General features: G+C 39.7%; 3 protein-coding genes across 3 annotated transcripts; 2 read left to right on the plus strand and 1 right to left on the minus strand.

Annotated features, from left to right (window-relative positions):
• Positions 1-303: 303 nt before the first annotated feature.
• Positions 304-17,561, plus strand: SYAP1 (synapse associated protein 1; the record flags this gene model as incomplete). Its single annotated transcript, XM_079546131.1, has 9 exons — positions 304-496; positions 4,074-4,192; positions 6,360-6,426; positions 8,100-8,173; positions 8,351-8,490; positions 9,880-10,025; positions 15,155-15,213; positions 15,874-16,021; positions 17,434-17,561. 9 exons carry the CDS (start codon positions 304-306, stop codon positions 17,559-17,561), a joined length of 1,074 nt encoding a protein of 357 aa, XP_079402257.1.
• Positions 17,562-23,635: 6,074 nt separating this feature from the next.
• On the plus strand, positions 23,636-43,220 carry TXLNG (taxilin gamma; the record flags this gene model as incomplete). Its single annotated transcript, XM_079540297.1, has 10 exons — positions 23,636-23,773; positions 30,637-30,949; positions 31,560-31,651; positions 34,807-34,977; positions 35,658-35,852; positions 37,134-37,253; positions 38,705-38,779; positions 40,966-41,058; positions 41,585-41,680; positions 42,900-43,220. The coding sequence occupies 10 exons, from the start codon at positions 23,636-23,638 to the stop codon at positions 43,218-43,220; spliced, it is 1,614 nt and encodes a 537-aa protein (XP_079396423.1).
• Positions 43,221-47,596: 4,376 nt separating this feature from the next.
• RBBP7 (RB binding protein 7, chromatin remodeling factor) lies at positions 47,597-55,313 on the minus strand (the record flags this gene model as incomplete). Its single annotated transcript, XM_079536718.1, has 12 exons — positions 47,597-47,665; positions 48,247-48,357; positions 49,161-49,218; positions 49,636-49,712; positions 50,245-50,322; positions 50,413-50,539; positions 50,965-51,125; positions 51,629-51,744; positions 52,038-52,211; positions 52,692-52,834; positions 55,034-55,178; positions 55,298-55,313. 12 exons carry the CDS (start codon positions 55,311-55,313, stop codon positions 47,597-47,599), a joined length of 1,275 nt encoding a protein of 424 aa, XP_079392844.1.
• Between the last annotated feature and the right edge of the window lie 16,776 nt (positions 55,314-72,089).

A 72,089-nucleotide genomic window follows, 5' to 3' on the forward strand; every position in this document is an offset into this window, starting at 1 on the left:
TCGCACAGCCCCAAGGGAAGAAACGGCCCCTCCTCCGGAGCCGAGGGACGCGGAGCGGGCGGCGGGGCGTCACCTTCCGCGCGGAATGGGGAACGGGCGGACGCGCAGGTATCCGCGCGCGCACTACACTCTTCCCACCTCGCGGCCCCGCCTGGCCACGCCCCCTTCTCAGACAGAGGCCCGCCCCCTGCGGCCGGAAGTGACGTATGCGGAAGGAGCGGGCCGTCCGGGAGTCCGTGTGGAGAGTCGGTTCTGTCCGCTGGAGCGGCTGTTAACAGCCGCCTGCGCGGCCGCCCCCGCGCCATGTTGCGCGGCTTAGGCAGCTGGCTGGGACTGGAGCGGGTAGGCGAGGAGAAATTGCTGGTGGCTGAGGAGGGGAGCAGCCCCGCGGAGGAGCCGGAGGAGCCGGGCGCGGAGCCGGCCACGCAGAGCCAAGAGCGGGCGGAGCCGCAGGAGGATACGGACGCGCTCCTTAGCCAGGCTAAGGGATTTGGCAGTGAGTGTCCTGGCCTGGTCTGGCCTGCCTGGGTCAGGCCTGGGGATGTCCCACGCATGGCGAGCTGCGGGGGGCTTCGTGCCAGGGAAAGGTTGAAGTGAAAGAACAGCTTTCTTTCTTGCCTGACGTACTGACGTGTTCCGGGAGGGCAGCGATGTGTCTGCTTAGAAATAGTAATAATGTAGCCTTAAAGCACTGAATCTCCCATGGTATAGTGAGAGTAAGGCAGACTGGCTATAGGAGTGAAGGCAGGTCAGTTCGGTGCAGTTAGATGTAAATCCCTTGGCGCTTCTCGTTGGCACTGAGCTTTACAATTGCATGTTTTAGCTTAAATGCTGTTCGCAGCTCTGCACACTTAAAGAGCTGTCTTCTTTGTAGATAGTTACACCCCCAGTGTAGCTTGCTTAGTGATGCAAAGTAAAAACAATGTGACCAGAATATTTGAAAAGTAAGCAAATAGCAAAACAAGCCCTGAAACATATCTTTCCAGATGTGAATGATAATTTGGGTCAGGTCAGTTAATGTAGGAAATTATCTCAGTTACTTTCACATATCTTTTTTATTTTGTGTTTTCTCATATCATTGTTTTGCATCTCTCACATTTGTTGATGGCTGTATATGTATGCATCACCTAGATGTATTTCCCAAGATCTGACAAGGTGGAATTTTCTATACATCTTGTCCAGTCTTTCATAGTTCTCAAACAGTCCTATGTAAACTGATAAAGCCGGAAGTTTGAAATTGAGCTACTCCTCCAACATTGTCTCCACTATTTGTTTGCTTGGTTTGTTTGTTTCTCACAGATTCTTTTTAATTAACAATTACTGGTAATGAGATAGAGTTTCTGTCTGTTCTGCGCCCTGTGAAATGATGTTTTCTCACTAAGTGTCAAAAGCCATTGTATAAAATGCATTGGATATTCAAAATATGAACCAAACAAATGGCTTCAGCTGTTCCTTTTGGTTATCTCTCACTAAATGAACAGCATTTCTTTACCTGTTCTATTGTCAGTATGACGGAAGCAATGCATACGTACGAATCACATGCTTTGTGAGGTAGTGTGGATGTTTCTTTGATAGTTTATAGGAATGCAGTGTCTGTTTGATTATTTTGTTACTCATCTGTAGAAGTAGGGCTGTAGTTGGCTGTATGTAGGAACTGTGCATTAGTAGTGTAGATTCTTAGGTAAAGTGCTAAGGTTCAGTACTGTACTGAAGGTGTTCCTTGAAATTCTGGCTCATTGTCTTCTGAGACATCAGTCTGAGGTGTTTCTGAAGTGTACGTATCTTGAGCTTTCTGAAATGCAGCAAATTGTGTGGATTGGTCAGGTGTCTGATTGCTCTTGTAAGCACGTCCTAATCTACTCCGATTGTCCAGGAGGATACTTTGAAGTTTCAGAAAAAAAATATAGGATGCTAGTGATAAAAATATTTATCCTGTAATTTGCTGTTGTAGTGAGAATTTGGTACAGTGATGTGTGGACTCATCGCCTGTGACATCAGAGGGTTGGGATGGGAAGGTTTTTTTTGCATGGATTTGGAGGCTGCTCTTGTAATAGACGACTCTAAAGGTCTGACAGCCAAAGTAGCTGTGAGTGAGACTTTCCTAGCATATTACAAATTCTGCTGGTAAAACTGAAGCCTTACGTGCATTCTTTTTGCTTGTTATTATATCATTACAAAGGCTTAGAAAACTTTGTCAATATGAATCAGTGATAGAAATATTGTTGGATAGATTTTCTTACATAGGCTTCTAAGATGAAGTGTTCTTGGTCAATTGGATGTGGAAGCTTTGTTTTTCCATTACTAATACTATTCTTGTGAGGCTAAGTTGCTCTTACTGAGGTTTGTTGAGTACCTTAGCATAAGAATGTTCAGTCCTTAATAGAAAAAGTGTTTTGCCCTTTAGGGCCTGCACTACTTTGCTCAGTGGTACCAAAGTATTGCTGGGCAGCAAATGCTTCAAACTTTTCCACCTAAAGCACTTAAATATTAGAATAATAGAATGGTTTGGGTTTGAACAGACCTTTAAGATCATGTAGTTCCAACCTCTGTTATAGGCAGGGACACCTCCCTCTAGACCAGGTTGCTCAAAGCCCCATCCAGCCTGGCCTTGAATAATTCCAGGGAAGGGGGATTAAAAACATTCCAGGGATACATAAAAGAACCAATGAAAGCTTGTGGGGAGGAAAGAGTCTAGTAGACTGTTATCTCTGTTATTCTAAAGGGTGATGCTATATTTCTCTGTGCAAGAGGTAGAGAATAGGCTTTTTTTTTTTTTTTTTAAATACAATAGAAAGCATGTGATGGGTGTAAAGCCTGATAAACAGATGAGAACGATGCTAGCAAGTGCTAGGAGGAAGTTTAGTTTTAGTTGCCACAAATCTGTGATAGAAATAAGTTACAAATTAAAAAAAAAAAAAACTGGGCTTGCTGAAGGACTTGGCTACACCTTTGCATTTGTCAGTGTTGATTTGGTGATAACATTAAGAATGAATACATGGTTCAAAGAACACGTCAGCTTTCCAGAAGGTGGTGTGAATGTTGCAAAGTACCTCATTCTACCACTGGTGAACAGCGATGTGTTAGAACAGTGCAACTACTTCTAACATCTTGAAGTTGTTGTTGTTGTTATAATTATTATTATTTACATTTCTAGCCTATAGGGAACTCAAATTTTTGTGCAGTTTAGATCTACCATTACTTCTTCACTTCTAACCCTAGAATTTTATTATTTACTCTGGCACTTATACTGTAACAGTGATATTACAGGAATAATACATCTGATTTAAGTGCTTCTGACATCATGTAGTGATCTGAGAAGTAAACAGTGTGAGTGGTGTTTTAAGGTCCTCTGTCATTAAAGTGGTATTTAATATTTCTAAAGGTTCCTGGCAGAGGTCTTGCTGCTTATCTTCTCACATTTTTCTAACTCCTTTAATTAAGAACTTTGCAGTACAGGTAATTGCCTTTGCTACTTAGCCCTGAACCTGTTCAGAGGAATAAACAGTGTCACGTTGTTTGTAATGGAGCTCTGAAGAGGACACTGAGTAGGGAAGAGCAAGCTTCTATCTTAAGAATTGTCAAGGAATCTGAAGTGTTCCTTTCCAGAACTTTCATGCATTTGTTGTCTCACTTCATGAGACAGTATTGTGCACATTGATTTTCTACAAAATAGAACTATTTTAATACTGTTGCTATAGTTACTTTATTACTTAAAGTCTCGGAAATAAGTGAAATTGTGAAAGATGCATTGTTCAGAAAATGTAAAGGAAAGCAGTGTATTGAGCTATTATGAATGTTTGATTTAGTAATCAATGTTCAAGTATAATGATCTGATGTACAGAAAACTTTGATCCAACTTGCAGCTTGATTATCACTAAAGAGTTTGTGAACAAGAAAAGGATAAATAGGATTTTAGCAGTTCTTTGTAGGTTGGAAGCTGGGTTAAATCATTCAGAAGGAAGACTTCAGTAGGTGTCAAGTAGGTAATGTTTCAAGAGAAAGGAAAATCTAGTACCAGTCTTGGATAAAGGGAGGTTTTTTTTCAGCTGTTTTTCTTTTTGCCTATATTGAAGGTTACCTCTTCAATTTCGCCACTGCTGCTACTAAAAAGATATCTGAATCTGTTGCCGAAACAGCACAGACCATTAAGAAGTCTGTAGAAGAAGGGAAAATCGACAGTATCATTGATAAGGTATTTTATTTCTCAATTCTTGATCTGAAATATTTGCTTGCTTACTGTTGTGCTGTATATCTGGCATGTAATAGAATTTCTTTAAGCTGGCTTTAGGAATTGTGTGTTTCAATAGCACATTTCTCCTGCCATGATAAATAACATGACCAAAATGTTCCTTGAGGGTAGAAGAGCAATGGTTAACTGTGCTTTGCTCAGTGCTCCACCAGTGCTCATTTCCTTCAGGATGTGGATGTACTGGAGAAAGACAATAAGAAATGGCATCTGGATGAGGTTTTACAATATGTGGTTTAGTAGCTTGCAGTAGTAATGCTGATAGGAGAACAGTTGGACTAGACGATCCTGTAGTCCTTTGCAACCTTGTGATTCTATGTGAAAACAATATATATATATACACATATATATATGCTGAAGTAGGATGAAAGGCTGAACAAGTTGGAGTTGGACAGTTGGAGATATCTGGGATGTAATTATTTTTCTTTTTCCAGTTAAGTGGGAAGAAATTATATAGCCTCTGTGTCTTAAATGCATCTCTGAAGCAAGATTCAGAATTAGGTCAGTTTTGTGGATATTGTAGAGCAAGGGCCTAGAGCTACACGTGTATGTTTTTGTAAGATCAGGGAGTAAATGAAAAAGCATACTATGATCCTGCTCTTCTCCCCTGCTCTGGCAATGATCTTTTGCTCTCACAGCTCTTCTCTGCTGGATCCAATTGTATAACTTGTGCACCAAGTGTTCTAACAGTGCTTCAGTTGTGAACTTGGCAGGGGAAGGTAGAACAATCAGAAGAACACCTTGTAGTATTCAGTTTGTGAGCAGAAGTAGCTCAGAAGGGGAAGGGAAGTGACCAAAAGCAACGCAGGTGTGGTGAGTCTGTGCATCCGCAAGTGTCAGAATGCAAGATGGAGCCTGCTCCCTCCTCCTGCAGCTTTGTTTCATACACCCTTTTTGGGTAACTAAAGCATTGCCTTATTTGTTGATTTAAAATACAGTGAGTATTAAGTTCAGTTTCTTGGTATAATCAGTGTTCATGTCATCTGCCAAATTAATAATTAAATGACACTTTTAAAATTCTGTTGTGATTGAATTTTATCTCCAAATTTCATTGACTTTTTAGGGACAACTGTATGTATGATAACAGACTTATGTTTCCTACAACAATATGTTAGAGTCTATCTAGCACAAATCCATACGCTGGAAAAAAAGAGGGAGAATAGGTAAGAAGGTTGCTTGATAATTTATTACAGGGGCTGTAATGTTTATAAAACATACTGTAGGTACTTAGTGCAGTTTCTCATGCCTAAACTTCAGGTTTTCTTCTTCTGGTAATGTGAATTCCCTGTTTTGACTAAAATGTGTGTGTATGGAGAAGTAGAGTTATAGCTCCTGTAGCATTCTAATGCTTTTCTCTTACACCAAATAACATTTTTATTCTGTAAATAGTAAAAATTCAATAACTTGGAACTGGTGGGAACCACAATGATGTATTGTTATCATAGGCACTACAGTAGCTCTCTCACAGATGCTAACCTAAAGCCAGAATGCTGGATCACTGAATGAAATGTTCTTACAGTATCTCAAAGTAGGTTTAAATATTCACTTCTAATTTCCAGTGTCATTCCTGTTTTTTTTTCCTTCCCGTGCTTTCAACTACAAAACAGTATTTGCATTGTTACCTGGATTATGGCATTCCTGCCTCAGAAATCCCTAAACATTTCACTGTGAAATGTACAGTGCTGTTTTACATCAAGCATATGACTTTTCTGTGACCATCTCCAATTTTTTCAATGCTGATTTCTGTATAGGATATTTCTGAACATAATCTCGTGCCGTACATTTTTCAGCACTCAGCTAAGCAAACATTCTGAAAGTCATACTTAGCAATTTGATAGGTCTGATTTATTGCGATGGGTGTATTTCATAGCCAAGTCTTCAATCTTACTACAAGGCCAAGGGTATCTTGAAGTGTTGGTGAAAGCAGATGGTAGTTTTTGTCTCTATTTCATACGTAGAATGTATGTAAATGTATGAACAGTATAAGTCTGTAAGCTGGGATTTGCCTTTGTGTTTTCATCTGCTGAACTTGATAAAACTATAAATGTTACTTTGAAAGAGTGTATGTGTCTATAATGTTTTACTTATTGAGGTTTCTTGATTTTTATTTTAGACAATTATTGGAGATTTTCAGAAGGAACAAAAGAAGTTTGTCCAAGAGCAGCAAACAAAAAAATCAGGTAATGTATGCTATCTTGAGCAACGCATGACGTGACAAACTAAAATCTTACAGGTAGCTGGATATTTGAGCTGGATCTAAGCACAATCCATTGGATTTCTGTGTAAGGAAACATTTGTATGGCCAAACTTAATATATCCTGTGGGATAGGAAGATGATTTTTTTAAGCAATGTCATCGTTACACTATCTAGTAAGATGATATTTGTTTTTTAACCAAACTCAGGTTTTTAAAATCAACTAAAACATCAGTGTGCTGGCAAAGCTGATCTCTTACACTTGTTTTGAATTTTAAGTCTGTATTTACTGAAAATTATCATGCTGATTAACTTTCCTGTAAGCTTTAGCAATCGTATGGTGCTTTCATAATGAAATAGAAAATGTGAGTTAGAAAGTGCATTATAGTGTCTGATGAGTTGCTGTAGGAATAGTGGTGCTGCTTGTACTGAAGGCATAATTGCTCTTCTGCTTTCCCATAAGTCATTTGCTTTATAATTATCTGTGATCTGTGTACTATTGAGATCTGTGAACCTATTTGAAACTTTAAAATAAGCACTTTTTTCTACATTTGGCTTTATCACTGCATTAATCCTTTTTGATGTGTAACTGAATACAATGATGTGTTACAGTTTGAATAATTATTGTTATTCTGGAAAATAGCTTTATTGTTAATCTAGAAAATAGACTGATTTTAAATGGATCATGGTGAATTTTTTCATATTGTCTGTAGGTTGTATGTGTGTCTTGGTTTTCTCTTGCAATGCCACTTATGTGATCATGCTGTCTGTATGTTGTATTTTCTGTATCTTATCAGTAAACCTTGACATCTTCTAAAACATTTCTACGAGTTTCATGAAAATAGCTAGCTTTATTGATAGTAAAGGGGAGACAGATGGTCTAATGGAAAGAAGCATTGGCATGGGAATCCATGTGGGTGGAAGAGCTTGCTTATGTCAGTTGTACAGGCAAAAAAGCATATTAAATTCACAATAATTATTTATTAACTGGTTTGGCTTAGCTATACTGTCTCTGCAGGCTAAATTTACATTGAAAATGAAGAGCTTTCTATACATGTAGAATAATTTTTGTATTTGTACAAAAAAGAAATATTGTGTAAGTATCTGTAAATGTACAAAGCAGGTCAACTGCAGTATGTTTATTCCATGTATAGTCCATTGCAATTTATAACAAATTTTTAAATTATTTTTCTTCTTCTCCTGTTTCTTTCTTCTAAAGAATTTGTGTCCTCTGAGTGCTGAAAAATTAATATACTAGTACAGTATTTTGAAAACTTAAATTAGGCGAAGTTTGCACATTTATAGTGACTAGGAATTTCTCTTGGCAGTCTGATTACCCAGTGACGCAGCTTTTACCGCAGTAACTAAACTAAGAGGCAGTTAAGTTCTGGCTGAACACATAGGGAACAAACCTCCATATTTTGTTTTATAATGTCATAAATCAGCAACTATTTAAAGTATTGTTTACCTCTGATAAATCAGGATCCGTGATAAGTCAGGATCAGCCTAGAGTGACCTTATGGAGATCTTATGGCTTGAGCTTACTTTAGGAAAAAGGAGCAATGAACTAACTTAGTGATGCAAGTCTGCTTATTTTTGTGACTTTTTATTTTCCTAAGTTGCACAGGCACAAATAATTTTTCCTCCTTTCCGTAACAGAAGCAGCAGTTCCTCCTTGGGTTGACAGCAATGAGGAAGAGACAATTCAACAACAAATACTGGCCTTATCAGCAGTAAGTATTCAGTTTACTGTAAGATCGACAATATGATTTTTCATTTTTATAGAAGGATTTACAGTTTTATGGTATGATAGAATTATGTGAGAAGTGGGATTGTTTTGCTGGTCTTGTTTGTGAAAAGTGATATCCTTTTTCTGGTATCAGTTAATGACTGTAATATCTTTTTCAAAGGATAAACGAAATTTTCTGCGGGATCCTCCAGCAGGTGTTCAGTTTAATTTTGACTTTGATCAAATGTACCCTGTTGCAATGGTGATGTTACAAGAAGATCAGCTTCTCAATAGGATGAGGTTTGATCTCGTTCCTAAACAGTAAGTAACTTTTTGATGGTTGTTATTGCATTTTCAGTGTGTCTGCAAATATGTGTATATTATTCATTTTTCCTACTTCCTTCAATTCTTTTGGTAACTACTTTCTCTGTATTTTATATCTACCCATTTCAAATACATCAAATACTGCACCACTTTGATACAAAAAAAAAAAAAAAAAAAAATCAAACCAACAAACCTGCTGCTGCATTTATCTTTGTTTTGGAAATAAATTTGCAATTTAGCACAGCAGATCTATTAAAAATTAAGACCTCTCCCATACTGAAATCAGGGTTCTTAGTAGTTCTGAATTCTGAAATTCTGAAAAACAATAAAAACAAAAAAACAAAACAAAAAAAAAAAAACAGTATTATTGTAAGCAAGAGGAACAATGAGAAATGTTCCTTGTTGTTACCACCTTGCAGCAGATCCCAACTAAAATATCCCTAAGTGTCCCAGAACTTAAAGTCTGTTGCAGTATGGCTTCTTGATCCCAGTTTTATTCCAGTTCTGTTCTCCTTTGTTGTCCAATTCAAGGTTCTCTCCCTAAGCTTGTTTCACAAGTCAGCATTCTTGTTATCTAAGAGTTCCCGATATTAGTCTCCATTTCTGAAGATGGAAACAGGAGAAAAAAATACTTTTTGTGAGCTTTTCTGTCTTTAGTCTCTTTTTATAAAGCTTCCCTTCTCCTCATTCTTTCTCCCCCTTCCCTGCTCTTCTGTTTCTCTTCTGTCAGCTCTCTGGCATGTTGTAGGTCTTTGTCAGATCTGTCTCTGATGCTCTTGTCTTCAACCTTTGGTCCTGCTGTCCTTGCCTGCACTGCCTCATTTCTGAATAGCTGGTTTTGATATTTTTCAGTTGTTTTGTTTGCCTGACTTTGGGTGGTTGTTTCCCAAATGGCACTTTCTAATTACGAAAAGTCCCACAGGCATGCTGAAAGATAATGGAATATTTCTACTGCAATCTTGGACTCGCTTCTACTTGTAAATCAAAGATTACAGTTGTTTCTGAGGTCTAAGGAACATATAGATAAAGACAGTTCAACAGTAAAAGAATATTGAGTTTTTAGAGAAAGGGATGAAAATGTTAACAAACTCAGATGAATATAACAGCATAATGTTTTACCACATTGTGTATTACTGCATGATGTTAGGTTTTTTTATTTGTTTTTAAGAAATAACACCTGATTGTATATTAAGCCCAATGTAACTGTTGTAGAAGAGATCAAGATTTGTATAATTGTAGATTTTTTTAAATTGATTAAATCACACATGTCAAAGTGACAGCTCTGCTTACTCCTTCCCTCTGTATGTTTCCTTTTAGTTCATTGCTAGATGGTAAGAGGAGCCATATTTCCATATGTAGTAATCAGTATCTGTTTGTTCTCTCCAGCGTAAAGGAGGAAGTGTTCTGGAGAAATTATTTCTACAGAGTATCCCTAATTAAACAGTCTGCGCAACTCACGGCACTTGCTGCTCAACAGCAAGCAGTAGGAAAAGAAGAGAACAAAGGCAGAGAAGAGGATAGTCAACTGACAGGTATGGAAAGGATTTCTATTGTCACAGCTCGTTAATTTGTTTACTGACTGCATGTATCAGGTGCCAGAATTTTTATCCTGGATTTTATGTGAAATCAAGACTTCTCTCCCCATGCTCAGCCTGTTTGTCCAGATGGGGAAGGGAGTTCTGAGTGCTTTTTAACCAGTTTTCCTATTTCAGCCAACTTTGCCATAACGGTGCAAGTCCCAAGAGATGAGATGCTGTACTTGATTTATTACAGGTTTCAGCCACTAGTGGTCTCTGGTGCACTATTTTGACCTGTCAGAAGCCAGGGGTAGCTTTGGTTCACCTGTAAGACATCAGGCACTAGCCAACCCAGCCAGCTGGCATGCACTCTCCTTTTTTTTTTTTTTTTTTTTTTTGCATAAGCCTCAGACCAGATGGAAATAAGTTATGATATGAAATAAGATATGATATGGGAGTATAATTACTGTGGTGGTGGAGGCAGATGTGTGTAGGACATGGAAAGGTATGCAATGTATTAAAGAATTGGAGTAAGATGGGTACATAGGCTACTTGAGATTCAGCCTTGAAATGAACAAGCTAACTTAACATAGGCTTTCTCAGTTATGCTGATCAATGTATATCAGTGTATCATTACTGATCCTCTTTTGAGTCACTGGGCATCTTTACTTGCACACGGACAAATTCTGAAAGCAGGAATAAAAGCTGCTTTAGGGAATAAAGCAGTGTCTGGCTAAGACACAAGTGATAGCTTATAAAATCATAGTCTAATGAGTGCACTCACTATCCCTGAGGAATCTGCAGGTTGGGTAGGCATTGGGCAGGAGGAGGAGGCCTTTGCTGTACCTTAAAACAGATTTATATATCCTCCCAGCATCAAAAAACAAGTTATCAGATCCACCAGTGCTGGTGTTCTAATTACAGCCAGCTTGACTGACAATCAACTGATCAATGTCAAGCTGACTTCCTTTTCCCTCTTTCAGATACTATATCTTTCCATATTTTTATTTTTCCTCTTGAGTCCTGCACTGCTATTGATTCCATCTTTGTAAGCCTCCTTCAGTCTGTAAATTCACCTTTCTTATCTTCATATGTACTTGTTCACAGCCCTTTTGCACAATTTTGCTAATTTTCTGTGCTCTTTGAGCCAAGTTTTCTCAGCTGGGCCTTGGTTCCTTGGATACAGGCAGATGAACCTTGGGATAAAGGGAGATTTATCAGGGGGTAACAGAGCTAGGGTGGCATGTTGCATAGAATATACTTGTGTCAAAGAAGAATTGTAGTTTCCTCAAGCTTTTTTCTTTTTTTTTAACGATTGCCTATGTTGTCATTTTATCTCATTCTGTTTCTTTTGAGTTCTGTCATAGTTCATGCGTGTTAGCACAGGCAAGGTCCCCATTTAGAATGAACAAAACAGAATGGAGGCAATGGAGTCTTCGTTGTATAGTTGTATTCTCACTGATATTTTGACACTGTTAAAGGTGCTGCCTTTGTTTCCACTTTCTCTGCCTTTGTGGCAGCTGTTTCAGCAGATACTCTCTGCCCCATTTACGTTACGCTGTTTGATTTTGTGTATTGGTTGAATCCTTTTGTCTTATTCCACTCTTATTCTTTTTCTTTTAATTCCCACCTGTTTAAGTAATGTCCAAGTTGAACTTCTTTTCATTAGTGATGTTAGTAAAATCTACCCCTCTGATTTTCATGTATCGTGTAGCTCTTCGTTGTCCTGTAAATTTAGCATCTTGTCTTAGGTATCTTATCAAGTTACATTTTGCTTGGCCAAAACCATAATCATAGTTTTCCTTTTTTTTGTTTTTCTTTTGACCATACTTAATTACATTATTTGGAAATCAAACACCAACAATATTACTATACATCTTAACTGATATTTAGTATTTCTGATATTTTTGTCATAACATTTTTCACGTATTCATTCAGGTCTAACTCTTTTGCTTTTGAAATGTGGACCAGGAAGCCATGAAGGGGTCAACAATTATAAAGGATAGGTTAAGAAAGGTGAATAATTCAAGAAATCGATCTTGAAGACGCTAATTCTTTACAAATTTCATATAATTTGATGTTTGAGTACAGGAGGAAAAAAAATGGTTGAAATGAAAGGAAGATGTCAACATCCAATCACTTCTTAGCAGGTGTAACTAGGAATAATCTTGCAGGGCTCAAGTTTTATGGAGGCTGCAGCTTGAAATTCTTTCCTCATGTAAAAGAACTAATCTTTAATGCCCTGCACTAACTTTTTATCAAAGCAGGCATTTTCTGTCTTTACCTTTTGGTGCAGGCTGTAATTAGATTTGTTTCCTAATTGTTCATGTCATAGTACTTTCACAATCTCACCATATTCATCTCCCATTTTTGTCACTTTCTGAGCCACTTTTGTTCACTGTTGCTCTGTACAGGAGCCATCCAACTCAGGAAATGACTGGGATTCTCACTAACTGCACCTGTCAGGCATCTAAGTATGTTTATATCACTTTGTTTCTTTTTTGATTTTCCTTGTTCTGATAAGAGGTTGGGGTGATGGTTTTGGCTTGTTTCTATTTATTTATTTTTAATTTTGTTTCTTTTGGATATTTCATTACTCCAACTGACCGGACTGTATTGTAGAGTGGTGACTGTCATCTCTGTTTTTTGTAGTCCCTTACAGTAGATCTTTATGGATTGGATCTTTTCGCTTACTGCTGTCTTTATCTTTATATAGTGGAAAAGATTGCATTTGGAAAGATCAGAAAACATGAAGTCTCACAAAAGAGATTTTATTCACTATTATTTGTAAGCATGTTGCTTGAGAAGTCTGGTTGATGTTAGTATGTTTCTCCTTACCACTGATATCTTTATTTGATTTCTGTTTCTGCATGTCATTGCTTCAGTAGACCAATTTTAGAGATGAGAAAGCCACTACTCTTGTGGCTGACGGTCTAGTCACATAGACAGAAGGGTTTTTGTCATTAACTACACTGCAGAAGGTTTCCCTTACGCAAGTTAAATATGTGCTTAAATTGACAGTCTTGAACTATGAGTTCCTAGAGCTTTGCTTTTTAAACAGTACAGTACTCAAATTTGCCAAGCCATAGCTGTTTTAATGGAAGTGTCTCGACTCTACAGGAGAGACGGAGCACCTGAACTTATTGAGCAACAGAACTGTTACCTCTGAGTCATCCAAACACTTGGGAATTTCCAGTCAAAGTTGCTGGGTTATACCCAAAGAGCTCTTCTAGTAGAACTTACCATTATGACTGAAAATGAAACATTTTCATTCAGGGGAAAAAAATGCATCACCTTTTGACCTGTAAAGCATCTCATGTGATACAGAACACCAGTATAAAATATGCAAATAGATTTACTGCCCCAGTAACTATATTTTATCTAATGGCAAATATATATTTACCAGTCTTTAGTAAATAGGTTTTTTTTATTTCAACACTGTATAGGTTTGAAGAGCTTTGAATTGTTATATGTTATACAACCTTTTTGAAGGTTGAATTCACTAATTGGAGGCTAAAAGTAGAAGTAATTGCCTGTTGGTAACTTCTCATAATGTTCAGTGTCTTCCCAAAGCTGACTCATGTCTATGAAATAGAATTAATTGCCTTCCATTTAATCTTATCTGTCTCCTCCTTGCATGCTGTTTTCAAAGATTTTCAGGTCAGTCATGATAGTTAAGTGTGAATAAAAGGAAAGCATTCCATATTCTGACCTAGAAGCCACATGTATGTATGCTCTGCAAAAAAAGAAAAAAAGAAAAAAAAAAAAAGCTAAATTCTGCTTCTTCTTTTGGTAGAACTATTTACTGTTGGGAATGAAGTTATCTTAGCAGCAGTGGAACAGATGATGCCAAGCTAGAAGATCCAGAGCAGTGCTAATGGTCTGTTATTGACGTTGGACTGGTGCTTGGCTCAGCACAGAACTGCTGTGCTGCGTCTGCATGAGAGAAGGCATTGAGCCTGAGGCTCCTCTCTTTCCCAGTGCTGTGGGACTCTGTTGAAGAGCAATGTTTTGTGCCATGTTCTACAGCCTGCCTGAGTCAGGAGTAGTGGAGCCCTTTTGGATGCAGTATTGGGTACAATAACAGATCCTATGAAGATTAGGGAGGGAAAGGAGGAAAGAGGGTATGACAGAGCAGTGGCCATTGAGTAGATGAGCTTTACAAGCAGCGACAGCTACCAATTAGAGAATTATTATAATTAGAGCTGATCTTGGAAATTAAACCTGAAAAAAGTCCCTCTTCAAAAATCACTGCGTAAGCAGAAAAGATCCACCTGCAGTAAACACAGCTGCAAGTTCACAACTGCTTTGCATGTTTAAACAAAGTGCTAAGCAAGCACTTCATCACTACTGCAACTTGCCCTGTACATTAATTGTTCTTCAAGCCACTTGGCTCATTAATGTGACTCTTCTACCTCACTAGCCATGTGGGAGAAAAGCTAGAGTGTTCTTTTCCTGAGAAAAAGATCTTTCCTTCTTTGTAGGCAGCCACTGTCTCCTTTATACCATGCTACTAAATTAAGAACATACAATGAGTTTTATCAGAAAATTTGGAATAGCTTCTAGGGTTTGTTTTTCAGTGACTTCTGCCTGTGTGAAATAAGGTAAGGCTTTGGAGCGCTCTTCTTGCCTGGTTCACAGTGTGCACACAGATGCAGCCTGCTGTACCTAAGAGCTGTCTAATACTTGTGTCAGTAAAAGCACACAGGCAAGGGAGCTTTAAGTTTTACGGTAGGTGGTAACTGGATTTCTTGAGGAATTCTACACCTTTGTAACTTCAAAGGTCTTGCAGCATTTAATGCTATTGTGAGCATTTTATAGAAGGCATTCTTCCCCATTTCCAGCTATTCCTATTTATGTGGTTCTTTGGATTGTTTAGTGGGGCAGGAGGGTTCCTGGAATTTGACTTTGGATTCATAATAAGAAAATAATTTGCTGAATTTGCTTTACTTAATTAAAGACAGAAATTTGTGTCGCTGTTTTTGCTTTTGTTGCAAATGCTTCACCTATAACTGAATTCAGCCTTTGACCACCAGATTTCCTTTAAATTTAAAGTAAAATGTTTCCTTCTATACTTAATAGCTATTTAGAATAAATGAGATCTTTAATATTAAAATGTAATTACCTTTTTTCCTTCTTGCTAGAAACAATACGGCCAAAAACACCACCTGTAACAATAAAACCTCAGATAAAATCTCAAGAGGTAAAAACGCTTATATTTTATTTGCTATTTGTTATGTGAAACTGTCATTCAGTAGGATGGATAATTACTTAAATAAGTTGTGATATGAAACTATAACAGTATCTAACAGTCTGATGTTAACATACTGCTGTTCTGTTGCGATACTCATTTTCAGTAGTAGAAACAGCAATGTATCTGAAGTATGCTTTCATTAATATCTTGCATGTTATAATAATAAAGATATTTTGATTTTTTCATCTGAAGAAACATTTCCAAAATGTTGAGAGTAGAAGGTTTCTATTACATTTAATCACAATGGATGCCTTCATAAAAATATGTGCTTATACTATGTTTTGTCCAGTGTAACGTACAGGAAAACTAAATCATACATTGCCATAGCAATACTACCTTCTTGCAACTGCAGGAGTAGCTTTGATAGTACAAAACCTTTAACTTAGACACCTTATGACCCTTGTTCATTTCTGGGTCATAAAATCAGTGCCAGAGAACACTGTTGGCAAAAGCAGAGCTGTGTAATATATTTGGTTTTATTTTGTTGGGTTTTTTTTTTTTTTTTGGTCTATAACTAAAAGGCAGTCAGCTGCATGAGTAAAAGTTTATATTGGGGCCATTCTGTGTCTGACTTTAAGGATAAGCTTATATAAAACTGTCTTATTACAGGATGAGGAAGAGATTTCCACAAGTCCAGGTGTATCAGAATTCGTGAGCGATGCTTTTGATGCCTGTAATTTGAATCAGGAGGACCTAAGAAAAGAAATGGAGCAATTGGTGCTAGAAAAAAAGAGAGAAAAGACTTCAGTAGTAGAAGGTAAAACTGCTAGTACTTTCTGTCTTAAATACAATAATTCTAAAATAGGTTGACTTAAATCTATATATGTACCATAATTACATTTAGGAAAGTAGGTTTGTGACCCTTCTTCAAAAATGAATGAAATTAGTGATAATTCTTTCCACAATCAGTGTCTTGTGCAGAACGTTATTTGTGACAGGTTCCAGTCCAAATAACAGTTTGTAGATGGCTCTTTCATAAAAGTGTCTACCTTCCTCCTCCTTTTCCTCTTTCCTAGATTCTTATCTGCATGTAATTTTTCTTTAATTGTGAGTAAAATACATTATTTGGAAATCAGGCTTTTGTTAAACCAAGTATTTGCACCAGTTGTGAGTTTGCCCAGTGCCTTTGTTGTAAAAGACTTACATGCATGCATTTGCAATGGTTAAAAATTAACAAATAGCTTTGAGTAAGATGAGGGGGGAAAATGGGGCTTATTCTAAACAGTGATCCAGAAGAATTAACGTTGGTGTCAAATGGACGAGAACAGTCTATAATGATGTGACTTTGGCCATACACATTGAACTATTTGTAATGAAGACACTTCTATCAGTAGATAATTATATTTTTCAAACTTGCTTTCCAGTGTGTTTTGGACATTGCAAAATCTTTGTTTTCTGAAATTGTTGATTTTTTTCTTTTTTCAGTAAATAGCCACGCTTGAGGAAATTGGTTTCTCGCATCTAGGTTTTTAGATGGAAGTGTTTCAATAAGAGTAATTTGTTCAGATAAATCTCAGCTGGCCTTACTGACTTGGACTGTGGAATTACCCACCTTCGTATCTAGGCTTAAGTTCTAACCAACATGTAACACATCAAAAACCCACCTCCTCCCCCATGATCTTTCATATCACAGGCAAAGTTAATTAAACAGATTAACAACACAGGGAGTGCCTTCTGACTCATTTTCTTTTTGCCCTGAGGTATGAAATATGGTTACCTTTAACCTGGATTAAATGAGTTTGCCTAGCTACAAATGTCAGTGAGGAGAATACCAGCTATATTTAAAACTATCCACAGTATTTGATCCTGATTTTCTTCTTAACAGTATATTCAACAAACTTACGTTCATTTTTTTTCCAAGTAGCACGGCTTCTTCCCACACCAAGATTTAAAGGCACAAAGTGAGATTGAGTTGATATTAAATTGCAATTCTGTAGGAAATCAGTTAGCAAAGGGACACATGATAAAACTGTTTTTCTCTTATCTGTGGTCAGTCAGAAGATGAAGATGGAATTTCCCATCTTGAAGTTTCTTTAGCTTTGAAGAATTATTCATAAAGTTCAAGAGCGAAAAGACAGACTCAGTGCAAATTAATCAAGTTTCTAGTTTTATATAAATAATGTGTGACAATCAATTTTGACAGTATAAGATGTTGCTTATCTCTTGCAGAAGAGACTGCTGATTGGGAAAAGGAATTACAACAAGAGCTTCAAGAGTATGAAGTGGTGACAGAATCAGAAAAACGCGATGAAAACTGGGATAAAGAAATAGAAGAAATGCTGCAAGAAGAAAATTAAGCATTTTCACAAAATCACTGTAACTCCAAACTTTTCCTGAAAACGGATATGGATTTCCTCTTTCCTATTTTGTTTCCTAAAGACCTTCGAAAGACAAGAAAATATACAATTGCATAATTCCATATTGGGATACAACCAGTATTTCTGTTCTTTATACGAGCAATATCTGAACTTCTTTATTCTTTTAAATGAAAGAAAGGAGACAGACACTGCAGGCTATATCTAACAAGTAAAAATGATAACATGAAGCAACAGTTTAGTTTGAGGTATTAGGTGATCAAGAAGCTCTGCAAGAGTTACAAGTCTAAGAATCTCAAGTTAAGTTTGTCTACAACCTGTTTGGGATGTAGAAATGGATGTTGTACATAACTTTGTCCCTGAAAATAACTTTCTTTCTTTTAAACTCTGATTCCTGTATAATCTGTAAATGTGTACTATTTTCAGTTTCTTGTAGCTAGTAGCTTTCATGTGTATTTAACTTCTCCTTAACATATGTAGCCAAAGAACGTATAGAAGAATCCAAAAATAATTTCTGATTTAAAAAAAAAAAAAAAAAAAATTCAGACTTGAAAAGAATTGCTCATTTATTATTGATCAGATATGATTAGTAGGCAAACATTCAAGCATTTAAATAAGAACCAAGTTCCTACCTGCTTGAAAAACCTGATGTTTTTATTAAATTGTCATATTGCCTTTCCCCACAGAGAGAATTGGCTTTAATGTTTCCTTTGTTCAATGACTGTTTTGTTTCCACTTAATTTTGCTGAGGAAGAGCAAACTGAATGTTTCTCTTTACTTTAAGTGGTGAAACAATTATGTAGAACTTTGGCTGGTTTGGACATCTTTATTAAATATTGTAGATATGTATAAAATCGGCTCATTTATTTGGAAGGAGGGCATATTGAGGGGAAGACATTTCAGACTTATGCAGATCTCAAAAGTATCCTTTCACACAGTGTGTAAGACATGGAATTTAAATAAAAATAGTTTTCTTTAAGGGCTTTTTCAATTTGTGTTAGACATGGATATTTCCTGTAGTTTTATCATTGTGTCAATTTCTTTAGATGCATTTTCTTTAAATGAAAAATTTATCGTTCTATTTGCCATCTATATCATAAGCTGCGATGAAGGAAAACGGGTAAAATGCAGTAGGATCCATTAACCACAATTGAATTATAGGCATGTTACTTACAGAAAGTTGTCCTAATGACATAATTCTGCACAGCTTTTTTGTGAAGAGATTGAGAAAGTTTATAGCTGTAATTATTCAGACCGTGTACATCCTGAAAGGAGCCAAGTAGTTTGAACTGCTGTTTCACTAAGAAAGTACTAGTCAAAATTGTCTCAATTACCAACTTGGACAGAAAGCCCTCCTATAATTTCCATCATGGAGACTTTTTCAAACATGCAAATGTTTGGTTTCTCAAATTGTTTTCATTAGTTCTATACATTTTCCCAACTATAAATCATCTTAAGCAAAGTTTTTTACAGTGTTCTTCACTTCTAAGGTCTGCTTTCCCTTCTAATTCTTAGATATGAAGTAAGTCATGTGGTATTGTGGTAATAAAGAGGTGGTGTAGGATGTCATATCAGGAATTAAAGAACCACAGATGCTGTGACTCTGTTATGCTCACTAATATTTAGACTATTCAATGTTTAATGCTTACTCTTAAATTTTGGCAAATGCTTACAGGCTTAAGCTGGAGGCATTAGGATATCTGCTTCACCTTAGGTTGGATATTAGGAAACACTTCTTTACAGAATGGGTTGTGAAGCAGTGGAATAGGCTCCCCAGGGAGGTGGTTGAGTCACCATCCCTGGATGTGTTCAAAAACCATTTGGATGTGGTGCTCAGGGACATGATTTAGCAGAGGGTTGTTAGTTAGGGTAGGATGGTTAGGGTGTGGTTGGACTTGATGATCTTTAAGGTCTTTTCCAACCTGAGCAATTCTATGATTCTATGATTTGACACAACTCCTACCACAACTTACAAAACCCTGCTATTTTTGTTCTTTCAGTGGCAGATTTTCAATGGATGATTGAGAGCTCAGTATCACTGCTCTAACTTTGTGATTTCTTGAAAACCACTCTGATTGTTCCTGATGTTTTCAAATGAATCACCTTTTTATTTGCACAGGGTTCGTACATATGTATTATCTCCCTTTTCATGTAAGCATAGCCTATATAATGGTTATAGATGTAAAACACAATCTTTCAGAAAAGATCATTCCTACATACAAGTGCAATGAAAAGCCAGTAGCTAAGTAGCTCTGTGTTTGAGAAGGCAATCATGTAGCAGGGCTTGATCTGATTGAGCTCTGCCACAAAAAGTCTTATCAAAAAGCAACTTAATAACCTCAAATCTGTATATCTGATTTTAACCTGGGAAGCTGTAATAATTTTTTGTAGTCCTGCATAGTTTTCAAGACTGTTTTAGCTTTACAAATGTCTAGCAGCTTTAATTGCACTTTACCAGAAAGTGTCTGTTCTACTTCTGTAGTAACAAGGTGAACGTAAGTTGATCTGGACTGGAGTCGTGTGGATGGCAAAATACAGCAAAAGAACAGCAGTGTGAAACCAAAGGGAGGTGGGTGGTTGTGGAGCTAAATAACAGAATATTAAACTGAAGAGATGATGTAACAAAAAAAAAATTAGTCATTTAAAACATTGAGGAAAAGCAAGCAAACTTTTTAAATCGTTTTCTTCAGAAGAAATTAAGCTGGAAGATTTTGGAATTAACTTTTGTGAAACAAAGAGAAGATTGCTTGGGAGCGATTCAGGTTAGTATGAAATAAAAGGCATAGCTTTCTTAAGCCATTTGTAGTCATTCTCTTTAAAAAAAAACAACAAAAACCTTTTCGATTTCCAGAGTTAAGTAAAAATTTTTTCTTACTTTATCTGTTCATTTGGATCATGAAAGTATTTTTCTCTGCTGTTTGACCATCTTCCCATTAAGTTGATGGGGTTGTGCGTGTAGTACAGCACAGTATGCCCATTTTTACCTCATGTATTTACTAAAATAACCCTATGTGCATGAGTGTATCACCTGACTGTGAGATGCATCCTTGAACTGCTGGACTCTCCAATACTATTGACTCTTTGACTTTGCAACAGCTGTTACTTAAAGGAAGATGAAGTGCATCTGGTTAGTTACCAATGCCCTGAGAAGCAATAGCAGCCACGCTGTAGAACATGCAAATACAAATGTAGGTATTACTGTACCTAAACATATTCAGGGACTCATAAGGTACTTTGAAGCTGTTGCTTTTAACTAAACAGCGCTGCAAGAGGAGGAGCAACCCAAATAATTATCATTAGTTTGTCACTGTCATTTTTAACAAGACAGTGCTCTGCAGAACTTCACTTGAAGAATGAATCACGCTTCATTTTGTAAAAGCGTGCTTTTCATTATGGCACAGACTGTGAATAGTTTTCCTTTGCCAACTCAGGGATTCATGAGGCTCTGACAAACCTTTCCAGATGTTCTTAAGACATGTGCTTTATCCAAAACCACACGGGTAGAAAAATTACTTTTTCTCAATGTTTGTGATCCTGTCAAAGCAGGGAAAGCCAGAAGAGAAATGCAATTAGTTAAGGGGCATATATAAAATTGGGTAAAGATTTCATACCTGTTTTGATACGTGATGCTATAAATAAGACAAAGATAATTCAAAGAGTGTGCACTCTTTGAATTGTAAGCATGCGCCAAACCTTAATGCTGCAATTGCTTTTCTTTATTTATTCTCTGAAGTGCTGGTTTCCATACTCTAACGTGGATGCTCAGAGCTAGATAAAGTTACTGTTTCTCTATGTTTTCTGTCCCATTGAGGAGAAATGACCCAATTTAACAGCTAAATAATGACTAGTGAATACATCAATTACATCTAGCTGCTTCTCCTGCTGATTTCAGAAATGTTAGTGCTGGCTGTGCACTCTTTTGTAATGTCGATGCCTGCAATTTAAACATCAAAGTTTTGCTTTTGCTGTATCATCACCAACTTGCATCTTGTATCACGTATAACAGGACTTTCAAGCCCATCATGTGTTGGGTGGATGAAAAATGCTACTCTGAGAGCATTACTCGGGCAGAGAGAAGCCCTGGCATACATTTAGTGTGGATATGGAAACAGTGAACTGTCTTGGTGGGAAGCAGCCTCAAGTAGTGGGAATGTGAATGAAAGACCTGGAACCATTCCCTAAGCAGGCAAAAATACTGGAGCATAGGATCAGTAAGGTGAAGGAACTGGCAGAGCAAGCACGCTGTGTCTGTGTCAGCTGAGCGGTGACTGAGCTCCTGCTGGCCCTAAATGCCTGCAGGGAGAACTCATGAAGATGCCTGCCCTGAGACAACTAGCCATTTTTGCGTTGGTTCCTGGCCACTGAGTTATTACCAGTGGAGGTGGCTGAGCTGCCCATCTTTGGAGACTGAAAAGCTAGGGTGTGATGGGGAATCTGCCTTGGCTATGTGAACTTCAGTGCTGGCAGGTGTGAAAAACAACATGAGGGTCAGGCAGAGCAGGGTTAACTGGATTCCCAGACCGATCATCCACTCAGGCATGACTGAAGACTTGCCTTTGGGTGCCCATGAACGACATCTGTATTCTCCTTCAGAAAACATTTGCAATAGCCTGTAACTGGCAATAATTCTTACCAGTACAAATATCCAGCTCTTTTTTCCAGCTCTTGTCCCTGAGCTTTGGAGCCCTCACTCAGGAATGGAGGTGTGACATCAGCAAGGAGCACGCAGGAGAACACACCACTCAGATGACACATGCAGCTTCTATTTTTCTGTTCTACTCCTCATCCCATTCTTTATGCATCCTGGCATCTTGCTTGTTTTTTTAATTACAGCTGAGCATTAAGCCAGTAGATGTTTACAGGACTGTTTAGGTAAGGCCCTAGGATAATTTCTCTGTCATCATTTAATTTTAGGACCTTGTGAAGTAAAGGAGTGGTGACTTGTTTGGTTGCTTTTTTTCCTTCCGTCTCCCTCCTCCATGTTCTTTTTTGATTATTCATTTTGTGAAAAGTAACAGCGCAAGAAGTTCAGTTTCTATTTGGAACCAGGAAGAAAGTATTCCAAAGAAGAGTCTGGTTAGTCTAAAGCTTCTTGAAGAGGTCAGTGGAAGCTGAAAAGGACAGAATCAAATTTACTTCTGCATTTCAACAGTTTCCTCCCAGCCTTAAACGTAGTAAGAACGCTGTAAGAAAAGAATTAATGCCTTTATGTCACAGTTTTACCATCGTTATCAGTAAGTTTTTAAAACGTTTTGTTTTAGTTATGATCAAGGTGTTGTCACTGATGAGTTCAAACAACTTTTGGGTGGTGCTGTGCAGAGCCAGGGGTTGGACTCCGTGATCCTTTGCGGGTCCCTTCCAACTCGGGATATTCCATGAAAGAAACACTCGAAAGGAGTCGAACGGATTGTTTACGTGTGCCCAGTTCGGAAAGCAGTATTATTCTAAAATGTGCTAACAACCACGTAGGTTGGCTGCAGTTACAGGCTGTGCTCGCAGCGCCGGTGCCGGCTGCCCGCCTTGCGCAACGCGGCACCTGACAGACAACCGGGTCAGCCCGCGGCGCCGCTCGGCCGTCCCTTCAAAGCGGTGACGAAGGCGCCTCAGAGCGTTAATCGGCACCGGGAGGCGGAGCAGAGCCGGGAGCAGGGAGGGAGCTGCTCTCCCGTCGCCACCAGCCCGCGATAAAGCTCTTCGCCCCACAACAGCGCTGCGAGCCTCAGCGGCCTCCCGCTGTCCCGCGAGGGGCTTCGGTGCACCGCTCAGACTGCGTCTCCCAGAGTTCCCCACGGCGGACCCGACGGCCGCTCCAGGTATGCCGTGCTCGGCCCCGGGCGAGGAGCACGCCGGGAAGCGCAGTCCGCTCGCCTCGGGGAGCCCCATCGCTGCCGGGGGAGAGAGCCGCGCTCGGGCCGGGGGGAGCAGGGAGGGCGCGAACCTCCCACGTGAGGCGGAGAGCGGCGCGGCGATTGGCTGCCGGCGGAAAAGGGGCGGGCGTCCGGGAGAGCTTCCGGTGCGCTCGGCTGGGCAGCTTGTTTGGATGCTGCCGTCACATCATGGCGACGCGCGGAGCGGAGGCAGCGCGGGGAGGAGGCAGCAGCGGCGGCGGCGGCGGCGCGGCGGGACGGAACCGGCGCCACAGTCAGGGTCGGGGAGGCGAGGAGGCGGTGGTGGGCGCCAGCGGCAGCCCAGAGGTGAGAGCGGCGCGGCGGGGAGCGCTCCGTTCTGCCCCCGCCGGCTCGCGGCGCCTCGCTCTCCGGCCCCACGCGGCCTCCGCGCTCCGCGGCGCTCTGGCTGTGGGGGCGGTGCCGCTCTCAGGAGGCCGCGCTTCCCCGGGGGGCGCCGCGCCGGGCTCGCGGGGCGGGGTTTCTCGGCGCCCCCCCGGCGGTTCCGCGGACGGAGGCGGGGCGCCGCCTACCCGCGCGCGGGGGCCGCTGGCAGCACGTGGTGGAGCCGGTACCGGTCGGAGGCTGTGCCCCCCGCCCCTTCCCCAGAGATCTTTGCTCTGAAGGGATGCGCGGCTTTGGTCCGCGAGGAGGCAGGTGGCGTGTTTAGCCCTGCCCTCGTTATCGGAAATCGCAGCATCGCTTAATTCGCACGGCGGTACGGAGTAGAACTCAACCCCCTTGAAACATAGCAGGGAGTATTGGATAATTTTTACTTCGAGTAGCTTTCAAGAACTAAAAGTCGTCTGACAGTCTCTTTCAGGTGTATTCCCCCTGTTGGAGTGTCTTTCTTTGTAGGTTCCTTGTGCAGTGCTTTCTTGAGACTTAAGAACTTGTCCACCAGCTTTCTGCAGAAGTGCAGATGACAGAAAAACAATTTAGAGTAAGAAGGAAGTGAAGCATCTCTGTGGGAAGTGATTCACGCTGTATTTATTAAATATTTTTTAAATTAACACCTGTCTTAGGTGCTTGCATTAAAAAGCACTGGTGACATGTGCAGCAGCATGCTCTGTACGGTTTCCATATAGGCCTTGGGTTCCAGCAGTGAGAATTTTGCTAGAGCTACAGGAAGTGTTTTCTCATGTCGGTTTTTGTTGTTGTTGCTTGGTTTTTTTTAACCAAAATAGTGCAAAATAGTTTCTTCTCAGAAAGAGTGGAGAAGCACAGGCTGCCCAGGGTGGTGGTGGAGTCAGCGTCCCTGGAGGTGCTCAGGAAATGTGTAGATGTGACACTGAGGGACATGGTCAGTGGGCATGGTGTGATGGTTTGATTGTTGAACTAGGTGACCTTAGACATCTTTTTCCAACCTTAGTGATTCTATGAAATAAAAAAGCTATTTTTGAAAGCAGGAGTTCTGTGTGTCAAGGCCACTGAGAGAGAATGCAGGAAAAATGGAAAGGGCACCAAAACAAGGACCTTGAGCAGAGGTATGAGAAAATCTAAGTGCCTGAGCCAATATTAAAGGCTTAAATGCAAGGCCAACAGCTCTAGTAACATACTACTTCTAATATTTATGAAGAGAAATAACACAGTACTTCTAATATTTATGAAGAGAAAATATTGTCGTTCAAGAATTTGTTTCTTAACGTTCCTCCTGCTGTGCTGGGACACCTCACCTTGCAGTGATGATGAGTAACACTGAGGTGGAGTCCAATGTTCTGAAGGCAGATAAAGGAGTGCTGAGAGCATCACTCTCAGTGTAATGACAGGGCAGGGTGAAGTACTTGTTGGAAATGACTTTATGACCTCACAGCTGAGATCCCTGTTCAGAGGGGAAGCCGCCTCAGAGGCCGTCATTTTTCTCAGAAAGTTGTAATTAAACTGCGTGGCTATTTAGGTTAGTGAACATAGCATACAGAAGTATGACGTGGAGAAGCAAACTTAATAAACTAGTCTTGTGGTCACAAGAGCACTTGGATGCTAGACCAGTGGATGCTGGAAGGTGCACCTGCTGTAAAATTCAAGCTACAATTTTGTGGCATACCAAAAAGCTATTTTTTCTGGGAGGGGAAAAAAAAAAAAAAAAAAAAACATGGGGGGGGGGGGTGGGGGAGAAAAAAAAATTACCACCAAAAGTGACTTTAAACTGATTTTTAGCACAGTACAGTTATGTTAAGTGAAGTTGTCTTGAGTATCTATGGTGAGCAGAAATCTATTATATGTGTTTTCAGATCGAGTTTTGGTGTGTTAGCAAGTAAAAGTGAAATTCTGGGATGGTAAAAGCTTGTTCTGCTCTGTAAACCCTTAGGATAAAGTTCTATACTTCTTGGCACAAGATTTTAGTGTAATTGGTTGGTTATGTGCATATGTTCTTCTTGAAGCTTCTGGGATGTTTTTGAAAAGCATTAACAGCTCTGAAGGCAGAGGTTGTAAAGGCCTTCTTACAGTATGGACCATCCATTGCTATGGGGAGTGTAGGAAATGCTTTGGTTGTTTATTTTTTTTCAGGTGCTTTGCTAACGTTTAGGAGAAACAGGAAGTTATGACAGCTGCTAATTAGGATCTGTTATTAAGAGATACAGAGATGCAAAGTATTGGTAGGTTAGTACCCAACAATATGCACAGAGTGTTTTTAGATAGAACAACATGGTACTTCATAGGTACTGGAACAGAAAAGGATCTGCCCACACTATGTTTGCCCATGGTAGGATAGGCTCAGTATAGGCCTTCTCATGTAGGGAATGTGACTGCAGTGGCAACATAGAATTTGACATAGAATAACACTGGCTTAATGCCTTGTGATCATAAGTGATCATAAGATAAGGCAGTTTCATAAGTAGGGTGCCTGTCTTTGTGCTCTCACCTTCTAGGTGCGAAGCAAGGTAGAGTCTTTCTGATACGCACCTGCTTGATCAAGGCATGAGTTGAGAGAACATAGCAGGCTGCTGACCTGAAACTCTGGGGTTTTTCAAGAGGAGTGCTGTTATGAATATTATTCCTGCAGGCATCCTCAAGCTGCCTAGCCCTGTCTTAAATGGCTTAAAGATGGTTGTGCTTATTCTGAAATATCAGTGTCCTGTAATAGCTGGATTCACAGCTACGTATGTAGCAGGTATTTTACTTGTAATGGAGGAGTTTTTAATTTTGCTAAATACTTTTGAAATATTACAGTATAAAGTGCTTCATCTGTTGTGCAGGATGTTCTTTTCTTACTGAAAGTCTTTAGGTATGTTACAATCTTACTCAGGTCTTTCAAATTATAATCCGTGTGTCATTAAATCTGCTTGGAAGCGGCTGTAACCTGAATGACCGTGGTAGCAGCTAAAACCATAGTAGTAATTTCAGTAGCTGGGTTTTGGTGGGGTGGCTTTGTTTTGTTTTTATGCAGTCAGTACTGAATCAGCACTATTATACAATGCACTGTTGGAAGTGCTCTGTTCTGGCTGGAATGTTAAACTGAGAAGTTCACTCGTCTGATTAGCATGAATTTTGGAGGGAAAAAGGTAATGGTTTGGGTTGTTCTGTCCATTCCTTCAGTAAGAAGGACAATTTTAGCAATACTTATACAGTGTAGACCATAACATTCTCAACGTGGCAGTTGTTACTTATATACTTCAACCAAATCTGAAATTATTTGTACTTTGTGTCTGAAGAGCAAAGTGTAAAAAGGCTGCTGCAGATCTAAAGCATGCATGTCCAACCCCCAAGTCTTATGCTTTCATTGTTGTTGTTTTAATTTAAAACTATTAGAAGTTTTTTTAACTTATATGCATGGACTATGTATTGTATTTAATATGTGGCCCAATACGATTCCTCTTCTCTCAGTGTGGCTCAGGAAAGCCAAGATGTTGGCTATCTACTCTCTGAAGTGACAGCTTGCAACACTGAAGTGAAAATGTTGTTAATCATTATCAGGAGGTCATCTAGCTGTTAGCATTCGTGGCACCTGTCAGGCAGTAATAGACTCCTCGGTGCTTAAAATGAAAAATAAACACTTTCTAATTTAGGTTAAATGCATTAGAGTTTGTCTATGTTGCCCCATTGCTGTCAGTCCTAGTAGGATTTATGAATGACAATTTGATGGGATTTGAACTTGTTTTTTACTTAGTCTTGTATGTAATCAATCAAGTTGTTGGTATTGCTGCCTTTCTGTAACCCTTTCTCTAACCTATTCTAGCCCATCATCACCAGTTCCTAATTATATTTAAGCCAAGAAAATTGAATATTAATACCAAAATGGTCTCCTGCCATGCTGTGCTTCAGCTTTGGATGACGCAGGCTTGCTTGTCAGTAAGATTCAATTTGTTCCACGTTCATTGGAAAACGAAGAAAAGCTTGAAAAGCTCAATAGATGCTTTCTTTCGTTATTGGAAATGTCATGCTATTATTTTGAAGTCTATTTGAAATATACAGGGCACATGCACACCAATCTTGATCCTCAGTTTTCTGGTGGGTGACTGCTACCTTCTGTGCTAGACTTGGGAGAATGAATCTGATGGCCTCATGGCTTTTTTTTTTTTTTCTTTGTCCAAGAATAGAGAAGCTCCTGGAATTGAAGGATTATTATTGTCAGTAAAGAATTGGACTGACACCTAATTTGACTTCTAGAAAAAGCTCTGCTGAATTAATGAGGTGATGGTGTTCACTCAGCAAAGCTGCCAGGTGCTTTGGAACATGCGTATAAACGCCAGCTCAGAAATGAGGGATATGTAAGGTACTGAGGCAGTGTGCTAGCGGAGTGGGTGTTTTTCAGTCCCTGGCCACATATGTGCCCCTGCCAGTAGTTTTTCACTTTTCCTCAGTAGAAGAAGGAGTTTTCATGGATGAAAATAGCTTCTTGTGGACGCCTTCTTGCTGACGGTGCTCTAGAACTGCAGGAGTCCATGCTACCTGCGCTTCTGTGGTTAGGATGAGGTATTTTTGGCTCAGTTCCTCACGCGCCGGCTGTGATCAGGCCGACCTTTTTTTAGCGTCTCTCACGTCTTGGCTGATTTCCAGCCATCGCGAGCTCTTCTGTGCGGTTGGCAGAATGGCCTATTGCTGTGCAGTGAACTGGGCCGAGGGACTGATCTGGCTATAAGCTTTGTTAGAACAAGTTGCACAAATGCTGCTCTCAGCACAACAGGGAGGTGGTCTGAAAGAGGGGAATGAGGAGTGATTACAAGAGCGCTGCCTGGGCGCTGCTGCTGCTCGCTGTGTGCCAGCCAGGCCTACCTGCTGCCTGTTGGAGCGCGGGGTGCTTCTGTGCTCCACTTTCTAAAAGAAATTCCTGAGTCTCTTCATGAATTTCAGAAAGCCTGAAAATGCTGCCTCTGCCCAGAAACTCTTGAGGTTGGGGCAGGCTTCTCCTACTGCTTGCCAGGCTTCTGAGGGTCAGGAATCTGAGCTAGAAGCTGACGTCACACATAATGGGGAAAAACAGCACATTTCAGCTGTTGTTGGTACTGCAGTTCTGCCTCAGTTTCATGCTCTGAACTTTCCTGCTTTGCCAGTGTAATGTGAGCCCTGTAGTACTCTGTATTCGGCTTCTGGACAAATTGTGTTTCTTAAAGAAGCCCCGTGCTCTGTTTTTAACCGTTTGTACAAAATTCATTTCACAAAGTTTGAATGAGCTGTACGTGTTTCATATCTCATAATGTTTTTAGGAAGAAGCTCTCGTTTGCTGAACTTGGGAGTAGTGAGCCTTTCCCATGCAAAGGATGTCTCATGGCTTAAGACAATCTGAGGAAAGAGCATGTTTTAGAGCTCTAAGAAAAACCTTGGGATTGATCATTGATTACATCAATTCTGTCCATGTGTTTATTACCTTTGGAAGCTTTCATCAAGCACATTGTCTGGCATGACTGGAAGAAGATAAAGCTACAATGTGTTTGTCCATAGTGCTTTCTACACTTCTAGAGAGCAGTGCAAAGTGAAAATCTTTGATAAGTCAGAAGTTGCTGCTTAATGTCTGTACAGATTATTTACATTTGCAAAACTTATTGTCCTTCCTGAAATGTACTGCTTTAATTCCATCTTCACAAGAATGAATTTACCTTGAGATAAGGTCTAATGTAGGGGACTTGCTTTGGTTGTAGCGAACAACTAAGCTGTCATGCATGTGTTTTTTTACAATATGTAAAATATATATACATACAATATATATGCATGTTAGTTTAATGATTTCAAATTACTTGAAGCCTGCTAAAGAAAATGGGATTTGGACTGTATCTTGAAGTATATTATTAGTGTTGGCTGTGTTCCTTTGATGTTGGCTACTTGCTTTTGAACGGGAAGATGGTCCATCCACGCAGAATGTACAACCCAGTGCCAATTCCTGGTGTTAGACATTAACATTATTTTTAACAGTAAAACATAATCTGAAATTCATTTGTGCTTAAACAACATCGCTCTGCACATAAACAAGACCTGGTTCTGTAACTACTTTGCTGTAACTTTTAAAGCTTTTGGGGATGATTCAATGGGGGTGAATTTCAATATTTTGAAAATGAATGTGCTCCTAGACCTGTTTATCGTTCTTGTTAGACGGGTTGTCTCCAATCATAAGTTGTCCGTCACGTCTGATTGAAGTAGGTTAAGCTCTTATCCTTGAAGAAATGTGTTTCTATGAATTTCTTGACCTTTCTTTTGGTACAGCTCTTGAATGACTTTAAAACTGCTATCTTTCAGTTCTCTGAGCCTAGTATGTAATAGTATGTAATAAAGCAGTACTTAATCATGATACATTCTTATTTCAATTTCCCGATCCTATTTTTCTACGTACGTAATATTTCCTACATTTATTGTTGATTTTTGAGATACACTTTTAAGAAGTGTAATGGAGAAATGTTTTCAGTTAACTTTGAGTGATTTAATAACTCAGATGATGTCACATTTGTTTTGGAACTTCACAAGCATATCTCCATGTAAATGTTTTTGTGGTGACGATGTACTGAAATTGCTAATAGTAGGAAAAGTAGTATTTTGGACTGTTGTGCTGTTTTCTTCATTGTTCCTTAGCCTTATTCTGTTTACGTTTATTTATATATGGCAGTAAGTATCACCTTGATCAACATGAATGACAATGGACTTTTACTCTTTTTTTTTTTGCCCATGCCACGTAGAAGTGGAAGTTTCCATTTTAAATACACTGCTTGATTGTTGATCTCTGCTTTTTCCTTTCATTTCTGAAGTTGGTTGTTGGTGCAATGGAAGAAGCTGGATCCCAGGAGATGGGAATGAATAACCAGGATCAGCTGATGAACAGCAGGTGCAATGAATTGTCTAACACAGTGTTACAGCATACGCAGCCCAACTGTGACGGCCTGGAAAACACGGACACATTGGAAGGAACTGAGTATATCACAAAGAACAGAAAGCTCCCAGGTTCCACGTGCTGCTCTCAGGAGTCTCGTGAGGAGACTCCTGGAAGAGAGGAAACCCGTACTGATCCACCTGATGGCCAACAAGATCCAGAGAGCGAAAAGCACAAAGAGAAAACTTTAGGTGTGTTCTGTCTCATCTTTATTTTGTAACCAGAACCACTTAGAATACTTTGTTAAGGATGATAGAATGTATACTTAGGAAAAAACAGTTCTCAATGCGTATGTAAGAGTCCCTCTGCTGATATTGCTGTTTTTACAGCATGATTTTTTGTTTGTTGTTTTTTTTTTTTTTTTTCTGTCATTACTAATTAGCTTTTTAACTTCCTGGTTGTTGGATTAATTTTTAAATTTGTGATTGCAGTCTTTAGTGCTCTCACTGCTGGTGTTTGAATTCCAAAGGCATATTAAAAGCACTTTTATGAATATCTTTTAGTAGCTAAACTTCAACCTTTTAAATTAATTCAACTTTTTCTTTCCTGTTGTAAGGCAAACAAAAATATTTTTGTGGTTTTAATATTGAAGTAACTTTTGCTATCCAAGTTGTGTAATGGCATACAGTCAAGTAAAATGATTCGTACTGTGATGACTTCGCATTATGCAGCTATCAAACCAGAAAACAGCTTAAGTCACACTAGTTTCTCGCACTTCTGCATTTTACTTTTAAAGACAAGCTGCTGTTCTGGTAAGTTTTTTTTTCTCCTCAATAAGGTCATATTTCCTTCTTTTAATAGGAAAAGAAGTACTATTATTAATGCAAGCTTTGAACACGCTTTCTACCCCAGAGGAAAAGTTGGCGGCTTTGTGCAAAAAGTATGCTGATCTGGTAAGTAATTTGTAAAGATAGCAAGAGTTATTCATGTGTTAACGGTGGAATGCAAGAACTTCTAATACAGGATGGTTAATGATTTTGAAAGTTTCACAGTGTTGGCAGGCAGAAATGAACACACAGGCTTCTCGTGAATATTGTTCCAGCAGAGCTTGTGTTTAGTCTTTTCCTTTCTGCAAGACTGTCTAAAACTAAAGGTAAACTAGATTATAACTTTTTGACAACCTTGTACTGAATCATAACACTAGGATTAACAGAATGATTTTTCTTTTGGAAGACAGTATTTTCCTAGGTTACACCTGCATTTTAGCATAAAGAGAAAAAACATACTTTGCCAAGGACTTGAAATAAATTAGTTCTGCTTAACTTCTTAGGGATTGAAGGTAGAATCAGAAGGTGCAATTTTGCTCTGTGATCATACACACAGATTTCTTCAGTAACAGATCAAAAAGGCAGAACATGTGTCATGGTTTCATGAGAGCACATTCAGTTACTGATCATAGAGTGCATTCCTACTCTAAATGACACAGAACAACTTAATCTCTAAAGTAATTGATGACAAAATTGGGTGGATTATTGGGTCATAAGTTGTCTTTCTGAAATGTGTCTGGAGATGAAAATTGCTGCACTTGTTCATCTTGAGATATGGGGACAGCCAAGAATGGAAATAACACCTGCATGTTTTTTTCCACCATATTTGTAGCTGCAAAATGAAAGTAAAAGCAAACGGCTGAGTAGCTTAAAAAACACAAAGCTTGCTTTCTCTTGTTGTCAGGTGTAGTATGTGTGGAAACATTTCTGAAAATGGCTGCACAATAAACATAATGGCTGCACAACATGACAGAACTTCTGAAATAAACTGCATTTCTTTTGAGAATATCGATGTCTGCAGAGCTTTGCTAATGAGCTAGTACAAAAACTTTCTAGTCACAGAAGCAATAACTATTTAAGAATACATGTTGTTAGCTCTTTTTTTTTTTTTCCCCAAATCCAGAGTCCTCCTTGGAGGTCTGATATGTTTTTGCTTAGTTTTTTCTTGGTCTCACGTGTGTGTTCTTTGTTCACGTGAGTGAATTTCCTTCAAAACTAACAACTTCTCTAAGAAATCACTTTCCTCTAAATGAGAAACAATAACCATTCTGTAGTACAACTCGAGGATATTGAGAGAAAATACAATAAACGTGTTGGATTTTATAAACAATTGTTTGTGCATGTGGTGCCCTTCCTATTTGAGCAGACGGCTCTCATGTCAAGTCAGAGATGATGGCCTGCATGAGGATCTAGGTTAGGATGAATTCCATAATTCTTCTGAGAGAAAACAGTCTGCACCATTTTTATTTTTTGAGTTTTCTTGTTGAAGGAAAGATGTTTAAGTAATTGAGGAACTGCTAGATTAAATGATAATCAGTTCCTTCCTGTAGCTTGGCAATCAAGACAGACCTGTTCACGTTGTGATTTTTTTTTTTTTGCTTCTTATGGGAGAAGGTCTGCAGTCTGTTGTTAGAATCCCCAACCTAGGGAACCAGTTGCTCTCTCTAGCAGTTCTCAGCATCGTGGGAAGTCGGGTGGGAGCTCATGCAGGTGTAACAGTAGTTTAGTGTTAGTATTTAGTGGTGCCCTGTTTACCTTAGGTTCATTTTGATTTGGTTGTGCTCCTTTTAAGATGCATTCTTTCCTTCATGATCATGGTGGTGAACCACTGGCATAGGTGTCAGATTTAATGCCAGCAGAGGTTTGAACTGACAGTTTATGACAGTGCACCTACAATGCTTGTTTTCTTTTTTTAAAGATTCATCATCTTTAAAGCTCACTGTCAGGTTTTTCAGTGGTGTCTCATGAAAAGGACTGTACAATAAAGGTAGGAATGCCACTCTCCTGGCAAAAGATCTTCCACAATTTTTTTTCCTATTTTGGAATCTATCAGAAGATCAGTTTGTGACGCAGGAAGGTTTGCATCCTTGGTGATATGTCTCACTGGTGTACTTTTACAGGCCTGAAGTTTGATAGGCATGCAGACAGTAGAGCCACTTAAAGTGTTTTTTTTCTGTCCAACCAAGAAAAGGGCTTCTTATATTTGTGTATCAAAATATTTCCTTAAGGTTACTTTGCTCCAAACTAGGTGAAATACAGATTTTATTTGCTGCTTTGTGGTGATCCTTAACTTTATTCTTTCTTCTGCGCTTTAGCATTATTTTGAGCTCTTTCAGAAAACCGTTGTTGTATTCCATCATGGTGATATTCCTGAATGCCAGCCTTCTCTTCCTGTGGTGTCCTGAGGCTGAGGCACTGATAAGGAGCAGTATTCCACTTAATGTTGTTAATACCTTTACAGTAGATCAAACCCTAAATAATATGGTTTCTTGGGGAGCCCAAAAATCAAATGCAATGGAACTTGCTCTCAACTAGGTGTTGTTGCAAGAAACTCTTCAATTTGCTGGATGTTCATAGAGTAGATTTTGAAGTAGATCTGCCCTGATGCAAAGTTTAGCAATGTCATCCAAATAGTATAAAGAAAACGATTTCAAAAGTTTTTTTTTCACGTGGTTGAGGCTACATATCTTCTAAGTCAACAAAGCCTGGGCTATGCAGCTTTAGTAATTTGACTTGATTTGTGTCAAGGCTGCTGGTTGTGTCTGTTCCTTTCTCTGAAGTAACTTAGCATTTTACAAAATGTTATCAACTGCTTCTTGCTTCAGTAGGAACACCTGCTGACAAGAATGCAGTTTCATGGTTTTCTTCTTTTTGATGTTAAAAACAAGGCATGCTTGATAAACAGTTGTGTGTAATTTACAGATAAGAGCGGAAAGAACTATGGCTTGCTGAAATGCCAGTCTCAGCTTTTAATTGTATCTGCTGCATCCTCCTTTTTCAGGGCTAGTCCTGCCCCTGTAGTTGAACACAGGCTGATAGCTCACGGTCAATAGGTCTGTGGTCCATGCTCTTTGTCAAGTTGGAATGTGTGTATTTTCCTCTTCTGTCCTTACATATTTAGGATGCTGGGTGTTTCTCTAAGATCAGTGGTAGAGGTTCAAATGATGAAATTATTTGATTTCTTTGCTTTCATCTGAAATGTTTACATGTTCAGTCTGCTTTCGTAGATGCATAGAGATAATCCTGGCTATATTTATTTCACACATGCACTCTAATGTTAGTTGGAAGAGAGCCGGAATGTTCAAAAGCAGATGAAGATACTGCAGAAAAAGCAAGCACAAGTTGTGAAGGAGAAAGTCCACTTGCAGAGCGAGCATAGCAAGGCCATTTTGGCACGCAGCAAACTGGAATCTCTCTGTCGGGAGCTTCAGCGTCACAACAAGACTTTAAAGGTAAGTCTGTTGGCATAAATTATGATGCGTGGTGGTGAAGATCCTTCTTATTGATCATTGCTTAAAATTAAACCTGCTGTTTTTCGCTTACTGCTTTATCCCGTGTACCTGATTTTTAAGGTAAAGAACATGAGGGTAGTTCAGCTGGCTTTGAACTATTCTCTAAACTGGTTGATAGGTCATATTACTTGTACTCTGTGGTCTTGTCATGTTTATTTCTGGGAGCAGTAGTGATGACTGCTGAAAAAAATAGCACAACTGAAATAACAGCGGCATGAAATGTCAATGTATCAGGAAAGAAAAGAGGCTTAATTATGTCAGAATACAGTTTCTAGGAGTAAAATGGAAGAGCCATGAGATTCTTATCTGTAGTCAGCGTAGGAAATTGCATTACAGTGTCAGTTCTGTTTTTAACATTTAGGTAATTCTTATTCTTGCAAAGGTATGTATGCAGTATCTTGAAATGCCAATAAGAATAAGAACAAGGTTCTCTAAAGGCATTGGAACTTCCAGATACTTCATGTGGATAGATCAGTATAATATAACAATTGTGGTATTAACAATTTAGAACTTGAAACTGTACAGAAGTGAATTACTGCCATCATTTCTGACTAAAATGTATGGAAAAGGCACGTGGTCTGGCTTGAGCATCATTACTTTCTAATAATTTCTCATAAAAGGAAGAAAACATCCAGCAAGCACGTGAAGAGGAGGAAAGGCGAAAAGAAGCAACTGCACATTTCCAGATTACTCTGAATGAAATTCAGGCTCAACTGGAACAGCATGATATACATAACGCCAAGCTCCGTCAGGAAAATATTGAGCTGGGGGAAAAACTGAAGAAGCTCATTGAGCAATATGCCTTGCGAGAAGAGGTACTTACATTGTGCTCCTGGTGGGATTCTGTTAGTTCTTTACAAGGATTCAGTAATTGTTCCAAGGGGCCAAAACCCTACCACTTGACACCCACCATATATATGACTTAAGAATATTCTTTTTACTTCACTGCCTTGAAAAGTGACGTGGTTGTTTGGCTCACTGTCTGCCATTCCTGTGGTTTTGCATCTCTGTGTTCAAAGTGCGTTGTAAACAGTGTTTCACTGTCAAGGTCCCCAAACAGAAATAAGTTGTTTGGAGATCTGGAGACTTTCTTTGTCGTTGAAGGTATTCAGAACAACCTGATCACTTTGAAGTTGTCTCTAGTTTTGGTGGGCATTTGGACTAAACAACTTAGGAAAGTTATTTTCAACATGAGTACACATTAATATTAAATTCCTTGAAAGTGCAATTTCACATTATATTGTGAGAGGAAACAGTAGTCATTATCTTGTATCTGTTACTTCATTAAGATTCTTTTTTACAAGCTACGTTGTAGTTCTTGTTGTTGGTGTTGAATCATCCTAAGCTATATTGCCTTAAGAATATATTTGGACTGGAGTTATGGAAATGACTGTATGTTAGCACTGAGCTAGCCTTAATTGCAATCAACACATAAACTAACCAGACTAAACACTGTTAGTTCTTAGTTGGCATAGGAGAGCTGGAATATGGCTTTTTTTTTTCTTATCTGGATCAGTGAGAAAATTCACTGTAGATCCAGTTCCTGATCTTTTAAGATCATGGAATATTTATATAAATACATATATAAAATGAGATAATTTGGGGAAGACAAAAGGTAGCAAGTTATTTTGTGCAACTGTATGCTCGGAATTAAGGCTGTATAATTGTTCATTGTTTTGTGGAGTTTCATCAGCCTAGTCTGTTTGCAAACCTTTCTTGTTTCGAGTTTTTTTTAATTTCTTGGAACTAGAGCTTGTAGAAGAAATGTTCAAAGTAATATAAAAGCTTTATAAGAAAGAGCAGGTTGCTGTAGCATATCTAAAAATGTGCTAAGTGATGAAGTTATTCTAATGATTAATAAGTGTACTTCTAACTTAGGCTTCTATAAAAGACAAAAAAAAAAGTGTATTTATAGGGGACAGAGGGGAAAAAAGGCATTTTGAAACCATCGTTTGCTGCTCTTCACGTAAAACTTCTCAAGAATGTTTCTCCCCCATACATGTACATCCATGTACCTTTGACCTGTGTACAGTTTATCTTTGACTAAAGGTTGTTTTTTTGGTTGTTTTTTGTTTTGTTTTGTTTTTTTTTTTTAGCATATTGATAAAGTGTTCAAGCATAAAGAACTGCAGCAGCAACTTGTGGATGCCAAGCTCCAGCAAACTACCCAACTTATTAAAGAAGCAGAGGAGAAACATCAGCGGGAAAGAGAGTTTGTAAGTAAATTCTGTGTATGTTAAAAAGGAGATGTCAGCACATCAAAACAGACTTATGATTTAAAGCGAAGGCAGCAAACACTGAACTACTGGGAATGTATTTTGAAAGTTAGAATAGCTTTTCAGTGTCAGGACTGAGGTGTAAGTTGTCTGTGTATGATGTGTACAATATTAATGTCCACGTACACAGGCAAGTAGTGCTACTGTTTGCATTTACTTAGTAAATGGCTCGATGTCACTTCAATTTGTCCTGGATTCAATAATGTTTTGTTCTGAAACATCGCAGGTACTTCCTTGCTATCGTGTGGTTATAAGTTCAGTTTTTATGCTATAGGGTGTAACAAAAGCAGAATGAAATGTACGCTTGCCAGAGCATCTGTCCCCAAAAATATGCCTGATATTTCATTTCTATATTGGTAGTTAGGAGTTATAGAATCACAAGGTTGGAAGGACCTACAGGATCATTTAATCCAACTGTCCTCCCATTACCACTGCTACCACAAGCACTAACCCGTATCTCGTAGCTCCTCATCCAGATGGATCTTGAACACTGCCAGGGATGGCGACTCCACCACCTCCCTGGGCAGCCATTCAGTGCCTGACCACTCTGAGAGAAAAAGTTTTTTCTTATGTCTAACCTAAGCCTCCTCTGGTACAGCTTGTGGCCACTTCCTCAGGTCCTGTTTGTTGCCTGGGAGAAGAGGCCAAACCCCTCCTCATCACCACCTCCCTTTAGGAAGTTGTAGAGTGCAATAAGGTCTCCTCTGAGCTTCCTCTTCTCCAGACTCCAGTTTTCTTGCAGTCTCTCAATAAGTTAGCTTTCAATTAAAAACAAGTCTTACAAGTTTGTTGCTGTCTTTTAACGGAGTTTTCAGAAGAAGCAAGGCTTTTGCCTAGACTATCTTAAAATGATCATCCACTGTTAGACTGTATACACTGTTAAAAAATAACTTTGGAATCTGAAGCTGATGAAAATCAAAGATAAATGTACAAAATGCTCTCAAATTGACACAATTGTTTTGAACTGATCTGTAAAGGTACTATTAATGCCTGGAGAAGTGAAGGTGGAAAATAAATTACAGAAGTTTAGAAAGAGGTATAAGTTACATATAGATCATTGATGAAGTACTTGTATAATTTTAGTAGATCGATTTTGCTACCAAACTAGAAACATAAATTCTATCATGCTGTTATCTAAAAAAAAGTCTCAGCGGAATAGTTTCTGTATGCCAACACATGCTTTTAAGTTATATCTATTGAGGTATGGTTATAATTAAAGAACCGAAAAAAAACCCACAAAATGACAATAAGAAAGTGTACATGTGAGGAAATGTCATTGAATGTCCTTTAGATTATATTAATCTTTGTTCATTTTCATCACAGATGAAGTTCTTTGAGCTATTCTTAGGCATATTTTCCTTACATGCTTTTTTTCTCTTGCTTTTTTTTAGCTGCTAAAAGAAGCTACTGAGTCCAGACACAAATGTGAACAGATGAAGCAACAGGAAGCACAGCTGAAGCAGCAGGTATTTTTAAAAATGGAATACTCTTTGATAACAGGTTTTCCAAAATAAAAATATTGAGAGTTTTCTGACTGTAGTGAAATGTAACAAACTCGTGGAAAAAAAAAATACATCTTATCATTCAGCAGCTACAATGTTGGATTTTTTTTTTTATTTTTATTTTTTTTTGAAAAATCCTTGGTGTTTTAATTAAATCTTAAACTGTATTTTCGTCAGATAACTTCTCAGTAGTGTATTACATAGCATAAGCTGCAGAGATTAGACATTCATTAGTTGCTGCTGAATTCCTTTGGAGAGTACTAGATGCTAAACAATAAAACGCTGGAGTTGGTGTTCTTTTAAATTAACAGCAGTATAATACAGTGCATTCTTTGTGGTTATTTACTGTTCTTTGCCCATTTTGAAACTTCTCTCTTCGAAGGGTATTTTATCATTTTTGTAGCTTTTCTGGTCCAGAGAGACCCTTGTGACTCTTCATGTAGAGTGGATTGTAGAGTGCCTGTGGATTTTTAGCCATGTGGGCTTTAAGACTTATTCTTTACTGTTTGCATTCCATGCTGCTGTGGGGCAATGGAAGCAAGAATTGTTTTGTTTATCCTTGTAGTTTTTAAAAGTTTTTAACCTAAAGCTGAGCCTGCACAGAAAACACTATCTTTAGTTGTTTACTTGCTGAACGTGGAGAGATGGGCCACAGTTTTTGTACTACTGTTCTGGATCACTTGCAGTCACTGGCTACATTTGAGCTCAGCCCACAAGTCAAGGGAAAGTGGTAGGTTCAGCTAAAATTGCAGCATCTGAGAAGCAGCGGATAGGGCTTTCACTGTAGGCTTCTTATTGCTTCAATTTCCAGTTCTCTGTTAAGTCTCCTGGCAAGCTGTTTCATGACCATTTTTTTCCCCTGTATTCTACCTATTTCTTTTTCCAAGCAGTTAGATTTGAATTGTATGTATGTGTATGGTTAAAATATATGTGCATCCCTTCACTGGCATTGACCTTGCCTGGAGGAATCTGGACATCAGTGTTTGTTTTGTTGTTGTTTTTTTTGCTGTTTGTCCCAAATAGTTTTCTTTAAATGTAGTATTTTGTTTTATCTGCAAATAAGTTACCTTCTATTTAAAATCCCACTGCCTTTTTTTCTTTTCTTTTTTTTTTTTTTTTTTTTGCTTTTTATAGTAACAGTGGGTGTACTCATGGCTTTCTGTGGTCAGCAAATGTTGTTGTAGAATTAGATGAGCCAGGAAGTTCAGTTGCATTAAAGGAATAGAGTCATAATCCACCGGTCAAAAGTGAGGCATTTCTTTTATGAATTTTTCTCTTATTTTTTTGAGGAAAATGCAGTATGTGTGTCCTGAATGTTATGGTCATACAACCACTGATGCAACCAGTTATCTCAGTTCTTACACTTGAGATAAAAAGCTACTACTAAATGGTCTTGGCATTTGGAACTTCTGTATTCTCCAAACATCAAATTGCATTCTCATAGCAGTGCATTTTTTGCTTTATGCTTCATGTTAGAACCTTTGGGAAAAACTATGCTCGTTAACATATTTTGCTGGTCCTTATGACTGACCTTGTGGTTCAGGGCAAGAAGTTTTTCTATAACTGAATATTAATGCTCTTCAGTTATTAAACTAGGGCTTTTCATGATTGAATGAATGCCTTGTCAATATTCACTTCCCATAATTTTTGCTCACTGGCCTGATGTTGTAGGTTATGAATATATATCTTGAATTCTGGACTCAGCCATGTTTATTTTGTCCCAGCCTTGGTTGTTAGCTTTGGCTGGTTAAAGTGGAACGGTACGTCTTGTCTGAGCTTAATTTTGCTTACCATGTGCTGAATTTCCTCTATACTGAAGTCCACAGGTTGGGTTTTTGGGATTTTTTTTTCTCAGTGGGGAAGCAAATTTTTTGGCAATGACTAAATACAGTGAAACATTTGAAACATTTAATTAAAAATGATATCCCTTTCTTTATCCCGTTAGAATATTACTCTTGTGTATAATTTGAATGGCATGTTTTTAGAAAGTCTCTGCATATTCCTCAGAAGAAAATTGCAGGATAGCGTGAGAGAGAGTTTTCAAATAAATAAACAACAAAATCATCTGTGTTCATCTTCCCTTGTACCTTAACGAATATTTCTGTATTTGCATGCAGCTGTTATTAATGTTCCTGCCCCTTTACCAACAGCTTTCTCTCTACATGGATAAATTTGAGGAATTCCAGACTACCATGGCAAAAAGTAATGAACTGTTTACAACCTTCAGGCAAGAAATGGAGAAGGTATTTATAGGATTACTTAGAGTATCAGAAAGAATAATATAAAAAAGCATGCTGTTAGTCCTATGCATTGTAGATCTCAAAATAGTGTTCAGTTTCTGAAAATGTGTGTTATTTTGAGACTTTAACATGGTAGGGGGTAAGGATTCGTCATATTGTGAAAGAGAAACGAATAATGTTCTGTGGTGGAGTTGTTTTTAATGTGGCTGAGTCCCAGTGTCAGTTTTATGAAAGACGTGCTGTGGAGGTTTGGTCTGCTGTGCTTATGATTTTAACTTCTTTATTGAGAATTTCATTAGCTGTTCTCAGTGGTTACTAACCTGTTTCCTTCTAGGGAATCAGGCTTGTTTCCTGTGAAAGCAGGCTCCGTATCTGTAGGGTTACTTTTGCACAGAAATACTTTTCTAGAACATAATTTGTTCAAACCAGACTTTGAAAGTAACATTATGAAGAGTCAAATTATTTGTGTCTACCTACTTACCTGTGTTGCAAAACAAGCTACCGAAGCAAGTCCTGTATTCTTTTGTAGATGACCAAAAAGATCAAGAAACTGGAAAAAGAAACTATAGTGTGGCGTACAAAATGGGAGAACAACAACAAGGCTCTTTTGCAAATGGCTGAAGAGGTAATTATTTGCATCTTTTAAGCAGCAATATTTCTGCACTGCAGTCTGTGTTCTGTAGAGCTTAATATGTTTCAGTAATAGAAGAAAGTATAGACTCCCCTTGGACTCTCCCCAGTTTCCTGGTGTGTAATGGTACACTCTTATTCTCCACAAATGGTGGAAAATAAGTTTGGATTTAGATGACAACTTTTCATCGCGCGCACAAAAAAAAGCCAACGAAGCATCATTTTTTCCTTGCTCAGTTTTGCCCACCTTGCCCACAATTGGTTGGGTACTGTGTATGATGAAACCATGCATGTTGTGTGGATTGACAGTATTTTAATATGCTAAACAAAGTTCAGTCAGTGCTGCAGTGGAGATTCGTTCTAAATATGTAAGATGCACCTGAAAGAAATAATCTCTAAGTAAGGAATTACTTATTTTCTTCCACTGCTGCTGTTTTTGCTGTCACGAGGTGCCATTACTTAATTGCATTCTAGCAGGAGAGGAGCTGTTCACACAGATGTAAGAGTACTGTTCTTAGTTTTTCTTGTTTACTTCTGAATTCCATCTTAAATGTGTTACATATGATCTTACTGAACTGTTGGATATCCCTAACTGCTGTATAGGTTCTGCTATAAGACTTTATCTTTCTCCCTTCTTTTAAGGAGGTGATTAGAGAGCTATGAATATGATACTTTCTGACCTGGGTTCTGCTGCTGAATCATAGACTTAATCATAGAATTGCTCAGGTTGGAAAAGACCTAAAGATCATCAAGTCCAACCACAGCCTAACCATAATACCCTAACTCTAACAACCCTCCCCGAAATCATGTCCTTGAGCACCACATCCAAACAAACCAAAATGATTTTTAAACACATCCAGGGATGCTGACTCAACCACCTCCCTGACTTCTCACTTACATTCCCATATTTCCCCATTGTTATCAGTATTTGGGTTGATTGATAGCCCTGTGAGACTTCATCTTAGCTGATAACTCAGCCCTTAGTTAGCATTGTGTAGTTAGATTGCTTTTGTGAAGTCTCGAGAGTTATCTGTTGTCACTCTCAGAAAAACCACCTCTAGTGGAGTGTCAGGTATTCTCATGTAGGATTTGACCTATCGGATGAAGTAACATTTTCAGGATTAAATAATGGTGATTCTTTCCATTAATTAAAAAATAAAAAAATAAATAAATAACAGTTGTATCATGAAACTTGTTTGTTTTCTGTTCCTCAGAAAACAGTAAGAGATAAAGAATACAAGGGCTTTCAGATTAAACTGGAGCGTTTGGAGAAGCTATGCAGGGCTCTTCAGACAGAAAGGAACGAGCTGAATGAGAAGGTGGAAGTCCTTAAGGAGCAAGTTTCTCTCAGAGAAGCAGATGTGGATCTAGCTGTGCAGGTGTTGCAGTCCTGTACACTCAATTCCCACGAGGAGCTGGAAAGTCCCACTGACACAGAAGCAGGAATCCAGCCCAATGTTGAATCACACGCAGCAAATCGTTCCGAAAAGACTGTCTTGACAAGTCCTGTTCCTGGCACTGAATCTGTAGACTAAAATGAAGTGTAAACACTGTATTGAGAGATATATTTTGTGTATAACTTTCTCTGTTGGTGGTAACTATTGGTTTTGTGGTGAAAATTTTCTTACTTTTTCTACCATATCTGTATTTTCTTAGAACTACTGGACTTATGTGGTACAGGAGGCTGCATAGCAGCTTTAAATAGCTTAAACTATAAATTTTCCACAACTGTGTTGCACATCTGCCTCATTTTTTAAAAGAAAATATTTTTCCATAAAAGGATGCATGTGCATTTCCTCCCCACGGCACGAATCACCGTCACTGAAGACTGTGCAGATAGAACATCGGTAAGGGGAAACAGTGACAAAGTGTCACTTTTTGCTTTAAGGAAAGGCATTCTGGTTTTGTTCGTTGAGTTGCCACTCGATATACTAAAGATTACCATTTGTCCTAAATTCATCTATATGAGGATGTCTAACGGCCAGTAAAAGTGTCAGCTTTCCCCTCTTGTATGTTTTCATACATAATGAATGAAAAAGGTCCAGAATACAGAAAAACGTACCTTTAAGGGATTTTATATACTTTGTGGTATGGGGAAAAAAACAAAACAAAACAGCTTTGAAAAATGTTAATTTGCAGCTGGTGAAACAGGGTGTACAACTTCTTTTCAGACTTCTCAGGGTTGTGTTGTAAAGGTTATTTTGGACTGTCTGCCCTACCTGTGAGCGTGGTAAATTCAAATGTGAGAGAAAATGTACAGCAAGGCGGTGGAGTGGGGTTTTGCAGTTGGGTATCCTGTTGCACAGAAGTTGGTCTCGTTCTTTCCCCCTTAGCTGCAGTGTGTCCCTAACATATATGATTATGCTGCCTAGAGAAATCCAGCGTTGTCTGGACACATCTCTGTGGATTATCAGAAGAGCTGTGAAAAAAAGAAAACATATACTGCCTGAAGTGTAGAAGACATAAGCCTCCACCATACAGGGGTTTTAATAGCTGTGTATGCACTGCATGTAAGCATATGCTGTTGTAACTGAACATATCCATTCGAGTACATCTCCTGAAGCGTATGTGGAGGATCTTGCACTCTCAACCTGGATGCTGTACCAGTTGGCGGGGTGCCTCCCCAGTTAGGTTATTTGGGAGGGATGGGATGGTATTTCAGATGGTTACGGTAACATGCCACGAGCAAAGTTTCCTTGTGAAGCTTCAACCATTTAGGCTTTTCCTTTTAAAAAGAAAAAAAAAAAAAAAAAACAACAACAACAACAGATGTCCATATTTTGACTTTTCTGAGAGAAACTAGGACCAACACTTCCTTTTGCAAGGTTAATATGTGAAATAATTACATGCTGCCCTTAACTTTAGTTCATGTGTATGTACCGTCTAGTTTGGGTTGCTGTTGTAAGGATGATGAAAATGTGTAGCCTTTTCTGGTACTTAAAGTTCTTTGCACTTACTTGGGAGGGGGTTTCTGAATCAAGCACATCTCTCAATGAGCTTCCCACCCTCGTTGCCCTTAACAGTTTAGTGGCTAAATTACTTGAATGTTCAGGCTGCACTGAGCTCCTGATCCTTTTTCTGTAGTGATGTACATTGAAATAATGTAGCTGTCTCTTAAAGAGAGTAAGGTTGTATAAGGCCTGATAAATGTGTTGTAGCTCATGCCACTGAGAGGAGCTGTGTGAAACTGACATTTCTTACCTGGTGGAGCGAATGGGAGGCTGGCGGTGTGGTAGATGTGTGCAGGCTTTGTGCTTGTGGCCCAGCAGGAATGAAAGAAGGTAGCAGTGAGTTGGGTAGGTTAGACTCAGAGCTTTGAAATGTTAATCGTGCTGACCGTAAGGCTTAAACACACTGGGAAGAAGTGTTTCAGACTTGTGATTTCGATGGCTTGCTTTGCAGAATCAAACTGTTTAAACAAGAGTTGGTGCAAAAACTGGTTTTCAGCAAATACTGAGCGTGAATTGATTTTTCCTGAGGGAAAGTGAAAACCTTTGTATCAGATGCATCATACCCTTGGCAAGGTGGGACGTGCAGTTTTCTATTTTTACAGTTTATTATTGGGGCATTTGTATCTTTTAACAATCCTTTCTATAGTGCTTGTTCTATATGGAGGCAAGAGTGGATTTTTGGACCCTGCTGCAAGAATACTTCAAAGGGCTTCTAGAGACACAGCAGATATATAGAACAGCAATATATTTGTTACTTACTTAATTTGTAAATGAATCAGAATGCCCTAAGTAAAGGCTTTTAAAATGGGGATATCATTTTTGTACCCATAATGTACCCTCATCGCACCAACTTTTTATTTAGCTAATTTGAGCTGTACGTTGCTTCCTGAAGCCAGTCAGTACCTTTTCTTGCATTGCTTTAGGAGTGTTGTTTTAAAACAAAACATACAAATTTATATTAAGGGATGAGCTCAGCACTCTGCCATACAGCAGGCTCTTGCACTGCCAGTCTGCAGCCAAGTTGGCTCCAGTAGGGTTTTAAGCAAACTCGTGTGAACGCCTTTCTTCCACTACCATGGACTGTTTAATCGGGGCTGGAAATGGAAATGAAATACATGTGTCTGGTCATCAAAACTCGGGCCTGACTGATGGTTTCACCATGATTAAACTGCGAAAAAGCTGCATTACACTGATGCAAGACCCAATTATGTGTATGCATACACAAGGAAGTTAGGGCTGTAGCTGATGTTTTGTCCTTTCTTTCATTATACTTACACCTGGTTACGTTACAGTTCAATTCTCAGGTGTTGCAGAAAATCTACCTCTTTGAACTGTAGATGGAAATAACTGTGAAAAAAAGTGATGCAGAAATCTAGTTTGTGCTAAACACACTGCTTTATTTTTACAACCCATGTCTGCTTTCATGAGGAAAAAATGATAAATGAACAGGCAGTCTTTGTTTTGCTTTTCAAAAACATTTTGTAGAGATTTTTCACTAATGTGAATCTGAAATTTTATCTACTCAATTCTGTATAGATTAAGTAAATAAGTATGCTTAATATATTGGACTCTGGGTTCTTCTTTACCATCACATGCATGCCTCATGGGGGAGCTTGAGGTGTGGCTGGAGCTGGGACAGAAGCATGGTCTGTGTACTGGCTGGGTCAGGCTACACCCCTCACTTTCACAGCAGCCACCCCCAGCCTCTCTTTGGTATCTATATGTCAAATCAAAACCACACTCAGAGAACACGTTCACTTCCGCTTCCTGCACATCCCACACCAATGCAAAGCAGACAGCAGGTCTCAAGGTAAATGCTGAAAAATGCCCTTCTCTTTCTCTTATGTACCAGAAAGTGGATGATAACCTGCTGCAGATAATGACCAAAAGGCATGGCTGGGAAGGCATGTGCTGGAAGGAAGTCAGCTTATGGTGGTAGATAGAAGAGCATCTTCCTGAGAAACAAACTCCTGAACTGCATTCTTTCTTCCAAGTACTGATGCTTGTAAGAAAGGGACACATTAAGCTACTAGATACAGGAATATCCAAAACACAGCATTCTCAAGTTGTATCAAAACTCTCTGCTGTTCAAATCTCCCCTTAAAAATGTGAATATTCACCTTAACTAGCAGATTTCTGTAAGTGAATGGCTGAGCAGTGGGTTGACCTTGGGCAGCAGCTTAAGCACCCACACAGCTGCTTACTTGCTCTCCCTCATGCATTAGAGCAGAGAAAAGGAAGAAAGAAGAGAGAAGACTTGTTAAATTAGTTGCTATTGCCCAGCAGCAGGCTAATGTCTTGCCAGCCTCCTCCACATATCACTGTATTTTAGACAACTGCCTGACCTGCGTTTAAAGTAAGAATTAAACCAGCAAAAGCTACAGGAGGGCCAAACCCATGCAGTATCAATTCCCAGACTTCGCAGCATGAAAATCCTCAAGTACTACACTTCCTTCACTCAAGGTCTTTTCCAACCTTGATGACTCTCTGACTCTATGTTGTATATAAACAAGAAAGCATTCACCTTAAATCAATGGACAACAATTAAATATTCTATCAAATACATTTTATTTATGCAAAGCCAAGCCAAAAGTGTTATGTAAAAGTGAAAAGCTCTTTTTACATATTAATAAAAGTTTCTTTTTTTCTTTGCTTCCCCACTTTCATTGTGGGAAAAATTAGGATCTGATTTACAGGAAACAACTGAGTTTGATTAAAAATAGACAAGTTTTCAGTCATTCCTATTTTCCTTAGAAAGTAAATGCTGTACAGTATACAACAGCTCAAAGTCCCCAAATAACCATTGGGTATCCCATAACAACTTGACTATACAAAACTTTTTGTGCCCAATTAATAATGTTCTTGTCTTGATGCAATGCCTTTTCTTTTCCTTAATATATTTATACAGTAGATGAATTATATTACTATGTCACATCCAGTATTGCCTCAAGGAAGAGAAGTTACGTTCCTTGACCTTCCAGTTCTGCTGCTGCTATATCTGGTTCTTCATCATTGTAAATGTTTTCTGCCTAAAGACAAAATGTTACATTACAAGTGGTAGACAATCATTTTTAAGCCAACTACAACACACACACACACACAAAAAAAAAAAGGTAACACAAAGACAGCAGAAAGATCACCCCTATTTTAATGGAAACCTCTCCCTGCCTTTTCTTGAAGAGCAGCCAAACTCAGGAACGTGCACGCAGTGGTTACACTTCAGCATTTGTTCTCCCACATTCTTTTATTTAGATAAATCTCAACCATTGAATTCCTTAACACGAGCATATTGTTTTCCAGGCATATTGCAACTTCAGCCCAAGCACACAATTCAAGTTGAAGAACAAGTATGAAAACTGAAAGAGTGATCTCTGACACCAATTTAAGGCTGTTAAGCTTTTTCCTCGATTAAAAATAGGATTTATGCTATTGTAAAGTGTTTTCTTCCATATTTACATTTTCAATTATCTTGTAATTTAAATAATATGAACTAACTGGAGAGTTGCTTTCAGTCACTGAAGATGCAAGCTGTCCTAGGGAGAACAAGTCATTCCAGCTTCACTTATGTGACAAGCTTCAGAAGAAACTCATGAGTTGTTTTGACACTCACCATTTGCCATATCTGCATTATGTTGTCCTCTGATACAGAACAGATGACCCAAGGCTCATTAGGATTCCAACTGAAGTCTGAAATTTTGGCAGTGTGTCCTCCATGAATAAACTGTTAAAGAACAGCAACCAAAACAAAACAAAACAAACAAAACACACACAGCAAAGAACACAAGCTTCTGTAAGTCATTTTGTCTCTGTTAAAAACCTGTGATCAGCCTAATGAATTTAACTGGGGAATAGCTACAGAAGCAAAAGGTCGCTACTAGAGATTCACACTATGGATGCAAAGAAGATAAAACACCACATTCAATTCATCACATAAAGACATGGAAGCAGTCCCTGAGACAGCACTGAAAACAATAGTTTGTGTTTACTAACAGCAATAACCAAGTGACATCCTTGAAACTGTGCTCCTTCATGAAAGGTTGGGTTACGTAAGCCTGTCACATTTTATATCCATTTTCTCGTCTAATCACATGAGCACACACAGAGTTTGCAAAGGAAACTGAGAAAACAAGCTATAAACATTTTTAGCTTATTTCCTGAGGAAACCAAACAAGACCTAAGCTTCAGAATTTCTACACCAGTAAGGTTCTGAATCTACATAGGAACTCTTCTGTCTAAGAGACACAATCAGAGGAGGAGGCTTGACATGCTTCTAGTTATAGATGAGTGCTGACAGGCCCATGGCCAAACTCTAAGTGTGGTTAAAAATGAAAATGTGTAAATCATGTCTAGTATAGCTTTGAAAAACTGCTTCTTTAGAACTGAGTAGAGGAAGCCTATTGCAAGCTAGAACCATGGATTAAAAGTGAGGTAAGAATTGCTGCACTTTTAAGAGCACAGTCATAAGGCATTGTACTGCCATACAGGCTGCCATGCCAGCAAACTGTAACCAGGAGAAAAGCATACCAGGAGTTCAGGAGGCCCATCTTCTGCATCCTCTGCAGATTGTTCTTCTCCAATTTTACTATAAGAAAGTAGTTTATACCTTTTATTAACAAGCAAAATTCCAAACCCGGTCAGTTTAAGTTACCAGCTCCTAGCCTTTGTTTCAAGAATTTGCTAATGCTTTTGATTTCCCTCACTGTCGAAAAATTACAAGCCTCAGGTATAAAACATCATTTGCCTTTATTGCAACTGAAATAAAATCTAACTTGTGAAGCTCACTGAAGCAAAAATCAATAATTACTAAACACAGCAAAAAACTTTGCAATAAAATCTCACAGGAAAGTAACATTAGAAATATTGTGCTGCTTCTACTATATAACTAAATGACTGAGTCTGAGCTAAGCAAGAAAAGCTGGAGAACTGTACAAATAAGGCAAATCTGCAGCTGCTTCTTCAGCATATATGTCCACAGTAAATGAAAAGAATTATTCTTCACCTTAGATCCCACACATTAAGCCGACGATCAGTACCACTTGAAGCAAGGATTGTTTCATTATGAGGAGACCAATGAACCTATGAAAGAAAACAATTTGACTGGAGCACAACTACTCATTTCTAAGGCACATATTGAATAGCTGTCCCCTGACCAGCAGTTCTCAACAACTACACTCAATAAATTAGTTTATTCCAGCACAAAAGCCACCCTATAACTCAAACTCTTGCTCTAAAGTCATACAACTTGTCAAATTGAACAGCCAACGTTATTTCAGTGCAGCAGATTTAAGATACCATGAATGTAATTGCCAGTTGCTTGGACACTACTCAAAAGGCTGAGCTCACAATATTAGATACAAACTCAAGTTCTCCTCACTGTAAGATGTTTTAGGGACAACTTCTAGAGCAGGCTCCCAGTATCTCTTTAGCAGTAAGTTGTCAAGTGTGGAAAGAAACAATGCAGTACTATCCCTCATTAATGGAACCACAGTTCAGTACTTCTTTTAAACAGACATCTGTCGTGGTTAGTCACCACACAAAAACCCACACGTTCTTGTCCTAGTCACTACTCATCTAATTTTTGTTACAGCTTGTGTGAAAAGTTTCCCACCTGAAAAATTTCATCCTTGTGAGACTCAAAAGAATGAAGTTTCAATTTCAAGTTTCGAAGATCCCATAAAGCGACTGTCTGGGAGAAGAAAAAGACATTATTACAATAATGGCTTTAGAGTTATCATTTAAGAATATGTGCAAATTTAAGGTAAACACAAGTAAGAACCTTGTCAGCCGAACCAGTTGCTAAAATGAACTCGCTGTATGGATTGAAGGACAGACAGTTGACCTCAGCTGTATGAGCATCAACAGAATGACTCGGCTTGGATGTAGTATTAGATCTCGTGTCCCAGCTGTTGCAATGAAGGGTTCGGGGGAAGAGGGAGGAAAAAGTGGAAGAGAACAAGCATAAGTTTTAATGGGAGGTTACTATTATTAACCACAGTACATGCTCAGAAACCATTGTATTACTAAAACTAGTCTGAATCTACAGGTTTTAATTGCAAATCCTCCTAGGGCTTTTGTCTACTATACATAAGCAGTTTGCATCAGGAACCTGGTGTACATATTAATTACAGTCTACTTTCACATGATGAAAACACATTATACGATGTGCAGATTTCAGAGCTTCTGCAGCGTTATTACAACTGATTGCACTAGAGAGCTATATTAGACTAACCCAGACTTCAGGCATTCCTTAACAACATTACAAGTGCTTTGGACTGCTCCACTGACAGCACACAGCAGCACTAGCCATCAAGCACTACTCTTAACTTACATCATAAGCTTCTGATCGTCAGCCACAGATCCAAACAGAGACTCATGAAGCAGATGCCATGCCACGTCTTCTACTACTGCAGAGTGCCCAGTGAAGATTGCTTTTGCATCAACAATTTTGCCTTCTTTTGGTGCAGCACTTATATCCCATAAACACACAGTCTGTAAATAAGAACCATGGTCTATTTTAAGTGAGAAGTCAACTGAGTTATTAATGAATTCACAGAAAACTCAAGGCCCAAAAATTATTCTAAAGTCATGATAGCAATTTACAAAAAACATTCCTATTCCAGTACATTGTGTTTCACTTATAAAGCTCAACGAAATCTCTTGGCTATTAGTTCAGTTGATCATTGACAGTCTTTAATACATTGCCTCAAACCCAAGCCAGTTTCAAGGGTGCTCCAATTTCTTCTAGCAGTGAGAACATTCTGTTCTTACTTCACCCAGAACATTACAAAGAACTGGTTGCCAATCATAAGCTAAAGTCAGCCAACATAATATTCTGTAATACAACACGTGAGAGCTTCTCCACATAGCAATATAAATATATATACTCATATATATAAATATATACACTCATCCTGTTCTTCCCTAACTGTCTATTGCCACTTTTTTTTTTTTTTTTTTAAGAAGAAAAAAAACCAAAGGGATGTGTTTTTTACATGATCATCTGATGCACTGAGAAGATGTCCTTTCAAATTTGAGTTCCATGACAAACCATAGCCTTCTTTCTGGTGCCCTCTTAATCTAAGATCTGGATTACACTCTCCATTTGGGTCTGAAAGAAAAGAAATTCCTTTCATTTATCTTCATCTTGCACATCATCCATGAGAACACCTTTATTACTTAAGAACTTTGTTTCTGTTGTAACAATCACATTTTACACAACAGTTTTCTAGTAGAGCGCTGCTTCTGTGGAGACTGATTAATGGCTAAGCACGACCAGTTAAAGTCACTGAAGATCTCTGCCTCCTTATCCAGTGTCCATCAGCTATGTTCCCACTTACAACTAAATACAAGTTTAACCCAGCAACGGAAGCATTTTGCTTAGCTTCAAACAGTCTGACCCACCTGGTTTTGAAGGATGTTTAGTGTAGTCAAATACCAACACGTCAGCAGAAGGAGTTTTAGTAGCAATGATGCATGGATTCTGTGGCATGTAACGAGCGCGATTCACTTCGCCTTCATGGTTAATTTTAATCTCGGTTTCAATTTTGCCAGTCACAGATCCAAACCCACCAAACTCTGCATTTGACAGAAAAGGCTCAGTTGATAATCCATTTACAGCAGTTGATATTAAACAGCATTTTGTGTTTCTCCCCCGCTCCAAGAAACCATAGTAAGCATCTTAAAATAACAATACAATAAAGCCTATGACAGTTAAGAATCACATGGCACAACATTAACACTTTAAGTATGCTGAATCATTTATCAAACAAACTCCTTCAGAGCTCTAATCCCTACCTGAGATACGTGTATATCAGCTTTCATCACAACTAACAGAAATGCTAAGCGGAATTGCATATCATAATCTTACTTGAAACTTGTAATGTTGGAAGAACAACTTATTTTAGTTGCTACTATATGGAATCCAAAAATATGGATATGGAATTAGTGTGAACTGGTAAGTACCTGCCAGCTTTTAATAAAGTCACACTACCATTAGACAGAATGCTTACAAAGGCTACAGCTAACACACAACTGAAGAATGCATGCATTGCCCACCTCCTTTCTCACTGTCATACTGGGAGGTATCAAACTGATCATCATTGGGTATCTGGACTCTTGCAACAACCAGGTGGTTCTGTTCATCAGAGGTGTGAGTTCCTAAAACCAGCCAGTGTAGAGCATAATCCTTTCCCTCTGGCCTGTTTAGAATAATAAAATTAATGCAATAAAAAGCATGCTCAGTTCTAGAAGTTTGATAGCTAGCAACAATAAATCCAAACTTCTTAAGGGTGTGGAAAAAAAAAGAAGACTAGCTTAAGAGATCTTTTATCACAAGAGACTTGTGCAATAGAGTGTATCTGACTCTAACACACGCAATCCAGTGATACAACCAGCAAGGCTAGAGTGACAATAAAAGCCGGTAGACACTGCCATTACAGCTTGAATGCAACAATTAAAATTTGCACAGTAGCTACAGAGCGATACTAATACCTACTTAAATCTTTAATCCTCCTAGCAGTTGCATGATACTGATTTTAAGAACTATCAGCACTATGTTCTATACTACTAAGAAAAACTGCAGCCTTCTCTTAAAAGTGTTGACTGTTAACTGTTTTACTAAAGTATTCAGAAGCTCGTTTTAAAATTGCACAAATCCTACCTAACTAGAATCAAATTCCTCTTCTGGCAGTTAAACACAATATTTAGTAATAAGTAAAAGGCTGAAGGGGCAGTGTCATTCATCTCTGAAAGGATAAAATTTGAACAGTCAAAAACACGCAGCTTCTGCATTCTATAAAGCAAGAAAAAAAAAAAACTACTTAGGTTATCAGAGTCCAAGCAAACAGGTATGACTGGGGCAATCATAAATCACTGTAGGTATTATTTACTCCACTTCCAAGGCATCATCACACATTTTGAGGGTGAAAGACAACGCACACACAGCGCACACACACTTACTTGCATCAGGAACAGGCGTCCCATCATGCCAGGTGTCATACAAAGAGACTGTCCTTGCCTTAAATGGCTTACAGATTTTGACACTCGATAACTGGAAATACCAGGTTCTAAACTGAACATTAAGTCAATCTGCAAAATACGAGGCAAGCAGAAGTGTTCCTCACAAGGGCTCCACACCCTCAAGCCCCCACTCCATTTTTCTCTGTGCCATCACTAGTTAATCCACATCTCTCAACACCGTTCCCAAACAGCCTAGTATACAACAGATTATCTGAGAAAAAGTAAACCACCCTGGGATTACTGCATGAACTCAGTGTGTAATATATCTTAAAAGCTAGCTGTATCCAGCTCACAACAACGCAAGGGAAGTGGTCCTTGTCCACTATCTTGATGGAGTCCTGAATGGTTACTCTGACCATTTAGAGTCTGTACTAACTGACACATGAACAGAATGCAGTCCCATCTCCAAAGTTCTCTAAGAAATGGACTAGTGAGTGTACGCTTCCAGAGACAGGTGGAAGAATGGGAAGATCAAAATATATGAAGCTGAGGGTGAGCCAGGTACAAACAGGATATTAAGTGTTAGTTTTATGAGAACACTATCCCTTTAAGTTCAATCTTGTGACAAAAGAATAAAACTACAGACAAGACAGCTTCCATAGAACAGCACTTTGAAGCACACATCAAGAAAAACAGCATTCAAGAAGTTACTGTAGCACATTTCTTTTTCCAATAAGAATTCACTAGAGAAGACAGTAAGAACAAGTGCATTAGAACATGTTGCAATACAATGCCAAAGATTTCTCTCCTCACACCTCAAGTCAACATGGAGTGTTTCTTCTCAAAACTCCTGCATACCCGAAGGGTTTGGAGTGCTGTGAGTGAGACAAACTGTCACACACTTACAAAGGAGAGTTCCAGCATTGTTCAGTCTGAAGTATGCTCAGACCTTACTGAGCTACAACAATTGAAAGGAGATAATGGTGAGGTGGGGGTTTGGCTCTTCTCACAAGTAACAGCAATTGGATGAGAGGGAATGGCCTCAGGTTACACCCGGGAGATCAGGTTGGGTATTAGGAAACATTTCTTCTCAGAAAGAGTGGTGAGGCAGTGGCACAGGCTGCCCAGGCAGGTGGTGGAGTCACTGTCCCTGGAGGCTTTCAAGAACCGTGTGAGGGACGTGGTTAGTGAGCACGGTGAGATGGGTGGTTGGACTAGATGATCTTACTGGACTTTTCCAATCTTAATGATTCTGTGATTCTAAGGCAAGTCAGTGCAGCCTCGGGTGCTTTGAGTGACTTTGCCAAAGTGGTTAACTGAGACAGATGGAGCAGAACGAACCAGGCTAGCAGGAGGAGCTGTCACAGCATGCAGCCAGGCACAGGAGATGTTGAAGCGTCTGCCCACTGCTACCTTCCAGGACTGCATCACTCCCTCACCTGGTCACATCAGGCAGCCACTGCACGGTGAGGCTAGGCCACTCCAGCGCGTGTGTCATCACCAGATCGTACAAGAAGGGGGTGTTCTTCTTCCAGATCTTGTACTCCTCACTGATGACACGCTCCTCCACCGTGTCCTCCACTACTGGGGGAAGAGTCGGGGTCGGGGCTCGGAGCGGGGTCCCAGAGCACCCTCAGGGAGGGAAGCCCTCCTCTCCACACAGATAGCCCGACCGAGAAGGGACGGGAGGGAGGGTCTCCTACCTTCCTTACTCGCCATTTCAGACGAAGCGAAGAGACGGCAACAAACGAGCACAGCAGGTAACGACGCCCGGGGCCACCGCAACTCCTCCTGCCGCGCGCCAGCTCGCCGAGTTCCAACTCGCGCCGCGGCGCATGCGCCACCGCCGTCCGACGCGGCAGCCAATGGCGTGGCGCCGAGGGGGGAAGGGTGGTGGAGGCGCGCGAGTGAGGAACGGTGGCCCCGCCTGGCGGAGGCGGTTCCCAGGGCGGGGTGCGCCGCGGTTGTCGGGCGGGATGGGGCGCTGTGAGGGGGGGCGGCTGAGCGCCTCCGGGGTGCAGGGCGCCGGGACTCGGGGCCCGAGGGGTCGGGTGTGTCCGTGCCGCTGTGAGGGGCGGGTCCGGCGGCTCTGAGCGGATGAAGGAGGCGGGTTTGCTCGGGGAACGGCGAGAGGTGTGGACGCGATCACGCCGCGTGGTGGGGCTTTAAGTAAAGCAAATCCAACGGAGGTGCGAGAGGACGGGTTTGGTGCTGTTTGACTGCAGTCTGCCGCCGGCTTTTCAGTCGTGACCTGAAGGAAGCAGCCTGGAACGTTCCCGTGCACGACGATGAAAATGGAAGCAGCCAGGAAACGAGTTAGATTGTCCCAGTCCCCCTGAGTATTCAAAGAGACACCTCCAAACTGCATGGGTGTCCTTTAACATGCTGTGACTTGCAGTCTTTGTATCGATTCAGTATTAAACTCAGGGAGCAGACATCTCAGCACATGATTTAGCAGAGGGTTGTTAGTTAGGGTAGTATGGTCAGGTTGCAGTTGGACTTGATGATCTTTAAGGTCCTTTCCAACCTGAATGACTCTATGATTCTGTGATCTTCATCAGTGACATGGAGGAGGGGAGAGAGTGCACCCTTGGCAAATGTGCTGATGGTACAAAGCTGGGAGGACTGGCTGACGTGCCAGAAGGCCGTGCTGCCATTCAGAGAGACCTGGACGGGCTGGAGAGTCGGGCAGAGAGGAACCTGATGAGGTTCAACGTGGGCAAGTGTGGGGTGCTACACCTGGGGAGGAATAATCACATGCATCAGTAAGGTTAGGGCTGACCTGCTGGAAAGGAACTCTGGAGAGAAGGACCTGGGGGTCCCGGCGAGCAGCAGGGTGACCATGAGCCAGCAGTGTGCCCTTGTGGTCTGGAAAGCCACCAGTGGTATCCTGGGATGAATTAAAAAGAGCGTGGCCAGCAAGTCAAGTGTGGTGATCCTCCCCTTCTACTGTGACCTGGTGAGGCCCCACCTGGAGTGCTGTGTCCAGTTCTGGGCTCCTCAGTTCAAGAAAGACAGAACTTCTGGAGAGAGCCCAGCAGGGGGCCACAGAGATGATGAGGGGCCTGGAGCATCTCCTGTATGAGGAAAGACAGAGAACTGGGGCTGTTCAGCCTGGAGAAGAGAAGGCTGAGAGGGGATCTTATACCTATATATATATCTAAAAGGCAAGAATCAAGTGGATGGGGCTACGCTCTTTTCAGCAGTGCCCAGCAACAGAACAAGGGGCAATGGGCACACACTGGAACACAGGAAGTTCCATATGAACCCGAGGAAAAAAAAATTGAGGATGATAGAGCAGAGGCTGCCCAGAGAGGTGGTGGAATCTCCTCCTCTGGAGATATTCGTAACCTGCCTAGACACTTTCCTGTGCAACCTACTAGAACCTGATTTAGCATAGAGTTGGCCTTGATCTCCAGAAGTCCCTTCCAACCCCTACAATTCTGTGATTCTGTGAATTCTGTGCTGCTGAGGTTCACGTTCCTTGAGCCCCAGGAAGGGCTGAAATCAGCTCTTTGGTGGAGCTTGCTGTGCTCAGCTAGAGATAGCAGCAGGGAGACATTCAGCCAAAAAGAGCCAGCATTTTTAATTTCACTCTGTGAAGACACTCAGTTGGCTGAGCCTTCTACAGTCTGAGCTCCAGTTTTTTCAAACAAGGAATCCAGTTATGGGAAATGTTTATGCCTAGGAGAGGTTGGCGTGCGCTGGGGCTGGGAATAGCAGCCAAAGACTGCAGCATGGGAATTGGGGAAGGAGGCTGAGGTAGCCAGCCGGCCTCTTCAGCAGGAAGCATTCTGTAACAAACCACTGCTTTTTTGGCCAGGGTATAGAAAATTGAAATCTTTCAGTGAAGAAACTAAATAACTGTATATTAGTCTTCCTTACAAACCTGCATCAACTGGAACTAAAGCAATGCGTGGCATATTCAAAACTTGATTTTTGTTGAATTAACTGGAAGCTGTAAAATCATCTGCTAGATAGGCAGTATGTGGAGTGAGTGTGTTAACACAAACATGGCCTTGGCCATGCTGGACGTGTTACCACCTTGCCTTTGGCAATACTTACCAGTTGTTTTGGTGTTTGCTGCCGAGTATGTGTCTAATCCTACAAAGTGCTGAGGCCTTCCTGAAATGTTAGAGGGGGAAGACTGAGCTTTTCAGAGCCTGTATGTCGTTACAGCGTGTTGATGACTTAAAACTCAAATAGTGGATAAAGGAAATCTCTGTTAGGCTTCCTGGCTTTAAGTGACCTCTGTTAGCTCTCAATGAATGTGATTTAGCTCTCACATGTGATTTCATGGACCCTTAATGGATCAAACCTGTATGAGCATTGAGTGGGGTGCTCACTGTGCCTTTTACTACGACAAAATTTGCAGTATATTTTTTTTTGTCACAACTTACCTGGAATATAATGAGTAAAACATGAGTTATTTTTTGAAAGCGATAAGCAAAACTGTCTTTCAATGATGTCATGTAGGGCTTAGCTGAGCAATGAATTTAGAATTGCTCCTCAACCCTGCACTAATTTTTACAGGTTGTAAATCAAGTTGGATTCTAATGGGCTGTGAGGAGCAGTGCTGCTTTTGATGAACAAAATCTGCCACATCTATACATCAAAATAGTGAGTGATCTGCACAGTTCTCTTTTTCTTTTTAGCAATTGCACATGGCCAAATTTGCTTTTAATTGAAATCCACAGAAGACGAAAAGTCCTAGTGTTAAGTGCTTTTCTCACATGGAGATTTTAATGGAAAAGGCAGTTTATAAACAATACAGCTATCAAAGAGTACACATCATCAACTCTTTGGCTGGTTATTTGCAGTTCAACAGCATGGTCATATCTGTGACCACACATCTAAAACATATCCTTTGATCCCCAGGCTTTGTAAAGAAAGTAATTATCCAAGCCCATTGTTCATCATAGGCAGTATGTAAAATACAGCATAAATTAATTCTGAAGTAAAACAGTGACCTGAATTGTGAGCTTTATTTTGTTAAACCATACTCCTTTCAAACCAAAGCATGAAATACTGCATTCTCATTTCAGTTTTTTAAAGAATCTGTCTTCTGCATTCTCAGTTGTACGTGCTGCATGATGATTCAAATTGCCAGATATACTTACGAAAAATAATCTTCAACTATTAATTTTCAGCTTGAAGACGTGTGCTGATTTATTACTCTGCAAAGAATTAGCCGGTTTGCTGATGCTTATGTCTCTTATATATTATGCAGAGCTGATGGATGTTCACAGCAACAGCTCCACAAGCAAGTGTAGTTGTTACTGTGAATGACCATCTCAGAAAATTGTTTAGAGAAGATCAAGTTTGAACAAAACTTCAAAAATGCTCATTGGAGAAGTAAAGTAGCACCCCACTATTTATTATTTTTTAATGCATTTGCTACCATTGCACAGCCTTTTGGGGCCTGCTTGAAATAAAGCACTGTTTCCATCACAGGAAAAGCACACCTCGTATTAATTGATGGAAACTTCCAGTCACAGTTTCCTGAAATGTGACGGTGTTCTTTTTCCAACTGCTCGACCAGCATTTTATTTTATTTTTTGTATTTACACAGCAATTATTAACTCCTCATTAAAAAACTGCACCTAACCCTAAATACCCTGATCTTGAGCTGTTGCAGCATCTTGGACTTTCTTGTTCTCTGTTGGTGATGTAAAGTTTGGGATTGCCTAGAGACAGCATGTTTCTGTCACTTCACTGCTGAGTAGGCTGGCTGTGTTTCATCCTGATACATAGCATACATGCTCTGCAAACAATAGCTTTTGTTTTACAATGAACAAAGCAGGAACATCTAAAGGGAAAGGCACCACTCACTCTGCAAATATATGCAGCACCTTAGACCAATACTCTCAGCTCCTTGTTGGGATTGTTCCCAGGCATTTGGATACTGTAGCGTGAAGTTATGGGCTGCATAGTTTGTATAACTAGTCTAATTTTCACACATTCAACTGACCCTTGTGGATTGGATTGAATGAGAAGAAACATTCTGCCAGTCTCGTGCACTTCTTCGGTCTTGAAGAGTATGCAGTGCTTTACCTTTGATGTAGAATATGTTTATATTGGAAGTAACAAACATACAAATGAAGCTTGTTCTCATACAGCAAGTCCCCTTTCTTCATCCCCTGCCCTGAAAAACAACATTAACGTGGCACTAAGCCAAGACTAATAAGTCTAACCCCACTAAACCCTTTTTTGTTATTTGCCATGGATGTGACAGTATTCCCTCAGCACTTTGGCTTGCTGGGCTATTTCAGTGCTCTGTGGAATTTGCTTAGCATTGTCTGTGCATTTTTTAATGATTCCAAATAGAACGGCAGGTAAGTTTTTAGAGACACAGATAGCAACACTTATGTAACTGGCCTGTTACATTTCTATTGTTTTTATGCAGAGTTGTGGAACTAATGGAGTATGTCAGTAGCTTTTCATGTGTCAACTCATGAAACTGCACTGCAGCCTGTGCTGTTTTCCATGCAATACACATCCAAGGGGATATCAGGTATGTTTTTGTTGTATAGTCTGCTGAAAATCTGCAGCCTATTGGCCTGGATAGATGATTGCTCCCATGTAGAGTCTGTAGATCTATAGGGATATTAAAAGAAAAGGAAAGAATATTTTGAATATAATTTGGCATTTAGATAGAAGTTAAAGATGTGCCCCCAGTACAAGAAAGACAGGGAGCTGTTGGAGAGGGTCCAAGTGAGAGCCACAGAGGTGATCAAGGGGCTGGAGCACCTCCTCTATGAAGACAGGCTGAGGGAGCTGGGCTTGTTCAGCCTGGAGAAAAGAAGGCAGCGGGGTGACCTCATTGCAGCCTTTCAATACCTAAAGGGAGCCTATAAACAGGAGGGGAATCAACTCTTTGAAAGGGTAGATAACAGCAGGACAAGGGGAAATGGTTTTAAGTTGAAGGAAGGTAAATTTAGGTTGGATGTCAGGGGGAAGTTCTTTACAGAGAGAGTGGTGAGGTGCTGGAACAGGCTGCCCAGAGAGGTTGTGGATGCCCCGTCCCTGGAGGTGTTCAAGGCCAGGTTGGATGGGGCCCTGGGCAGCCTGGTCTAGTATTAAACGTGGAGGTTTGTGGCCCTGCCTGTGGTGGGGGATTGGATATTCATGATCCTTGAGGTCCCTTCCAACCCTGGCCATTCTGTGATTCTATGATGTGTGAATTTGTATAACAAAGAGTTGATTTTCCTAAAAGTACACATGCTTAAGTGAGTGCAAAAGGAAGGTTCAGTAAAATGGAGGGAGACATCATCTGACTTCTAAAGCCTTCCACCATTTGGCTCAGCACAGTGGAACTCCTTGTTGCTAGTTGCCTTGGGCTTTGCCCTTGCAGTCTTGTGAGAGGAATTTTGGGAGCAGGGATGGGTTGGTTCCACTCCTGTGTCTGGATAGTGGGACTCAAAACAGGCTGTAATCCAAAAGCTTCTATTTTCAGTCATATAGGAAGCAGTCCAAACTACTGCTCTCAATAATGCACTGAAGCACAGTGAAGTTCAGGGAAATATAAGCCTTCTGTGACTGGAAGTGCCAAAGAAAATGAATGGGAGATGTTTATTATCATCAATTCCTCCTCATCTTCCACTCTAGGGTCTGAAAGCCTCAATAGTATTCAGTGAAGGAAAGGGATTTCTGTACATGCCTTCTGGTCTGGGGGATTGTCTCTCTCTGCCAGGACTGCCTGGTTTCCTTATTCAGAGTCTTTTGTGAAGTCATCATATGGTTTCTTTCTTTGTTCTTCACTCTTTATTCTGAGACTTGAAGCAGTTAATAATGGCACTGTCTTCAAGGTTCTGGTATCTCAGAGGTGAATCCACTGGGGCAGGAACTGTGCCAGGCTGCTGTAGCTCACTGATCAGCTTCTGTGAGAAAGAAGACTTTTGTTTGTTCTGTTCGATTTGCTCAGTTGTTCTGAAATATCATCTTCAGGTGCCACCTTTGAAAGCGCAAGGGATCTTGAATTTTGTATCCTCTTCTCTTTTGAAGGGTTTTGAATACTGAGAACCACAGCACTGCACAGATTAGCACTGGGTCAGTTGCATGTTAGATAGCTGACCAACAGAGTCTAGGGCCAGATTAACTATGGGTTTAGTTAGTACAGAGCATCATGTGAGGGAAAGAGGGCGAGCAGAAGGGGATAGTCGTTGAGGTTGGAAAAGACCATATAGAATACCTAGTCCAACCATAAAGCCATCGACACCATGCCCACTGACCACGTCCCTCAGTGCCTGTATAATCAATGAATATTTAGATATTATAATTACAAAATAAACAAGAGAATGAGGCAAAGCAGGTTATGATAACAAAAAGAGAATAGATAGGACGCTATCCTGGGCTCACTTATGAAACTCCAGCAGAGTGGATCCCCAGAAGAGATCCTCCCCCACCGGTAGCCAGCTCTTAAATGGGTCTAGGAGAGGTACAGCCAGGTTCCACCCTTTCCAGCAGCACAGGTGAATTGCCTTCACCTGTACTCCCAGGGCTGACTCATTGCTTGCCTCAGGTGGTCAATCAGGCCACGATTCAGCAGTTCCCATACAGTGCCACACCTCTGCTTTTCTTGAAAGCCTCCAGAGATGGTCAGTCTACCACCTTCCTGGGTGGTCTGTTCCAATGCCTTACCACTCTTTCAGAAAAGGAATTTTTCCTACTATCTAACCTGGGGAAGAGCAGAGATGGTTCCACTGAGGCTCCGATACCAGATTATTTTATGTCAATTTGGAGATTGCACCTGTAGACTGTGCAAGAGCTTTACTGCTGGTTCACTGCAGTGTCTGGAGTGTTCAGTTCCCTCAGCAGCCAGCGGGCAGTGCAATCTCACTAGCACTTGTCTGTCTTCTGCAGATGAGGAAACTGAATGTGAATGTGGAAATTCCACTCACAGACTTTAATTTTATTCTGGCATGGAAGGAAGGCTTTACATTTTCTATTTAGGTTCTGTTATAGATGAGATATTTAATTAGGATTTAAGTGGGAGACAGTTGAGCTAAATATGAGTACAAGGACTCCCAATATCCCGGGACAAGGCTGATACCTTATTTGAGATGCATTTACAATATTCTCCACAGACTTTTTTTTTTTTTTTAAAGATTTAGCAGAACAACTGCTTTGCAGAAAAGCAGCACGACTGGATCAAATTAAATAAAGCCTGAATTTTAAAAGCACTCTGTGATTTGAGATACTGCAGAGAGCTTCTCTAAGAGGTGTCTGAGACTAAGCATCTATCAGCTGAGGAAATCCCTAACACTAAGGGGTTTAGAAAAATCTAAGCTTTAGTATTTCCATACAGCTGGAAATGTAATGTAAACAGAACCTAAGCAACTCGGCCAGAATAATTCAGGGAATCAGAACTGCTGATTGCTAATCCTAGCTTAAGTTTCTAGCCTTATTCCCAGGATGCTATGTTTTGTGTTTTCCTTTGTTTTCTGCAATGAGAGATGCTGTGCGGACAGTAAAGCTGTGAAGACAGCAAACGTGACACCTCTCCTCTCTTTCTTATGAAAGACCTGCTTTTTACTGAGGCTTACAAAGACAAGACAGATGACATAATGTATTTCTGTGTGAGAGGTAATTTTCATTTTTTAAAAAGTTTTGAACATGAGACATTAAGGAGGGTGTGAGTAACCTGGTTTCTTTTTTGAGAATGTGACTCAGATGCAGTATGTTGGGTGCTAGGATGGCCTCATTATTTGTTATGCGTTATGTTTGCATCTCCATACCACGGTAACAGGTCAGAATATGATTCTATCAGCACTAGTAGCACACCATAAGAAGGCATCAGCTGTTGACCTGAAGATTTCTTTTGTTCTTAGATTTTGAGGTGAACACAGATGGATAGAGAAAGGTGGGGCTGTCCGAGATGACAATCATACACAAGCATTTATTTTCTCAACATGGTAACAACTTTCCTGGTAGCTGTGAACATTTGTAATGAGAACTTGAAAGAGACACAGTATGAAGGATGAGGGGAAATGGCCTCAAGTTGCTCCAGGGTAAGTTCAGGTTGGATATCAAGAAACACTTCTTTACAGAAAGGGCTGTTAAGCAGTGGAATAGGCTCCCCAGGGAGGTGTTTGAGTCACCATCCCTGGATGTGTTCAAAAACCGTTTGGATGTGGTGCTCAGGGACATGATTTAGCAGAGGGTTGTTAGTTAGGGTAGGATGGTTAGGGTGTGGTTGGACTTGATGATCTCTAAGGTCTTTTCCAACCTGAGCAATTCTGTGATTCTATGACTTTATGAATGCTTATGGGGAAGCTGGGCCCAAGTGAAAAAAAAAGGGAATAGATAACTTTTTAGATAATGCTTAATTTTTTAATTCGGATTGCCTCTAAAGAGATTTACTCTAGGACCTTGATAGTAAGTCTTCAGGGATTAATATTAGCGTTCTAGTTCAGATCAATAGTGAATTTTTGAAGCAAACCTTTTGATTGTCCTCACCTTCTGCACATTTGCTTATAGCATGTAGTGGTCTCAGAGCACGTGAACTGGATTCCCTTTGAGGGAAATTAAATCAGAAATGTGTTCCAGCTGCCGACAGGTAATCAGGCATACAGAATCAAATGACATAATCTACAGTAAGAGGCAAAACAAACACGTATGTTCAGTATAAACACCTCAAAACCAATCTAGAGATCCACTCCTATTGCATGATTTGCTTGTTAATGTAGAAAATTATCTTGTTTCTTTTATATATTTTTGAAAGCAGTACAACTTTTTGATAGTTTCAAGTGGTCTTTGGTTTTATTTCTTAAATATGTAGATATTCTGTCTGCTGTATTGCTTCAGTGGCATTTGTTTAGGTAGCAACGTTACTGTTTGCTCAGTATCTGCAGTGAAATTGCACCTATTTCAGGACAAAGTTTCTAAATGCACAGTAAGCATTTAAAGCATTATCTAAAATGGTGCATTGAAGATGCATTTCAAACGCTTACTCAGCATTTTGGCAGTGGCACAGATCTAGCAGTGTTCATGTGGGGAAAAAAAGGAAAACAACAGTTAAAGATGATGAAGGTCAGAAATTCTGTCTCAAAGGACTTTTAGAATAAAAAATATATGTATTATACAGGCTTAAAAGAGCATTTGGAAACACTCTTCCCTCTTTTTCATGGGTGGCCATAGAGTCATTCATCAGTCTCTCCTCCCCTTGCTTTCTCAGAAGTGGAAATTTCTAGGGGCAGTACTCTACTGATCTTTTAAGTGTTTTATTAATACCTAGAACATTTTCAGATCCTACAGAATGCTTCAGAAGATAAATATTCTGGTAGCATTTGGAATGCAAAGAAATGAGGTGGCAGGCAGAAATATGAAAACATTCTCCTGTCTCCATTTACACAGGCAATAGGAGAGGGAAAGGAAGAATTTACCACAAGTTGTTAAGTAGTAATGATTCTCCCTCTCAAAATCAGCCACAGGGAAGTGAGGGCCCCAAGCAGATGAACCCCAGTTCATCCCTCAGACTTTACGTTGACTCGTACCGGTAACCACAGCCTCTCTTGTCTTAGGGCTTAAATATGTATGAAATGCCACAGAGAAGGTTACAGAATAATTACAGGTAGCACTGGGACTGCTTGAAATAAGGGCAATTTATTTTTTTACTGTCACTGCAAATCCCAAGTGCTCTTATTCAACAAAGACTTTGTAATATAATATAAATAAGTAACAAGATAGATGGTTAAAAGCAATAGCAAGATAAAATGATCATGCTGAAAGGTAGAAACAGAGATCCTCACTCCTACAAAGGGATAGAAGAGTACTGAACCGTGTTACAGGTATCAGGTCATTGTAATTCATTCTTAAAAAGAATCCAATATATGATGTTAAGAATATAAAACAGTTTTAATACAATGGAATCCTTGAAAAACATTGCATCTGTAAAGTATTTTTCTAAGGAACTGATAGTGGCTTTAAACATGTTGTTTACACAGGTATATAAACTTAAGCCTATAGAAAGCCCTTTTCCAAGTAAGATGGGGCAGTGTGTGGCAATACACCAGCATGTGCTGCCATTCTGTGGCTACATTTCTAGATTTTTCTAAGAAATTAAATCTCTGTATGTATTCATTGCTTTCCACCAGGATTGTCTCTTTCTCCCTAAGAAGAGACATGAAAGGAACAAGGAAAGGATTGAGGACAAAACAAAGCTCCCATAGATAAATATGCCATCTGTGAACCATGAGAACAAAATCAGAGAGAATTTCAAGAAAAAGGCTAACCAATTATATAAGTCCACAATACAGTACTGCACAATGAAAGATAGCAATGCTTCCTACCAGCATTTAGATAGTAGCAAGTAGAGGGAAGAGAACAGTGTAGCAGAAAGATGAAGCAAGAGACAGATGTAATCAACGTATTTTCCCTAAACATCTTGTTTGGTACCCTTGAAGCCATCGAAGGTTATCTGTAGCTGACACTGCAAGAGGGAGTAACTGTCCTGGGAATCTGCGTGAAGGCAAAAAATAACCACTGCAGATGCTATCTGTCATGTCAACATTCATAGTTCGTTTTCTCATGGTCTTTTCTTCTTCTCTCTATCCCTTCCAGTAAGGACCCTTCCCTCTGCAGTTCTGGCAGGGAGTTTCAGCTATGTCCAGGGACTCTATATCCTTCAGCAGTGCTTATTAAAGTTTATCAGGTGGTGTTTTACTCATAGACATCAGATGGAATTACTCCTTGTTTTGACAAAGCAAAGATAAATGAAATGAAGAATTAGCTTAAAAATGCAAATGCACATAGGATTTATACTTCCCATAAGCTGTATCAGATGCAAATTTGTCATCTTAAATATAGACTATCATGGTTTTCACCTTTAACAGTTTCACCAGAGTGAGTACTGTGATCATGTCATCCCTGTTCCTTCTGGACTACTGAGTTACACAAAGTGGCTGTATTCTTTCCGACCAAACTCTCCTGTGGTCTACTTTACTGGATATTATCTTTAAATTAATGTTCACACAAGAATGCTTATCTAGTTGCAATGAAACTTCTAACTCGAGCTGACTGATCTAGCAGAAGCTAGAACAGGAATTCATGTCCTGAGCTGTTCATAGAGCCATTTTGCCATATGCAGCTGTACGATAATATCATCCAAACCGGTCACTTCAATTCAGAATACTGATTTGCAAGGGATCAACAGAATTGTCAGAGACAACTCTTACTCTGCTGTAAGCAGTCATGACATAGATTTCCATCCAAGATTGATTCCACTTTTAAAACCATTAAGTTTCCTATTGCCTGTGTAAGTGGAGGCAGGAGAATATTTTCATATTTCTGCCTGCCACCTCATTTCTTTGCATTCCAAATGTTACCAGAATATTTATCTTCTGAAGCATTCTGTAGGATCTGAAAATGTTCTAGGTAATTAAAGCATTAATTAAGTTTCTCCAATGCCCTCCCCTCATTACCAATTTTGAAATTACTGAATAAAGTGTTAGGCAAACAGAATTGGGATTTGTGAACCACTCTGCCCAAGAGAAAGGTAAACCCATTAACTATGTCCGTAACATAGTGTTACACAATGGGAGGTACATGTCCTTGCAGGTTATTGGTGCCAGAAAAGGCACTGCAAGACCTTATGCTGGGAGAACACAATTTTAGTTCCCAATCTTCTGTGTCAGTCAGTTTACCCATTCACAGCTTCATGCCCACATACCTGGAAGCCCTAAGACATGTGCATGCCTATGCAGTTTTGCTGGGACCACCTGTATGTAATACGGATGGCAACAACAAGGTGCTGTCAGATTGTCACTACATTTCTTGGATGACAATAAACTAAATTAGGACAGGTTTATATAACCTTTAGGAGTCAACAGTTAATATGGAGCAATCAATCTTTTTGCCTCTATGACTCCTCAGCAAGTCTGATGCCCCTTCTCTTTGCTTGTGCATGTCACTTATCTTTATGATGATGGTCTGTCTTCATGCTGAGCGAAGAGGGAGAAGAATGGCACTTCCATGGTGGTGTAGCCTTGTTACTTTGCTCCATTGTTTCTTTTGGTACTGTCAGACAGGCCTTCCCATCCGTACCAATTTTAGTATTTATGTTACATAACTTTACACCATGTAAGGGCAAACAGGTTTTTACATGGTTTGCTGTAAAGGAACTCACCCGGTATATTAGAGTATTTATTAGAGTACTGAGAATCCTGGTGTATGGCCCCAGAAGTTGTGGCACAGCAATGCAAGTGTGGTTTTAAAATGTCTTACCTCAAAGGACATTTGAACATAATCATTGCTCTGCAATGAAGTCAGCTAAAGGTCATTTTCATGCCTGGATATTGTCCTTTAACCAAGGTTACCATTCCTGCTTTCCAACCAGTATTCCTCCCAATATCACAGGGAAGAAAGCAGGGGAATGCCTTGCACTCCTTGACAGATATGTCACTTTTATGAAGAAGCAAAGCTTTTTATTACTAGAACTGGGAAAAAAAAGACAAACATTTAAGCTCAAAGTTCTTTCAGCAGGTCACTTGAGGTACAGAAACAGTTTAACAATGCTTAATGTAAATCCTCCAAATACATATGTATTCCAAGCTGTTTCTTCTTGCTGCCTATATTCAAGACTGCAGTTGTACTGTATCAGGTCACCTACAAAATAAAACAAAACTTTTCATACCTTTTTTTTTCAAACTGTCCATTTTTAGTGCATGTGAAGATGTTTTGATAATGACCTTTTAAAATCTCTCCTTTATTATTTTCTCCAAAGATTAAGCACGTTAGGTTTTGACACTTCTTCAGTTATTAGGGGTTATTGACAAGATCTAAGTGATAATTTGTTATCACTGAGAATAAATTATATCATAAGACTGGAATCATCAGTATGAAAGAGATCAGTCTCCAAAAAGTAATCATTGATTTTTTTTTCTCTGAATTTCTTTCTCTGGAATATGGAATTTGTCATCTTGGCTTGAACCACTCTGGTAGAACTCTGTCTCCAGTAAATGTATCTAGCCAAATGATGGAGGATTGCATTGCCAGTGGGAAGAGTATTTCTTTTACGAGTCTCACAAATGATTGGTTTACGTGGTTGGATTTATTAAATTGGCTTGCAAATAGTTAATAGTAACTAAAATTATGCCACACTTCAAAAAACATTGACGCAGCAATTAACTTGGTGATCATCTAAGAGTTTAACTTTGGATTAATTCCCTTTGGTTTTGCAAAATTGTAACTTAGGTCCTAGATATCCATTTCAGTAAAGAAGTAGCTGCAACAGTATGAACTGTTATTCACCAACTCTTTGTTGTTCTGCTTCTGCCAGAGGTGAACACAACCACATTTTCCACATCCTCCCTTGTCAAATCAGGAAAGCAAAATATACTTCAGCCAGTTTGATGTGAAGTCTAGTAGTTTAGTAACTGGACTTAAATTACTGTGAGAAGCAGTTGTTGCCAAGCTTCCAGATTTTGTATGGTATTGGCACTTAAACACTTAAACATCACTTGCAAGAAGTTTGGAAAAGATAAGTGGGTCTGGACAGAGAGGAGAGGAAGGAATGGCAGCATCTTAAATCACTGCAACTGTTTCTTAAATGAAAAAGCACATAAGTCCTAGAATTCTACTCTGCCATCACAGTAATTATCGTACTGCTGCTTGTTGCTGTCCTTTACAAACCCCTTGGAAGAGCTGCTAAATTGTCCAGCATATGTAGGTGGCTTGCTCACATTTGTTGCAGAGGAATGGTCATCAGTCACTCTAGAGACTGTTTAAGAAAAGGAATTGGCTTTGCTACTGTATCCAAAAGGAGATACTATTTGAATTTTGCCTCGAAACTCAGCTTTCAAAATGCTGAGTCAGAAAATGTGTGAAGAATGATAGAAATTTGCTGGTTCCAAAATTTAAAAGGTGCTATTTTCATTCCCATAAACTGTCGGTTGTTCTCCGTGAGAGGTAAAATAATGTGTAATGAATCATAATAGACAAAATTCTGAGTCTGTGAAATACCTTTGCAGAAATATGGATAGGAACAAAACCAGTCACTAATAAGAAGTTACCAGACTAAAAACGTTTTGAGCCAGGTGAAAGAGGTGCTGTACTTCCCATCTGGTACTATATACACACAGCATAAAATCCACAAAGAAAACTGAGGAGGAAAACACTCCCCCAAAAAGCAGTAGTTATCTTCCACGCTATTTTTAGTGAGGGAACATCGCCAGGGAGCATCACTCAGCAGCCTGCCCTGCTGTCCTCTGCTTCAAGTAGACAGTCCAAAACCCAAGGAATGACTTTGCTCTCATGTTTGTACCAAGGAAACTGCAGGAAGCTTTCCATTCTTCCCTAACGCAGTCAGTGGTACTAAAAGCTGTATTTGTCAACAGCTTTACATTGCTCTCTGTATCCTGTCTATTATCCCTGCTCCTGAGGTTTCTGTTGGCAGCACTGTCTGTGCTAAAGCTGCTAACAACAGGGCAGCTGAATCACTGTGAGCAAAATTCTCTACTGTGCACAAAGCTTGAGGCCTCAAAATAGTGGTGATGCACTGCCATCAAGAAGTGCCTGGGAGCAGAAGAGAGATAATGAAGGCTGGCCAAGGGCTGCCTGGTGTGAACAGCCATTCTTGCATATGACTGGGGCAGATAGCAAAGGTCTCTTTGCAGTACAACAACTTTGAATAGAAGGGTGCAGTTATGTGGCATACCCACAAGCACACACCTTCAAGAGTGGAAAAAGGAAAAAATATTCAGTGGGAGACTTTTAGTGGTGTTATTTTATATCCTCTCCCCAAAGGCTTCTATTGACACAGGATTGTACTGAGATAGTATGTGGAATAATTAACCTTTTCTACAACAGTGTACTGACATTTGCTGGTTGGTATACATTGCTGGCAAGGCATTTATAATTTTGTAGCAGTCATTGTTCAGACATAGAGTTCTTCTGAAGAAGATTATCACTTCTCAACCAGCTCCAAGAAACTCTCATTTTGGTTTGTTCCTAACTATAGCTGCTTGGGAGGACTCGGTTGACCAGCAGGACCTCCCAGACACTGCCAGAAGCACTCAGAAGATGCCCAGAATCACCTCATGCTAAGGAATGGCTAAAACACCTCCTGCATGGCAGGATGGGATTTTGCCCATATGTTTAAATACACATAATCCGTTCTTGTTAATTGCCGATACCCACTGATGCTTTTTTCTTTGGCTGAAATACATTCCAGAGTATTGAGCCCAAGTGATTTCTATATTGAAATGATCTAAAGGGCAATAATAAATAACAAGCAGCAAAATAATACCGACATTGATTTCCAGCTGTCATTATCTGGGCTCTTAAGAAGAATCTGTTTTGCCTTCCTTCCAGAAACCTCTCACTGCCCTTGTCAGGAGGCAATTTTATTTAATGAAGACACCCGTACTTTGGTATAACGGTGTCAAGTGAATTATTCATGAGCTCCTTTATCTCCAAAGCATTCCAGCTGCTTTATCTCACAGTAAAACTGCAAAAGAAAATTAAAGTTTTTTGTTGAAGTGCAGCTGTTGCTTTGAAAAGCATCTGTTTAGCAGCTAATACTGTGAGACAGTAACATTTTCAGTTTCTGCCGCCAGGCAGCAGAAGCACAGGACTAGCAGAACTGGGCTGGAGGGAAGCAAGCATAAATGCTCATCAGCACTGTGAGGAAAGCTATATTTGGATATTTTTAGATGTCTCATTTTCTGCAATTAATGTCTCGAATATGGAGTAGCTGAGCTGTTTTCCCCTTTATTCCCCATTCCTTAGCATGTGGCTGCTCTTCACCACAAAGCATTTTGTTGCAGACCGGGCCTGCCCTTAGCACAGTGTGTTGGCATATCTTTACTCATGAGGAACCCAATATAGGCAGCACAGCCACACTCAAACACAACAGGCTCTGCATTTAATCTAATTTCAGAGCCGAGATGTGCATACACGGATTCAATTACAGAGTTTAATTCACTAGAGCAACTGTTGGCTTTGTTATTACTTCTCTGGCTACATCATTACTTAAATCTGCATAAATTTGCAAAAGGGCTGCAAAAGCCCATCATTTTATTGCTAGTATTTTATTTATGCTGAAGTGAAAATAAACTGTCATTAGGAATGTGGTTAAAAAATAGCTGTATCTTTCAAAGTAAGAGCAAACCACATATAAACAGTTTGCTGAACTCACAACAGCATTTTAGAGGACTGTGAGAGCAGGCACACTGCAGGCTTTGTCCTGCATTTCATCCACTACGTCTTCTGAACTTGCGTGGTGAGTTCTGGTGTGAAGTCACCATGATTTATATTTCTACATCCTATTTTACAATCTTATTGTGAAGTATTTCCTCATAATCATTTAATCATAAAGAAAGTGTGGCTCTGTGCCTACACATATTTTTACAGAGGGGATAATGTCACACGAAGCTTATCACGCTGTCACCCTTGGGAGATGCTCTCCAGGGATGGCCACAAACCACTGACACCACACGTTTTGCATCCCAACAAGAGATACCGGAGTTAATTGGTTATGCTTCTTGTTTGCTCATT

The sequence above is a fragment of the Tetrao urogallus genome (genome assembly GCF_951394365.1).
Source record: "Tetrao urogallus genome assembly, chromosome: 1".
Lineage (NCBI taxonomy): Eukaryota > Metazoa > Chordata > Aves > Galliformes > Phasianidae > Tetrao > Tetrao urogallus.